Genomic DNA, 72,089 nt, shown 5'->3' with positions numbered 1-72,089 from the left:
TCCCCAGCCAGATCCGAGCCAGTGGGGAGCGTTGCTTCACCCCCTTTGGAGCAGAGGCAAGAAGCACAGCAGTTTCATAGGAGGGACTCTGACAAGGGTAAAGGGTCTCCCGCGAGATCCTTACCCTCTGTGCCGACCGTGCCACAGGCGGGCGCCTCAGCTCTTTCTAAAGCCTCAGTCGCAGCGACCGCAGAGGCAGGAACCCGACCTCCCGTACCGGGAAGGTCTCCGCGGCACCGAGCACCTCAGCGCTGAAAATAGCCACGGTGCCGGCTGCGCACTCTGCCCCAGTGCCGACAAGGACGTCCTCACCGACCCCCTCTGCGCTAAAAATAGCCACGGTGCCGGGAAGTACGTCGGCACTGAGCCTGCCTCCTGCCCCGGCACCAGCAGCGGACCCCCTGCAGGGCACCTCCAACAGACCCGTGGCACCGCTGACACTTTCACTTTCACTTCTTCTTCCTAACGCGCTAGAGCAGTGGTTCTCAAACTAGGGCCGCCGCTTGTTCAGGAAAAGCCCCTGGGGGGCCGGGCCGGTTTGTTTACCTGCCACGGCCACAGGTTCGGCCGATCGTGGCTCCCACTGGCTGCAGTTGGCCGCTCCAGGCCAATGGGGGCTGCGGGAAGGGCGGCCAGCACATCCCTCAGCCCGCGCCACTTCCCGTAGCCCCCATTGGCCTGGAGCAGCAAACCGCAGCCAGTGGGAGCCGCAATCGGCCGAACCTGTGGCCGTGGCAGGTAAACAAACCGGTCCGGCCCGCCAGGGGCTTTCCCTGAACAAGCGGCGGCAGCCCTAGTTTGAGAACCACTGCGCTAGAGCACAGTCCAGGCTCAGCGCAGCCCAGGGAGGAGGAGCAACAGTTCCTCACTCAGAGTGACCTCTCGGTGCCACCTGAGCCTAACTCTCCGCTCCTGGATACGCAGGGCTCACTCTTCGAACAGCCGCTCTCATCACCTGAACTGGCCACCTTCACTGACAGCAAACCCGATATACAGCAGCAGGCGGAGTTCTCCCCACCTGCCTCTCCTCCTCCACTGGAACCTCTTCCACCTCAAGTTACGGTCCACAGCCACCTGCCTCAGTTTCCCTACTTCGCCCCCCTGTGGACAGCACCTGGGTTCTCCTACCCTATGCCTGTGCCAAGGGTACCACTCATCCTCAGACCTCTTCCACGAAACCACTACTTGCTTCTGTGCCTCAATCTCCAGCTCCATCCACTTCTAGAGTCCATGAACCCCCTCCGGAGAACATGAGCTACGAACCATATCCTGACTCACCGAACCCTAATTCTTCATCTGCTCCAGACGGAGCCCTCTCATCCCTCCATCCCCCTCCTCCACAGAACATGGACAACTGTAAACATTTTCAAGAGGAAAGGAGTAAGTTTGGCACCTTAGAGACTAACCAATTTATTTGAGCATAAGCTTTCATGAGCTACAGCTCACTTCATCGGATGCATTCAGTGGAAAATACAGTGGTGAGATTTGTATAGATAGAGAACTGGATACAATTAACTTAGGCTTGAATAAAGACTGGGAGTGGATGGGTCATTACACAAAGTAAAACTATTTTCCCATGTTTATTCCCCCCGCAACTCCCACTGTTCCTCAGACGTTCTTGTCAGCTGCTGGAAATGGCCCACCTTGGTTATCGCTACAAAAGGTTTTCCCCCTTCCTCCCTTCCCCGCTCTCCTACTGGTAATAGCTCACCTTAAGTGATCACTCTTGTTACAGTGTGTATGGTAACACCCATTGTTTCATGTTCTCTATGTATATAAATCTCCCCAGTGTATTTTCCACTGAATGCATCCGATGAAGTGAGCTGTAGCTCATGAAAGCTTATGCTCAAATAAATTTGTTAGTCTCTAAGGTGCCACAAGTACTCCTTTTCTTTTTGTGAATACAGACTAACACGGCTGCTATTCTGAAACCTGTCATTTTCAAGAGGGCGGCACTCAGTCAAGACATCCCCCTAGAAGAGGTTCAGGAGACACCACCCACTCTCCTCAGAATCCTTCAACCCTCTGCACCCTCAAAGATCACACTCCCTATAAATGAAGCACTCCTGCAACCAGCTGACACACTCTGGCAAACTCCAGCTTCTTTATTACCTACCTGCAGAAAGGCCGAACGTAAATACTATGTTCCTGCTAAGGATGCTGACTTCCTATTTTCTCACCCACAACCAATCTCTATAGTCATGGTTGCAGTCGCACAAAGGACAAAACAGCCACAATATTGTCCCACCCCGCAAGACAAGGACCTTAAATGCCTTGATGTCTTGGGTCGCAAGGTTTACACGTCCTCCACTCTACAATTCAGGATTGCAAACTACTCTGCACTCCTCGCCAGCTATGACTTTGATAACTACAATAAATTTTTTGAATTTGCTTCCTACATTCCACAGGATAGGAGAGCGAACTTTAAATCAATTCTGAGCAAAGGGCCAATTGATTTCCAGAATGGCCCTACAAGCCTCTTTAGACATGGCAGACACAGCAGCCCGTACTACTGCAACTCCTGTGGTTATGTGCAGATCTTCATGGCTTTCTGCATCTGGCCTCCCTAAAGATCTGCAGACCAAAAAGGAGGACCTCCCTTTTGATAAAGACAAACTGTTTTCCAAAAAAAAAAATGAACTACTTCACACCATGAAAGATTCTAGAGTGACACTGTGCACCCTGGGTATTCACCCATCTTTTCCCAGGAGACCATACCAACCCTACCAAAGACCGCGCACACAACAATATTATCGGCCTCAACCCAAACCATATGACATAAATAGGAATCGCGCTAGACCCCCTAAGCGCAGACAAAATCAAGCTCAAGCAACCACCTCCCACACATCCGGGAATAAACAACAATTTTGAAATGTTGGTCAAGGGTCTGCGTGACCACACCTTGATTCTCCAGCCTACTTGCCCATTTGGCCATCACCTCCAGAGTTTCCAACATGCCTGGCAGCGTATTACATAGGATCGCTGGGTCCTCGAAGTAGTTCAGTCTGGTTATTCTATCCCGTTCATATCCTATTCTCCTACCCTTCCCCATCCCTCTTCAGGGACCCCTCTCACAAGCACCTACTTCACGTAGAAGTGGCTCACCTTCTCCAGCTAGGCGCAGTGGAACCTGTGCCGACTCAACATCGAGGGAAAGGGTTCTACTCCCATTACTTCCTGACCCAGAAAAAGACCGGGGGATGGAGGCCTATACTAGATCTACTCCAACTGAACAAACTCATGATGATACAAAAATTCAAGATGGTCACACTGGGTACAATAATTCCTGCACTGGATCAAGGGGACTGGTTCACAGCCCTCAACCTACAGGATGCTTATTTTCATAATAATTCATCCAGCTCACAGACGCTTCCTATGATTCACAATCGGTAATGACATTTTTAATACAGAGTTCTTCCTTTCAGCCTCTCCACAGCACCGAGAGTCTTTTCCAAAACTCTAGCCGTGGTCGTGGCTCACCTCTATGAACATGGGATCACGCTTTTCCCCTACCTGGACGATTGCCTCATCAAGGGCAACTCCTATGGCGAGACACTTCAAGCTACCCGTTTCACCATCTCCCTCTTTCACAGCCTAGGCCTCCAAATAAATGTCCAAAAATCCACCCTGACACATACACAACAGATCGAGTTCATCAGAGCTCATCTCGACTCAGTCCGGAGCAGAGCCTTGCTCCCATATCACAGATTCCTCGCTATCACGCAGCTCATACGCAAGCTCTCTATTCGTCCCAGAACACAGGCAAGAATCTGTCTACAGCTCCTTGGTCACGTGGCAGCCACCACCTTCGTGGTCCAGTATGCCAGGCTACATGATGTCTTCAGGGCTGGCTCAATTCCAATTTCAAACCCAACAGACACACCTTAGGGACGCTGCAGACTCCGCCTCCCCCCAATGTTCTAGCTTCCCTACACTGGTGGACAAGACCAGAAAACCTCTGCACGGAGGTTTCCTTTCAGCAATGATCCCCAACACTCATGCTCACCACGGGCGCTTCCCTACTCGGTTGGGGAGTGCATCTAGGGGGGCACAAGGCAGGTGGTCCTCATCAGAGACGCACCTACTCATAACTCATAGCTCAGAGCAGTGAGGTGAGCATGTCTTCACTTTCTTCCCCTCATAAAGAACAAATCTTTTCGGGTCTTAACAGACAACATAGCATGTATGTACTACATCAACAGACAAGGTGGAGGCCGATCACATTCCCTTTGCATGGAAACCATCTGACTATGGAATTGGTGCATACAACATCAAATTCAAATCATCGCTTCCGACCTACCAGGCTGCCGACGCACTCAGCAGACACTTCTCAACAGAACACAAATGGGAACTGCATCCTGTAGTACTTCAACAGCTCTTCTCCCTCTGGGGTACCCCATCAATAGACCTCTTTGCCACAACCCAGAATCAAAAATGTCAGCTATTTTGCTCCAGAGCAGGACTCAGGACCGCATCCCTAGGAGACGCGTTCATCATCCTGTGGAACAACTCTCTTCTACGCCTTCCCACCAATCCCTCTGCTACACAGGGTTCTTCGGAAGATCATAGACGACAAGGCCTGGGTCATCCTTATGGCCCTGGCTTGGCCGAGACAGACGTGGTATCCTTACCTACTTCTCATGACTCCCGTCATCCATGGGCTCTCCCCAACAGGCCAGATCTCCTTTTCCAGGACAACGGATGGGTTCTTCACCCCCAGCTCCAAAAGCTCCACCTGACAGCCTGGTTCCTTCATGGTTCCAAACCCATGAACTAGCCTGTTCCGAGCAAGTCCGATACTTCCTCCTGCACAGTACAAAAGACTCCACTCTTAAAACTTACCTGCAGAAGTGGAAGCAATTCGCCCTCTGATGCTCACGTAATCACTTAATGCCCAATATGGTGACCCTCCCTAACATTCTAGACTACCTCCTGAAACTAAAACAGGACGGACTTTTGCTCAGCTCCATCAAAGTACACCTGGCAGTGCTTACCACCTTCCACAACCTGTTAAAAGGTTATTCACTCTTTACCCACCCCACCATAAAATGATTTCTGACGGGCCTGAAAATCTCTACCCTGAAATTTACCCAACGGCAGCTACATGGAATCTTCACCTCGTTCTTCATGCTCTCATGAAACCTCCATTCGAGCCCTTGGCTACCTCCTCTCTTCTCCATATGTAGCTTTTTTAGTTGCAATAACATCAGCAAGGAGAGTAGGTGAAATAAGCACCCTGATGACCCATTCTCCCTACACAATCTTCTCCAAAGACAAAGTCACTCTGAGACCACATCCTAAATTTCTCCCTAAGGTGGTATCCACCTTCCATCTTAACCAACTGATATACTTTGCCTACTTTTTATCCCAAACCTCACAAGACTCCACACGAGGCATCCCTGCATACTCTCAATGTCAGGCGAGCAATTGCCTTTTACTTAGACAGGACTAAGCCATTTCATAAATCTCCCATGATTCAGTCTCCATTACCGAAAGATGGAAAGGTACGGCTATCTCTAAACAATGTCTGTCCAAGTGAATCTCTGACTGCATCAGATCCTCTTGCCGTATTCAAAGTATTCAACTGCCCGAAGGCATTAGAAGTCATTCCACTCGAGCTATGTCGACATCCGTTGCCTTCCTACATAACGTACCCATTTCTGACATTGTAAAGCGGCTACATGGTCATCTGAACACACGTTTGCCAAATACTATGCTATCACGCAAGATATCACGGCAGACACCATAGTAGGCCATACAGTACTCTCTACAGTACTCACTGACGCATCTCCAAAGTCCCACCAACCATAGTGGGAACTGCTACACATTCACCTAGAGTGGAGCACCCTAAGGGACAGCACTCGAAGAAGAAGGGGAAGTTACTCACCTTGCAGTAACTGAAGTTCTTCGAGATGTGTGTCCCTGTGGTTGCTCCGCTCCCCACCCTCCTCCCCTCTACTTTGGAGTACTAGTATAATCGCTCCATGGTAGAGACGGAACTGAGGGGGGTGCGGGATGCAGGCACTCAGGAAGTTTCCAATGAGACGGGAGATACCCACTGAGCGCCTGCGTCCCGACCAGGCACGGCTACCGAAAATCTCTGATCAACAGCGCCGGGACACACCGACACCTAGAGTGGAGCACCCACAGGGACACACATCTCGAACTTCAGTTACTGTAAGGTGAGTAACTTCCCCTTCTCAGCACCCCTTAGCAATGAGTGACTACTCAGGATGAAGTGCTCTCTCTTGTCTGAGATTAAAAATATATGCGTAAATGTATAAAGAGAAACCCAAAGGGCATGTGACAGCTGTCAGACACTATCAAGAATCTTCAACTTGATAGGATGCTAAGAGATGAAGCTTCTAGGAGACGTTTGTATTGTTGAATATGCAAATATTAAGGCTGTCAATCACAGTTAACTCATGCGATTAACTCAAAAAAATTAATCATGATTAAAAAAAATGAATCTCAATTAATCACACTTATAACAATAGAATACCAATTGAAATGTATCAAATATTTGTGGATGTTTTACTACATTTTCAATATTGATTTCAATTACAACACAGAATACAAAGTGCACAGTGCTCACTTTATATTATTTTTTATTACAAATATATGCACTGTCAAAATGATAAACAAAAGAAATAGTATTTTTCAGTTCACCTCATACAAGTACTGAAGTACAATCTCTTTATTGTGAAAGTGTAACTTATAAATGCAGATTTTTTTTTGATTACATAGCTGCACTCAAAAACAAAACAATGTAAAACTTTAGCACCTACAAGTCCACTCAGTCCCACTTCTTATTCTGCAAATTGCTAAGACAAACAAGTTTGTTTACATTGACGGGAGATAATGCTGCCTGCTTCTTATTTACAATGTCATCAAAAAGTGAGAGCAGGTATTTGCATGGCACTGTTGTAGCCAGCGTTGGAAGGTATTTACATGCCAGATCTGCTAAACATTCATATGCCCCTTCACGCTTCGGCCACCGTTCCAAAGGACATGCTTCCATGCTGATGATGCTCATTAAACAAATAATGCGTCAATTAAATTTGTGATTGTACTCCTTGGGGGAGAACTGTATGTTTCCTGCTCTGTTTTATCCACTTTCTGCCATATATTTCATGCTATAGCAGTCTCGGATGATGACTCAGCACATGTTGTTCATTTTAAGAACACTTTCACAGCAGATTGACAAAAACGCAAAGAAGGTACTGATGTGAGATTTCTAAAAATAGCTGCAACGTTCAATCCAAGGTTTAAGAATCTGAAGTGCAGTCCGAAATCTGAGGGGGACAAGGTGTGGAGCATGCTTTTAGAAGTCTTAAAAGAACAACACTCTGATGTGGAAACAACAGAACCCAAACCACCAAAAAAGAAAATCAACCTTCTGCTGGTGGCATTTGACTCAGATGATGAAAATGAACATGTCGGTTGGCACTCCTTTGGATTGTTATCGAGCAGAACACATCATCAGTATGGATGCATGTCCTCTGGAATGGTGGTTGAAGCATGGAGGGACACATGAATCTTTAGTGCATCTGGCATGTAAATATCTTCTGACGCCAGCTAAAACAGTGCCATGCAAAGGCCTGTTCTCACTTTCAGGTGACAGTGTAAACAAGAAGTGGGTAGCATTATCTCCTGCAAATTATAACCAACCTTGTTTGTCTGAGGGATTGACTGACCAGCAAGTAGGACTGAGTGGACTTGTAGGCTCTAAAGTTTTACATTGTTTTACTTTCGAATAGAGGTTTTTTCGTACATAATTCTACATTTGTAAATTCAACTTTCATGATAGAGATATTGGACTACAGTACTTGTATGAGGTGAATTGCAAATACAACTTTTTTGGTTTTTACAGTGCAAATATTTGTAATCAAAAATAAATATAAAGTGGGCACTGTACACTTTGTATTCTGTGTTGTAATTGAAATTAATATATTTGAAAATGTAGTAAACATCCACAAATATTTCAAATAAATGGTATTCTATTGTTTTACAGCGCGATTAATCGCGCAATTTTTTTAATCATGCGATTAATCATGATTCATTTTTTTAATCGATTGACAGTCCTTGCAAATATAAAAAAATATCTGGTAATGAGAACCCAGCTGGAAAGTGAGGCATTTGCTGAGCTGGGTAGCAGAAGAGGTTCTGAAAGGGATTCTCTATCATTACTGTGATCAAGTCATATGATATTTACCATGTCACATTTTTCAAAGCACTCTGCCAACTTTATCTCTGTGAGGCAGGAAACTATTTTGACAAATGGTAGAAACTGAAGCACAGAGAGAAAGTGATTTGTTCATAGCCATGCAGTGTATGTATGTCAGAGGTAACCTAGGATTACAATTAATGAGTAGCCCAGCCCTAATGTAAGTCCACAAGGTCGTATTAACTTCTCAGTTTAGCTAATTATGACAAAAACCATTACATAATTGCACTAAATGGCCTAGTGGTAGGTAGAGGGGTAAGAGAAGTCACTTACTGATGTTAACGTGGTAAATAGAAAAGTGCAGACACACCCACATGCTTCTGCAAGTGCAAGTAGTCTCAACACTTAACATATGAAAAGGAGTACTTGTGGCACCTTAGAGACTAACCAATTTATCTGAGCATAAGCTTTCGTGAGCTACAGCTCACTTCATCGGATGCATACTGTGGAAACTGCAGAAGACATTATATACACAGAGACCATGAAACAATACCTCCTCCCACCCCACTCTCCTGCTGGTAATAGCTTATCCAAAGTGACCACTCTCCCTACAATGTGCATGATAATCAAGGTGGGCCATTTCCAGCACAAATCCAGGTTTTCTCACCCCCCCCCCCCCGCACACACACACAAACTCACTCTCCTGCTGGCAATAGCTCATCCAAATTGACCACTCTCCTTACAATGTGTATGATAATCCAGCATAAATCCAAGTTTAACCAGAACGTTCTGGTTAAACTTGGATTTATGCTGGAAATGGCCCACCTTGATTATCATACACATTGTAGGGAGAGTGATCACTTTAGATAAGCTATTACCAGCAGGAGAGTGGGGTGGGAGGAGGTATTGTTTCATGGTCTCTGTGTATATAATGCCTTCTGCAGTTTCCAAGGTATGCATCCGATGAAGTGAGCTGTAGCTCACGAAAGCTCATGCTCAAATAAATTGGTTAGTCTCTAAGGTGCCACAAGTACTCCTTTTCTTTTTGCGAAGACAGACTAACATGGCTGTTACTCTGAAACTTAACATATGAGTCCATGGAGTTGGAGGCTGTGGAGTGCAGAAGAGCATACGCACCTACTTTAAAAGCCAAGCCGAAGCCCAAACCACCTGCTTGGTAGACAGTCGTATAACAACTTAGAATCCCAAACAGGAAATCCTCAAAAAATCCAGAAAAAGCGAAAAAGGAGCTTAACCCCCTCCCCCCGCTTATTTACAAACATCATGGTCCCTTTGTCCAGATGCTGTGAGAACCACATGCATTGCTCTACAGCTATGCTTCTTCCCCAGCAAGGAAGCCATGTTTTTTGCTTCTCTTTACTGGATGTTACTAGCTACCTGCACCGCTAGCTATTTTTACCCCTAAAGCCCTTTCTCCCCCTCCCCGACCTTTTCTGCAAGCTTCCCACATGCACGGCTTCAAAATCAAAATCCCACAGTGACCCAAACAATAAGGAGTCCCCAGATTTAAAATCTGAAGGCTGCAACCTCTAATGTAGCTGTTTACTGCAGCTGAAATTGAAAGAGCCCTCAGCACAGCCAGGGGCACAAATGCAGCAACAGAAATGAATGCAAAGGCTGGGATAACTACCACACCTCACCTTCCTAAATTGCAAAAGCCACTTTTACGGTTTAAATATTTCCCAGTCAGTTACCACATAAAACTCAATTGCCACATACATTAATGCACATGAGAAAGTACAGCCCAGGCAGGAGAAGAGTTTTTACACTGTTTTGCAACACTGCAGCTTCAAACTTCCTCAGCTGTGCTAAGAGGAAGTGGTTTTACAGTTTTGTTGCCATTTCAGGGAGGATGAAGCTCCAGTAAACTTTCCCTGAGAGAGTCATCTGGGTACCATGAAGAAAAAATGACCATTTTGTTCATTATTTGTAAAGGAGATCCAGTTGCCCTAGAAAACTGAGGCCTAGAACAAGGGTTAGGATAAATGGTGGAGTTAATAGTGAAAGTGATAGTGAGGGAAGGCCAGTGAAATGCCACTTTACATGAGGAGTTGTGTATTGCAGACACTGTTACAGGTTACTGGTTAGTCTCAGAGTTGTAACATTTGACATTCTGTGGGAGTTGCCTCTATTGCCATTTAATAGATGTGTAGGTACCAAACAGAATGAAGTCTAAAAGTCAATCACAGAATAAGTCACGGTCCTTTCTTGGTGTGATGATGTATATGTGCAAATCAACTTTTTCCACTGAAAGTTGTAGCTCACCCAAAAGCTGTCACTGTATGGCTGGTTAGGGGATTCCATGTTCAATTTTAGATGGGTGTATCTCGTGGGAGGGGGAAGCCTGCCTTCCCTCACTAGCCTTTTTTAGTCTAAGTTACAGACTTTAGCTTAATAAATGACTTGATGCAAATAATACTAGTTTTTAAATCCTTCCCTTGACCTTCAGTCAGTCCTGACTCCACCTCTCTTCCTTCAAATGCCTTTCAAAGAAATTCCACTTATTCTCCATTGAGACCTAGTCTGCGCTCGAGAATTGTACCATTGCAGCTTGCACAAGTGTAATGTGCAGATACACAGCACTATTGCATAGGTACCCTATTTCAGGTACACACAGTATAATGGATCGACATACAACATTTCCTGTCAGCATTGTGGGTCCTGTCGTGTTGCATCTCTCCCAGAATGCCCCACCCATCTCTGTGGATAATGTGTAACATCTATGGTACATGAGGAACATTTGTGCCTGTTCAGCTGCCTGCTTTGAATATCCCTGTCTTGCACGAGGGTCCGTAGCCCATCAAAAGGGCAGACTTTTCCTTGTGACACCTTCACGCTTGCAGAATCATAGTGGAGGGCTGCTAAGCCATCGCTAGCGTTTTGGAGTGTATTTTGATGCTGCCACCTGAAGGATGGGGGAAGTAAGAGGGTAAAGAACTTAAAATTAAACAATTGTTGAATAAATGAATGAAAATAATAAAACTAGTTTTTAACTGGGTTTCTCTGTTCTTATTTTGTTGGGGTTTTCTTTTGTCTTTTCTTTTCTCTTTAGCTAAACTAACAACTTCTTTTTTCTCTAGTGGTTCTTTTTAGGATCCAAGGCTGGAAGTGGTCAGCGGAGGATATTTGCCCAGGGGTGTCTATGCAGCCCAATGAGTGTCACCTACCCTCCCCCCCCCCCACTTGTTGTACTAGGGCCCCTCTGGGATGGACTATCTCTCCAGTGGCCCACAGGGTAATAGGTGAATTTACTTGGGCACATGTCCTTAAAGTAATGGTCCAGGCCAGTTTTCTCTTTGCAGCTCTCAGGAGGGTAGAAAATACTGCTGAGTCTGTACCTCCATTTCTGGGGCAAGCCCTGATAAAGTAATTGTGTGTGTCAGTGCGTCCTTCTGCTAATTAAGCACTGGTTTTTGTCTTGTGTTTTGCAGTGAATCCCCAAGGAGCAACTAAAAACTCTTCCTATGTTTTTAAACCAGGCTAGTGCTCTGAGCTGTCAAAGTTGTTCCTGAAGGGTAGACCGGAACACTTTGGGACGGCCGTGCCCCCCCCCACCCAAATAAATGTACTGGTGCAGCTGCCATGCCTGCATTTTCTGCCCACACAGGCACTGTGTGGGGTACAATAGCCGCTGGGTTTTCTCCGAACAAGTGCACACACAATGTGTTGTGAACACCTGTGCACTGTTAAGACATTATGTGTGGTTTTAAAGCTGTCATGCGGGGAGTTGCCAACATTTTGAATTGTAGACAAGCCTTTGGAGATAAAAGTGCCTCAGAACTGGTGCTGCAAGGGAATAGTGAGGTAACAGTCTGTATAACTCTATTACACCACCCTTCGTGCACTGCACCGCACCTTAACTTTTTGCTGAAATATAGGCTAGAGTTCTGTCTTTTCGGAAAGCATTAGCCAGTTAAACCTCAGGGCTTTTGTATGTAATACCCTGACCAAATACAGGTTAATAGTTCCCAGTCAACTTCCAAGGGAGAGTAAAACACACAATACTTACATAAAACTTTATAACTAGTATAAAATGTGATAAATATTTGTAATACTATGAATAACTTTAAACAAAAGCTATTAGTGCTCCTTATACAGACTTCATCCCTTTGCTGCTGTTACATATATTCAACTATAAGTTCCAACATAACATCTACCCTCCTATACTTTTGCACACACAAAAACCCATTGCTCTCTGATGTTCTTTCAGAGATGATTTCTTGGTTTTTATAGAATGGCCATGCTATGTAATGTGTGTCGCCTGGATTCTTCAGAGTTTGAGAAATGACAGCATCTCACTCCTTTCAAAATACTGCCAAACTTAGTCCTGCATCTAGCTGCTGAGTTAATTCCTGTGTTTACAATCTTCTTCCCCCTTCACCTCCCACAGGCTAAATGGTAACTGGGTGTGACCCACCAGGAAGATTGCCCACAGTGAAAACTTACTACACGGTTTCAGAAGCAGCTACTAGAAACTGTTACACTCACACCCTATTTCTGGATGTTTCTGGGCCCTTTTAGCTGAATTGTCTTGCCCTGCCCTCCACACGTGTGCAGAGATGATATTCCAGCTACCATCCATGTCCCCTTCCCACTGCTGCTTTGCCTTTCTTTTGGGCCAAATGCTGCAGTATAAAGCATGTGGGTTACATTGGCATCTGAGAATTGTCTGTGCCACTAACTCTTTGTTCAAGGCTGAAATTGGTGCGCGTGTGTGTGATAAAAGCATACACTCTCACGCACACAGACAACCACTACCTCCAGAAAGCAGATACTGATTTTTGATCATGACTGATAAAAACCCAGTCATTTAATATATAGTCAATAATGAAGCAAGGGAAAATTAAATGTCTGCCTACCGGACATGGTTGGTTATGTAATTATATAGTGATACACTGCTATGTGCATATGGAGTGCGTATAATGCACAAATACACATACACTCAGCCTTCACATGTCAAGCTGAGTGACTATTTTGTGTCCAGGCTCTGCCTATTGTTGTTGTTTATTCCATGAACTGGGAATAGCAGCGTATAAATGTATTGTGCTAGGTCATCCAGACTGACTTAAATGATGGCTCCTGAATTCACTTAAAATAAAGGAGTCGTTTGTTTAGCTGGAGGAATATCTAAACTGTAGGGGAAAGGCTGTACCCATATGGACTGGAACACATTAGCCAAAACACTGTGTGTAGAGTCCTGCTCACAAAACATTCTTCTTTCCTCAAAGAGCTGTGATGGATTTTTTTATTATTATTATTATTATTGAATACAGAATTCAACACAATAGTGGGACTGTGTAATCAGGCTTGATGAGGGCTCTTCTCAAAGCTGACTCCTGCAAAGAAGTTTAATACCCTATGGTCATTTATATAGCTAAATTTTAAACAACCCCCTGCAAACTTATGTTGCCCTCAACACACATCCTCTGCTCTCCAAACCAACCACATGATCCTGTTCTCTTCACCCTCATTGCCCATCTCTTCTCCATGTGCAGTCATCTCTTCCTGCTTGTTCTCTTCTCAACTTAGACTTGATCCTGTAACTAACTGTGCAATAGGCTCAGTTTCAAAATTAAGAACTGTTTACAGGACATTAGTCCATAATGGGAGCTATTCTTCTAGATTAGTATTTTTTGCTAATTGAATTCTCAAGTTAACGTTAAAGTGGCTATGCTGGTCATTCAAAGTAAACTTTTTCACAGCCTATTTTAATGTACTTTCAGCATCAGCAAGCTATTAACATGATTTCATAGATTCCTTGTGTACGGGCCTTGTACTTGGTTCCATTATGTAGAGTAACAGCCCTCACCCCCCGATCCCCTCCTATGACTAAGAATATCCCTAACCAGCTTAATACTGGAAATTGGGTACGTTTCTTTTTAAATATAAGAATGGTTCATTAGAGTAGTTTACCACAGTGGGGAATCAGTCATGATTTCATATACTTACAGTAAAAGATATATTTTTAAAACTTACCTTCCCCACCACCACAGATCAATACTACTTTCAACTACATGTTAAAAAAGTATGGCAAATATAAAACAAGACCGTATGCTTTAGCCACAAAAATGCAAGGCATCAGACAAACTACAGACATCTGCTTCAGTGCTTCTATAGTATCTCTCACACACAGTGTTCATCACACTAAGATTGGTACGATGCACATTCAGTACATGTACTTCTCCCTCCTAATTACAGACTTGTTAGCATAATACCCAGGGGATTTATACTCCTGGAGAGCTGCTGTACACCCAGCATTAAGCAAAACTTCCCCAAACATACCTAATCTAGGTACATCCCTACTGATGTACCTGAGCAAGGGAAAAGATGTCCTATTTAAAGAGACAAGCATATCCATCCCACCACCCTCTTTCTTTTGTACGGATTCCATCCATGATTTAAAAATGTAGTAAATCATGTTGTTGTGTCTTAACCTGCCTTTTCCTAGTAAGAACAGGAAGTACAAATCAGATGATCTCTACTCAAAATCTCACGTGCACTTCAGTCATGTCTGTGATATTTATAATAATTTGTGTCATGATAAAGCCCAAAGTCCCCAGGGAAACTCACTGTGCTAGGCAATGTGCATATATAATGAAAAGATGGTTTCTGCCCCAAGAGTTTACTGTCTAAGTATATGACAGGCAACGGGTAGATACACCAAGTAGAAGGGGAAAAGCACAAAGTAGTGGTGAGACAGTTACAAACACCAGCTTGCCTAAAGTGATTTGAAAGCATCATGAAAGAGAGGATGGGATTTGAAAGATAACAATGTAGTGGTGGCTACTTAATCTAATTAATACTCTGTATTTAGCTAGCCCATTTCATCCAAAGATCTAAAAGCACAGGAAGGCCATGCAAATTGTCATAGTAACATGGTGCTAGAATTTAGTAGTACTTTGAATTCTCACATTAAATCATTGATCTTACAGTGAAGGATTTGTTACTTCCCCTTTCTGAAATGAGAACCCTTGCGGGTATGAGTGTAACAGTGTGGCAGGTTACTTGGAATTTCCCTTGCCTTTTTTTTTTAAAACAGATCTATAGAAACCACAGGAAGTGGAAGTTGTTTAACAAAAAAGTACCATAAAACATAGGTAACTGATGCCTCTTGAATCACAAGTCTTATTCTTGTAGCAAGTTTTATTCTTCTTAGACACATCTGTAAATTTTGTGTACCAAGAGAGTTTGTTTCCCAAATCCCAGTGGGGGGAGTTAAATATGCATGTGAAAGGAGAACTAAAAAACTTTTTAAACTTAGTTCCAGGGTGAATGTTGCTAATAACTAAACAGTACAGGATTGTGCTTTTTAGGACCTCTCTCCTGCAAGGCAATCCACATACTTAAGGGTAGTGAGGACTAGCCGGGCACCACCATGATGCTTTGTGGTCTGACACCCTCCATGGTCAGTGAGGTTAGTGCAGGGGTCGGCAACATTTCAGAAGTGGTGTGCCGAGTCTTTATTTAGTCACTTTAATTTAAGGTTTTGCATACCAGTAATACATTTTAACGTTTTTTAGAAGGTCTCTCGCTATAAATCTATATATTATATAACTAAACTATTGTCGTATGTAAAGTAAACAAGGTTTTCAAAATGTTTAGGAAGCTTCATTTAAAATTAAATTAAAATGCTGCTCTTACGCCGCCGGCCCGCTCAGCCCGCTGCCAGCCTGGGGTTCCGTTCACCTAGGCCGGCAGCAGGCTAAGCAGGGCCTGCGGCTGGGACCCCGGCTGACAAGGGGCCAGAAGCCCAGACCGGTCGCGGGCTGAGCGGGGCTGGCAGCTGGAACCCCAGATCGGCAGTGGGCTGAGCAGCTCAGCCCGCTGCCGCTCAGCCCGCTGTTGGTCTGGGGTTCCATCCGCCGGCTCCTGCCAGCCAGGGTCCCGGCTGCCAGCCCCGCTAAGCCAGCCGCCGGTCTGGGATCCCAGCCCTGCCTACATAGTGGGTACCTACCTTCTCCCTGGTACTAGCCCCTTCTCTTCCTCTCTCTCTGCACTGAGCTGAGGGTGGGAGTGCACTGAGCACAGGGCTGGGGGTGAAGGAGCAGGCTGGGGGTTGGAGTGTAGGGTCTGGCCAGGAACTAAACTGAGGGAGGGAGCCCAGGGTTGGGGTTTGGGTGGGGAGTGCTTACCTGGGCAGCTCCCATTTGGTGCAAAGGGTGCAGGAACACCCATTTGGTGCTTGGGGGGGGGGTGGAAGTGTGGGGGGTGCAAGAGTCAGGACATGGGATGTGAGGGGGCTGGGTATGTGTGGGGGGTGCAGGAGTCAGGGCAGACAGCTGGGGGCATGTGAGGGGGTGCAGGAATCAGGGCATGAGGTGGGGAGAGGCTGGGTATGTCTGGGGGTCAGGGGATCAGGGCAGAGGGCTGCACGTGAGTGAGGGGGGCGCGGGAGGTCAGGGATCAGGGCAGAGGGCTGGACGTGAGTGGGGGCGGCATGGGGGGGTCAGGGCAGAGGGTTGGGCGTGTGAGGAGGCGCGGGAGGGTCAGGGCAGAGGGCTGGGCATGTGAGGGGGGGTCAGGGCAGAGGGCTGGGCGTGTGTGCCAGGGCAGAGGGCTGGGCGTGTGCGCGGGGGGGTCAGGGGTCAGGGGTCAGGGCAGAGGGCTGGGCGTGTGCGAGGGGGCCGCGGGGGGGTCAGGGCAGAGGGCTGGGCGTGTGAGGGGGCGCGGGGGGGTCAGGGCAGAGAGCTGGGCGTGTGAGGGGACGCGGGGGGGTCAGGGCAGAGGGCTGGGCGTGTGCGAGGGGGGCGCGGGGGGATCAGGGCAGAGGGCAGGGCGTGTGCGAGGGGGGCGCGGGGGGGTCAGGGCAGAGGGCAGGGCGTGTGCGAGGGGGGCGCGGGGGGGTCAGGGCAGAAGGCTGGGCGTGTGCGAGGGGGGTGCAGGGGGGTCAGGGCAGAGGGCTGGGCGTGCGTGAGGAGGGCGCGGAGGGTCAGGGATCAGGGCAGAGGGCTGGGCGTGTGCGAGGGGGGCACGGGGGGATCAGGGCAGAGGGCTGGGCGTGTGCGAGGGGGGCGCGGGGGGATCAGGGCAGAGGGCTGGGCGTGTGCGAGGGGGGCGCGGGGGGATCAGGGCAGAGGGCAGGGCGTGTGCGAGGGGGGCGCGGGGGGGTCAGGGCAGAGGGCTGGGCGTGTGTGAGGGGGGCGCGGGGGGGTCAGGGCAGAGGGCTGGGCGTGTGCGAGGGGGGCGCGGAGGGTCAGGGATCAGGGCAGAGGGCTGGGTGTGTGCGAGGGGGGCGCGGGGGGGTCAGGGATCAGGGCAGAGGGCTGGGTGTGAGCGAGGGGGGCGCGGAGGGTCAGGGATCAGGGCAGAGGGCTGGGCGTGTGCGAGGGGGGCGCAGGGGGGTCAGGGATCAGGGCAGAGGGCTGGGTGTGAGCGAGGGGGGCGCGGAGGGTCAGGGATCAGGGCAGAGGGCTGGACGTGTGCGAGGGGGCGCGGAGGGTCAGGGATCAGGGCAGAGGGCTGGGCGTGTGCGAGGGGGGCGTGGGGGGGTCAGGGCAGAAGGCTGGGCGTGTGCGAGGGGGGCGCGGGGGGGTCAGGGCAGAGGGCTGGGCGTGTGTGAGGGGGGCGCGGGGGGGTCAGGGCAGAGGGCTGGGCGTGTGCGAGGGGGGCGCGGAGGGTCAGGGATCAGGGCAGAGGGCTGGGCGTGTGCGAGGAGGGCGCGGGGGGGTCAGGGATCAGGGCAGAGGGCTGGGTGTGAGCGAGGGGGGCGCGGAGGGTCAGGGATCAGGGCAGAGGGCTGGGCGTGTGCGAGGGGGGCGCGGGGGGGTCAGGGATCAGGGCAGAGGGCTGGGTGTGAGCGAGGGGGGCGCGGAGGGTCAGGGATCAGGGCAGAGGGCTGGGCGTGTGCGAGGGGGGCGCGGGGGGGTCAGGGCAGAGGGCTGGGCGTGCATGAGGGGGGCGCGGGGGGGTCAGGGCAGAGGGCTGGGCGTGCGCGAGGGGGGCGCGGGGGGTCAGGGCAGAGGGCTGGGCGTGTGCGAGGGGGGCGCGGGGGGGTCAGGGCAGAGGGCTGGGAGTGCATGAGGGGGGCGCGGGGAGATCAGGGCAGAGGGCTGGGCGTGTGCGAGGGGGGCGCGGGGGGATCAGGGCAGAGGGCTGGGCGTGTGCGAGGGGGGCGCGGGGGGATCAGGGCAGAGGGCTGGGCGTGTGCGAGGGGGGCGCGGGGGGTCAGGGCAGAGGGCTGGGCATGTGTGAGTGGGGCGCGGGGGGATCAGGGCAGAGGGCTGGGCGTGTGCGAGGGGGGCTGGCGCCTGGGACCCAGCAGGCAGCAGCGTGCCATTAAAAATCAGCTCGCGTGCCGTCTTTGGCACGTGTGCCGTCAGTTGCCGACCCCTGGGTTAGTGCAATGGCTAGTTCTTCACAATGCCCATCCCTTTGCTGAAATCTGTCATTCCTAGGTTGAACATGAGCCAACTGCTCATCATCCAACTGTTGTGAAAGGAGAGTGGTGGGCTCTGTGACGTTGCACTCCATAATATTTTATGGAAATATGCTTATGAGTGTAAATATGATGTAACTGGAATATGCTTTATACAAAAGGTCTCTTGTAAGGTATCATTACAAAGCTTATGATCTACTGAGTGTGTTCATCCTAGTTGTATGTATCTATCATTCTCGTATCTGAAGCTAGAAATATAAAGTATAACTCTGAGGTACTACTGTTATTATGCAAAGTGTGGGCCATTGATGATGGTTTAGAATCTTGATGCTCCCATTGACTGGGACAATTGCTTGTAAATGGCTCTGTTTACTTGCAAGCCTTCCTGTGTTCATGTAAGGCAGCCCAGGAAGAATGGTGGAATCCATCTTAAATCTGGTGCTTTTCTATTTAGAAGGAGGGGTGGGGATCCAGAGAGAGACAAGATTCGCACCTTGTGCCAAAGCTATAAAAGGGGGTGGAAGAGAACAAAGGAGGGGCCCAGTCATGAGAGAGCCCCTGCTTTTCACCTAAGATGCCTGCTGGAACTAACAAGGACTGTACTGGGGAAAGGATTGGGCCCAGACTAGGAACGTGTGTAGTTTGTGAAAGAAGCTTATTGGAACATCTCTGAGGGCGAGATTTACCTGTATTCAGTTTCTTAATGTATTAGGCTTTGACTTGCTTTATTTTGCTTGGTGACTGACTTTGTTCTCTCTGTTATTACTTGAAACCACTTAAATCCTACTTTTTATACATAATAAAATCACTTGTGTTTATTAATTAGCCCAGAGTAAGTGATTAATACCTGGGGGAGCAAACAGCTCTGCATATCTCTCTATCAATGTTATAGAGGGAGGACAATTTATGAGTTTACCCTGTTTGTGCTTTATACAGAGTAAAACGGATTTATTTGGGGTTTGGATCCCATTGGGAGCGGGGTGTCTGGGTGCTGGAGATAGGTGACCCACTAAGCAGTTTTTGGTTAAAGTCTGCAGCTTTGGAGGTGTGGACCAGACCTGGGTCTGTGTTGCAGCAGGCTAGCGTGTCTGGCTCAACAAGGCAGGGTGCTGGAGTCCCAAGCTGACAGGGAAAACGGGCTCAGAGGTAACTTCAGCACATCAGGTGACAGTCCCAAGGGGGTCTCTGTGACCAAACACATCACAGGCTCATCCAGTTATTCAGATGTCATGGTGAGGACAAAGGCTGCATCAGTGAAGGAGTTGTGAAACCAAGAATTATTGGCATAGTGGAGGCATGGAAGTTTGTGGTGTGTCATGATTTCTCACCGTCAGGATGACAAGGAAAAGGTGCTTATCATAACTCTGGGATCTGTTTCAGAGTAACAGCCGTGTTAGTCTGTATTCGCAAAAAGAAAAGGAGTACTTGTGGCACCTTAGAGACTAACCAATTTATTAGAGCATGAGCTTTCGTGAGCTACAGCTCACTTCATCAGATGCATATCGTGGAAACTGCAGCAGACTTTATATATACACAGAGAATATGAACCAATACCTCCTCCCACCCCACTGTCCTGCTGGTAGTATGGGGGTGGGGGGGGGATGTGAGAAAACCTGGATTTGTGCAGGAAATAGCCCAACTTGATTGTCATGCACATTGTGTAAAGAGTTGTCACTTTGGATGGGCTATCACCAGCAGGAGAGTGAATTTGTGGGGGGGGGGGTGGAGGGTGAGAAAACCTGGATTTGTGCTGGAAATGGCCCACCTGATGATCACTTTAGATAAGCTATTACCAGCAGGACAGTGGGGTGGGAGGAGGTATTGGTTCATATTCTCTGTGTATATATAAAGTCTGCTGCAGTTTCCACGATATGCATCTGATGAAGTGAGCTGTAGCTCACGAAAGCTTATGCTCTAATAAATTGGTTAGTCTCTAAGGTGCCACAAGTACTCCTTTTCTTTCTGGGATCTGTGTAATAGGAGTGAGAGGATCCAGTGTAGTCCTGCCGATTTCAGCCCATAAAATCTCACAAGTGTCATCAGCATCATACATTCTGTTATCAAAGCCTGCTGAGAGATCTAGTGATATCAGCACATAAGTCGGGAGAAAGTCACCCCTCAGCACTGGCAGGATCATTCCTCTGCCATGCCTTGGTGTGAAGGATCTATGCTGTTACACTGTGCCCAATAGCTGTGCAAGGGGACAAGATGCACTGTGAAAGGCTGCCTGGAGGGTTTCCACCACTACTCCATGGTGATTAAAGTTAAAAGTGTGAATGTTCTAAAACAGCTTGTGTTCTAGCTTTAAAACAATCGGACATGGGCATTCTAGAATAATGCTTGTGCATGTTCTTGTGATAATTACCTGGATTGTATTAAGCTCTTCCTGAGCTGATGATTGCTGCACATTTCTTCTTTTGATGCATTCTTCCTCCTCCAAAGGTTTGTAGGAGCATAAATGTAAGACACCCCCCTCCCCCCCCACACACACACTTACTTGTCCTACAACACTCTTCTGTTCAGTTACATGACGGGGAATAATCATGCAGCACCCAGCAATGGAAAACAAGACATTAAACAAGAAACAGGAACATCAACTGGAACATTCATTTCCTCTCCCTGTCTCCCCCCACCCTTTTTTTGTTTGTTTGTTTTTGTTTTTGAGTGGAACTATAGAAAGGCTCTTGACTGAGGACTTTATATGTTGCTTGCTTCTGTAATGACGCATCCACCTGTGGAGGTTTTGACGTTGCTCATATCCCCAAGCCCTGTGTTGGAGGGCCCAAGTTGAGATGGAATGGATGGCTGTCCAGGTAGACTGTAGAAGTCTGGGAGGAGGGGCAGAGTGGGCACCTTTGCTGCAGGAGTGACTGTGTGTGTGCTGTTGGGAGAAGAGATAGATTTGTCATGGGTGGAAGGGAGGGAGAAGACAGGCAATCAGAGCTCCCTTTCAAAGATTTATAATTAGGTTGACCAGATAGTAAGTGTGAAAAATCAGGGTGGGGGGTAATAGGTGCCTATATAAGAAAAAGCCCCCAAAATCGGGACTGTCCCTATAAAATCGGGATATCTGATCACCCTACTTTTAATTGGATTTATTGCGGCATAAGCCACCCCACTCCAGTATACCCTGTGGGCATAAAACAAATAACTGCCTGGAGTTGAGAAGGCTTTGCTATGGGAAGATTTTAATTCCATACTTATCCAGGATGGAGTTTTGCACACCTTTAACTGAAATATCCATTACTGGTCACTATCATGGACAGGACCCTCGTACAAAATGGACCAGTGTTCTGATTCCAGCAGGGCTTGAGAGTAAGAAGCTTTCACAGGTGAATATCATCAACTTCAGCAGAATCTAAGCTCTAAGAAAAAGACACTACCTCTTTCAGATGTTTATAACCTTCCACACGTAAACCAAGAGGATACTGATACAGTCCCGTCTTCAGGAGTCTACAGTGAGGCAGCTCCAGTGCTTCTATACCGGCTCATAGCTTTACCTACCTGCAGCAGAGTGAAAACTGAATGCCTTGTCAATTTTTCCCTTCTGCTATTCAGAATCCCTGGGAAAGCAGTGAAACAAAAATTGTCCAGGATACGCATTGTTAGTGCTTAGGAAAGCTATGAGAAGTAGGCACTGGAGGACCCACAGATGGAGGCAGGTTGAGAGAGAGATTCCTTCTCAAAGGCTACGTCGATATTGGTACATATACATCTGCCTGTGCTGAGGGACACCATCACACCCTCCACAGTTGCTGGAAAAACACAAGGAACTATTGGCACATACTTGTGGGGCTACAGCTTTGTGAGGGTTTTCTTCCCCTTAGCCATTTGTTCCACTGCACACCATAAACACATTTGTAGCCGGGCTCCTCCACTGGGTTGGGTTTTTGTGGAGGGTAGCATCCAAGGTGTAATGCAGGCATTGGGCAATGCTTCTGTCTCACTGTTCACACTTGTTTACAAACCTATTATGGGGAGTACTCCATCTCTGTGGTCTTATCTCTATTTGCTTGGAGGGGGCAGGGGTATGCAGCCATTTCTTTTAAACCACTCTGTCAGCCCCCCTAATTGCACTTAGTGGCTGATATGGAGCACTAATCCCTACTAAGATTGAAGGGATGGTAAAAATTTTATCTTCCAAGGGAGAAGAAGTTTTCCTCAGACAACCAAAGTGTTCAGTTCCCTTCACCTTCCTGAACCTAACCCCCACCCCCAATGTTTGTAAGGGGATGGTCATATGAAGTTGGGTGGGAGGAGAAGCACTGAAACTGTAATCTTGCAAGGGACCAAAGACAGCTGCTACTAACTGTAGACAAACTGTACGTTTTCTACAACTGTCCCATCTCCAACGAGAACCTTTCTAACCCGCCCCATCCCCTCACCTCCCCCCACTTCTTGGCCCCGGGATCATCACTGCCTGGCTAATAGTGGTTCATCAGAAATCAAAACCATTGATTTATAGTATCAGAGGGGTAGCTGCGTTAGTCTGTAACAGCAGAAACAACGAGGAGTCCGGTGGCACCTTAAAAACTAACAGACTAATCTGTTAGTCTTTACGGTGCCACCGGACTCGTTTTTTTTATTGATTTATAGCTGTCTTGCTTCTGGACCATTTTGGGGTAGGATGGAGTGAGAAAAGTTGGAGGAGTGTGGTAAGGGGATAGGGTGTGACAGTGCTTCAGCAAGGCAGTTCAAACTCAGTGAACAGAGCAGTACATGGCATTTTATTCAGGGAGGAAAAGTCAGTGCACAGGGCTTCAAATGCCCTGGATCATTGTCATAAATATAAAGGGAAGGGTAAACACCTTTAAAATCCCTCCTGGCCAGAGGAAAAACCCTTTCACCTGTAAAGGGTTAAGAAGCTAGGATAACCTCGCTGGCACTTGACCAAAATGAGGAGACAAGATACTTTCAAAGTTGGAGGGGGAGAGAAACAAAGGCTCTCTCTGTCTGTGTGAGGTTTTTGCCAGGAACAGAACAGGAATGGAGTCTTAGAACTTAGTAAGTAATCTAGCTAGATATGCGTTAGATTCTGTTTTGTTTCAATGGCGGATAAAATAAGCTGTGTTGAATGGGATGGATATTCCTGTTTTTGTGTCTTTTTGTAACTTAAGGTTTTGCCTAGAGGGATTCTCTATATTTTGAATCTGATTACCCTGTAAGGTATTTACCATCCTGATTTTACAGAGGTGATTCTTTTACTTTTTCTTTAATTAAAATTCTTCTTTTAAGAACCTGATTGCTTTTTCATTGTTCTTAAAATCCAAGGGTTTGGGTCTGTGTTCACCTATGCAAATTGGTGAGGATTTTTTATCAAGCCTTCCCCAGGAAAGGGGGTGTAGGGTTTGGGGAGGATTCTGGGAGGGAAAGACGTTTCCAAGTGGGCTCTTTCCCTGTTATATATTTGTTAGACACTTGGTGGAGGCAGCAATAAAGTCCAAGGGCAAAAGGTAAAATAGTTTGTACCTTGGGGAAGTTTTAACCTAAGCTGGTAAAAATAAGCTTAGGGGGGTTTTCATGCAGGTCCCGACATCCGTACCCTAGAGTTCGGAGTGGGGAAGGAACCTTGACATGGTGGCAGAGGTGGGATTAACTTGAAATCATTTTGAGATCAATTTGAGATTTTTTGAACCAGAAGCACAGATTTTAAAAGGAATTTTTTTTTCCTTTGGGCTGCTGGAAAGCAGGTTTTAAGCTGAAAGCAGTTAGTTTTATTTTGTTTTTGGTTTGTTTTGTCTCTGCTTTGGGGCCAGAGCAGAGACAAAAGGGAATTGTCTTTTTTGAGCTGGAGTTTTCTCTACCTAAAGGCAGGGTAGTTAACCTCCTGCAGGGAAATTCACAAGTCTTCACAGACCTGAAGTATTTTTTTTTTTTTTTACCTAAGAGCAATGAGAGGGATTTTCTGTCTATTTGCCTGGAGACAAAGGTGTTAGGTTTTTTTTTTTTGTTGTTTTTTTTTAAAGGATTTTTCTATAGGCTGACAATCACGATCAGAGGACATAGGTATCCAGTTACAGCACAGCAAAATTTTTACAAGCCAAGTTTTTTGTTTGTTTTATTTCTAACTCTCGGGTGTAAAGTTAGTTAAAAACAGAGAGGCAAACATGACAGAAACCAAGACACAACGCAAATTGGAGTTAACCAGACTGGAGGCAGCAAAAGAGGCAGAAAAAGCCCTAGAAGCTGCCCACAGGAGAGCTATGGAGGTAGAAAAGAACCAAGAGGCTGCCCCCAGGAGAGCTATGGAGGTAGAAAAGAACCAAGAGGCTGCCCACAGGAGAGCTATGGAGGCAAGGGACAAAGAACTGGAGGAGAAGGCAAAGGCTCAGCAGAATATACCAACAAACCCTAGCAATCCTTCTCCAGGTACCACTCCCCATCCCAGAAAGTTCCCCACCTACAAGGCAGGCGATGATACTGAGGCCTTCTTAGAAAACTTTGAAAGGGCCTGCCTTGGGTACAGCATCTCTATAGACCAATACATGGTAGAGCTGAGGCTGCAGCTCAGTGGACCTTTAGCTGAGGTGGCAGATGAAATGCCTAAGGAACACATGAACAAGTATGAACTGTTTAAAACCAAGGTGAGAGTCAGAATGGGGCTAACACCCGAGCATTCCTGTCGGAGGTTCAGAGCCCTAAGGTGGAAACCAGACATGTCATTTACCTGACATGCCTACCACATTGTGAAAAATTGGGATGCCTGGATATCAGGAGCAAGTGTTAAATCTCCAGAAGATTTGCCCTTCCTAATGCAAATGGAGCAGTTCTTAGAGGGTGTTCCTGAGGAAATAGAAAGATACATCCTAGATGGGAAGCCCAAAACTGTAATCGAGGTGGGGGAGATTGGAGCCAAATGGGTGGAGGTGGCAGAGAAGAAGAAAACTGGTCGTAGTTGGACCGGATACCAGAAGGGACAACCTTAGACCACACCCTGCTACCGGGGGCAGCCCAAGGCCCCAACTACCCCCCAAGGAACCCTCCAGCCACCTTATTGTCCCACCACACCGTCCTCCAGCAACCCACCTCGCCCCAGTGACCTGTCAGCTGGACGATGTTTTAAATGTAACAAGCCGGGGCATGTAAAGGCCAACTGCCCCAAGAACCCCAACAGATTACAGTTCATTGCACCGGAATCACCCCAGAGGTCCTTAGGCCCAGATACCTCTCAGATACTCTTGGAGCGGAGGGAAACTGTGAGTGTGGGCTTGAAGAAGGTCACCGCGTGGAGGGACATGGGAGCACAAGTGTCGGCTATCCATGCTTCCTTAGTGGACCCTAATTTAATCAACCCAGAGATCCAAGTGACAATTCAACCTTTCAAGTCAAACTCTTTCAATTTGCCTACAGCCAAGTTGCCTGTCCAGTACAAGGGCTGGTCAGGAATGTGGACTTTTGCAGTCTATGATGATTATTCCATCCCCATGCTGTTGGGGGAAGACTTGGCCAATCATGTGAAGCTAGCCATGAGGGTGGGAATGGTCACCTGCAGCCAAGCTAAACAAGCCGTCATGCCTAGTTCTGTTCTGGAAACTTCTACCAGAAGCCGGTCAGAGGTGATGGACCCGGACCCCATGCCAACGTCTGCAATGGCAGTAGTGGATCCCGTCCCAGAGACCCAGACAGAGTCAGTCCCAGAACCGGAACTGGCAGCAGCTGATAACCCTACAGAAGAGGCTCAGCCAGAGTCTGAACCCCAACATAGTGCACCAGTGGAAAGCGGTTCCCAGTCAATGGAAACAGCCCCATCACCTACATCGCTTTCAGAGGGACCAAGCCTAGGTCCACAATCCAATGAGGAACTGATGTCTCCAGCATCAAGGGAACAGTTCCAGACCAAACAGGAAGCAGATGAAAGCCTCCAAAGAGATTGGACGGCAGCCTGGATCAACCCAACGCCTCTCAGCTCTTCTAATCAATCCAGGTTTGTTGTAGAAAGAGGACTTTTATACAAGGAAACTCTTTCTGGTGGACACCAGGAAGACTGGCATCCTTAGAGGCAGTTGGTAGTTCCAACTAAGTACCGGGTCAAGCTCTTGAGCTTGGCCCACGATCATCCTAGTGGCCATGCTGGGGTGAACAGGACCAAAGACCAATTGCGGAGGTCATTCCACTGGGAGGGAATGGGCAAGGATGTTTCTACCTATGTCCAGTCTTGTGAGGTATGCCAAAGAGTGGGAAAACCCCAAGACCAGGTCAAAGCCCCTCTCCAGCCACTCCCCATCATTGAAGTTCCATTTCAGCGAGTAGCTGTGGATATTCTGGGTCCTTTTCTGAAAAAGACACCCAGAGGAAAGCAGTACATACTGACTTTCATGGATTTTGCCACCCGATAAGTGGAAGCAGTAGCTCTAAGCAACACCAGGGCTAAAAGTGTGTGCCAGGCACTAGCAGACATTTTTGCCAGGGTAGGTTGGCCCTCCGACATCCTCACAGATGCAGGAACTAATTTCCTACCAGGAACTATGGAAAGCCTTTGGGAAGCTCATGGGGTAAATCACTTGGTCGCAACTTCTTACCACCATCAAACAAATGGCGTGGTGGAGAAGTTTAATGGAACTTTGGGGGCCATGATACATAAATTCGTAAATGAGCACTCCAATGATTGGGACCTAGTGTTGCAGCAGGTTCCTTTTTGCCTACAGAGCTGTACCACATCCCAGTTTAGGGTTTTCACCATTTGAACTTGTATATGGCCATGAGGTTAAGGGGCCATTCCAGTTGGTGAAGCAGCAATGGGAGGGATTTACACCTTCTCCAGGAACTAACATTCTGGACTTTGTAACCAACCTACAAAACACCCTCCGAACCTCTCTAGCCCTTGCTAAAGAAAACCTACAGGATGCTCAAAAAGAGCAAAAAGCCTGGTATGATAAACACGCCAGAGAGCGTTCCTTCAAAGTAGGGAACCAGGTCATGGTCTTAAAGGCGCTCCAGGCCCATAAAATGGAAGCATCGTGGGAAGGGCCATTCATGGTCCAGGAGCGCCTGGGAGCTGTTAATTATCTCGTAGCATTCCCCACCTCCAACCAAAAGCCTAAGGTGTACCATATTAATTCTCTAAAGCCCTTTTATTCCAGAGAATTAAAGGTTTGTCAGTTTACAACCCAGGGAGGAGATGACACCTTCAGGCCACTCAGCGTCTACTACAAAGGGAAAAGTGCTGGTGGCGTGGAAGAGGTGAACCTCTACATGGCCCTTGGGCATATGCAGCGACAGCAGATCAAGGAGCTGTGCACTCGCTACGTGCTGACGTTCTCAGCCACCCCAGGACTGACTGAACGGGCATACCACTCCATTGACACAGGTAATGCTCACCCAATTAAAGTCCAACCTTACCGGGTGTCTCCTCAAGCTAAAACTGCTATAGAACAGGAGATCCAGGATATGTTACAGCTGGGGGTAATCCAACCCTCTGGCAGTGCATGGGCATCTCCAGTGGTTCTAGTTCCCAAACCAGATGGGCAGATACATTTTTGCGTGGACTACCATAAGCTAAATGCTGTAACTCGCCCAGACAACTATCCAATGCCACACATAGATGATCTATTAGAGAAACTGGGACGGGCCCAGTTCATCTCTACCTTGGACTTAACCAAGGGGTACTGGCAGGTACCGCTTGATGAATCCACCAAGGAAAGGTCAGCCTTCACCACACGTCGGGCTGTATGAATTTAATGTACTCCCTTTCGGGCTGCGGAATGCACCCGCCACCTTCCAAAGACTTGTAGATGGTCTCCTAGCGGGATTAGGAGAATATGCAGTCGCCTACCTTGACGATGTGGCCATATTTTCGGATTCCTAGGCAGAACACCTGGAACATCTACTAAAAGTCTTTGAGCGCATAAGGGAGGCAGGGCTAACTGTTAAGGCTAAGGAGTATCAAATAGGCCTAAACAGAATGACTTACGTTGGACACCAGGTGGATCAAGGAACTATCAACCCCCTACAGGCCAAAGTGGATGCTATCCAAAAGTGGCCTGTCCCAAAATCAAAGAAACAGGTTCAATCCTTCTTAGGCTTGGCAGTTTATTACAGGCAATACAGCCAAATCGCTGCCCCACTGACAGACCTAACCAAAAAGAAACAGCCAAATGCCGTTCAGTGGACCAAAGAGTGTCAGAAGGCCTTTAACCAGCTTAAAGCGACACTCATGTCTGACCCTGTACTAAGGGCCCCAGACTTTGACAAACCGTTCCTAGTAACCACAGACGCGTCCAAGTGTGGTGTGGGAGCAGTTTTAATGAAGGAAGGACCGGATCAAGAATTCCACCCTGTAGTGTTTCTCAGCAAGAAGCTGTCTGAGAGGGAAAGCAACTGGTCAGTCAGTGAAAAAGAATACCATTGTCTACGCTCTGGAAAAGCTACGCCCATATGTTTGGGGACGGCATTCCACCTGCAAACCGACCATGCTGCGCTACAGTGGCTTCATACCGCCTCGGGAAATAACAAAAGACTTATTCGGTGGAGTTTAGCTCTCCAAGATTTTGATTTTGACATCCAACACATCTCAGGAGCTTCTAACAAAGTGGCTGATGCACTCTCCCGTGAAAGTTTCCCAGAATCAACTGGTTAAAATCATCCTTGAGATGTGGAAAATATTGTTAGTCTTTATGTACTTCGTAGTATATTTAGAGGTACATGTGTCTTATTAACTCTGTTTTCTCCTAGAGCTCCAGGAAGAAATCACAGCCAGCATTTCACCCTATCTGTGATTTGGGGGGCGTGTCATCAATATAAAGGGAAGGGTAAACACCTTGAAAAACCCTTTCACCTGTAAAGGGTTAAGAAGCTAGGATAACCTCGCTGGCACCTGACCAAAATGACCAATGAGGAGACAAAATACTTTCAAAGCTGGAGAAACAAAGGCTCTCTCTGTCTGTGTGAGGCTTTTGCTGGGAACAGAACAGGAATGGAGTCTTAGAACTTAGTAAGTAATCTAGCTAGATATGCGTTAGATTCTGTTTTGTTTAAATGGCGGATAAAATAAGCTGTGCTGAATGGAATGTATATTCCTGTTTTTGTGTCTTTTTGTTAAGGTTTTGCCTAGAGGGATTCTCTATGTTTTGAATCTGACTGCCTGTAAGATTATCTTCCATTCTGATCTTAGAGTTGTTCTTATCTTTTTTTGTTCTTCTAATAAAGTTCTGTTTTTTAAGACTCTGGGGTTTTTGGGTCTTAAAAATCCAAGGCTGGTTTGTGTTTATCTTGTTTATTCTCAAGCCTCCCTAGGAAAGAGGGTGTGAGGGGATTGGGGGAATATTAGGGGGGAGTAGGAACTCCAAGTAGTCCTTTCCCTGATACTTTGTTAAATCACTTGGTGGTGGCAGCGTTTACCTAATCCAAGGGCCAAGACTTTGTGCCTTGGGGAAGTTTTAACCTAAACTGGTAGAAATAAGTTTAGGGGGTCTTTCATGCGGGTCCCCACATCTGTATCCTAAAGTTCAAAGTGGGGAAGGAACCCTAACAGAGGCACTAGCCAAAATTGTTAGAGGCAGCAGTGAAATTAACAGAGGAGTAGGTGGAGGTGGACTTGCCACAGCAAGAGCTCCATACCCCGATGACCAAGGGTGAAGGAAAGAAGCTTGAAGACCCTTATGCAGCAAAGCCTAATATTATGGGGGCCAAACAAGGGTGCCCCAGCTCTAGTCTGGTACCTGTTCCTGGGCAAAGGACACATGAAGAAACTGCCCTTACATGAACTGTGGGTACACAGAGTTCTCTAGGTGGACAGATGTAAAAGGGGGACCAGGGATCAGGACGATTCGGATTAGAGGCTGCAGAATGACAAGGAGCATTGAAGATTCAGTGGCAGCTGTTCCCTTGTACAGAGCGCCTTGGTTAGGCTGCAGTGGTGACAGAAGGGAGCAGTGATGATGATCTATTGTATACATGGGGAAAAGATCACTTAAACTGTGACCATTATCCCCTTGGAAGTAGAAGGGACGTTTAGGTGGCAGCAAGTAGTGGTAGTAACCTAGTAGTGCCCTACTCAGTAATGTTAGGAACTGACTGGACCCCATTCCCCTTATGTAAAAAGGGTAGACAGTAGGGGAAGGTCTGTGTGAAAAGCTCATGCTGTCCATAGGCTTTCCAGGGAGTCCTCCAGGTCCAGTGTGTGACAACCCTAGACATAAGGAAACAAGCTCAGAAAGAGGTTTCACACTGGAAGACTTATGGGAGAGGGAGAGAAAAATGCAAGCAGCAGTGAAGCAGGGAATGATGGAGCAGGGATACCTAGAGGATAAGGAAGATGGAAGCTCAACTGATGCCCAGGAGAAATAATCCCTGTACAAGACACAGGGTAAAGAACCAGTTGGAAGAAGAGGGAGAGAAAAAGAGGAGGGTCCTGACATGGAAGCCTTCGTGGGCAAACCCACCCTGCCAGTCCCAAACCAGGGGCAAGGTAAGTCAGAGGAGAGAGATCTTGAAATTGTGGCCCAAGAGAGACAATTCAGGTAGACTTGTCGGAAGTGACTGGTGCAATGACCTATGCCTAGGGCCCTTTGTTTTCTGTTTTTATTTTAGTTAATTTTTCCTGGGAATTTATTGGTGGTGGGGTAGTAATAAGAGGTGAAAATTGGTGGAAAAAATATTAATTTTTCTCGATAAATAATCAGGGTTTATTTTGGTGGACGGAAGGACAGGAAAAAAGTATTTGGTAGATTTATGCTTTGATCAATTTAATTCAGTGTGGTTTGCTGCAGAACTAAAACAGAACTCAAAACACGTATTGTTTTCTTAAACTCAGATATCTCTGATCTCCAAATAAAACTTTTCATTTGAATAAGTTTACAGTTGTAGACTGATCTATTAGTCTATAAATATTTTCATTTAACAATCACTGCCATTGCAGCAGCCTGAAGAAGGCTGCAGGCCTAGCTGACGCCAATTATACACTTTCTTTTGGAAGGATTGTGAGCACCTGGGTGGCAATCCCTGGTCTAACAAGGTAATTGGGAGAATATAAGGGGAGGAAACAAGGGCAGATTAAGAGGAAGCTCACAGGGTAAGCCCAGGCTGAGGAGTGAGGGCTGCAGGGAAACCTGTGCTTTCTGTAAGCCCACAGTGCATGGTATTACTATGTAAGAGAATAAATACATACCTTGGTGAAAGAAACAGCCCAGTGTGTGTTTGACTGTGAAACCACCTCACTGACTGGGTAGTGACAGGGGGGGCCCTGCACCAGCATCTCATGTGAACAGAGTCTCCTTCCCTTCAGTCTCTTATCACTAGTTGTCTACTTAGGAGATACCTAGTATTTCCAAGTGCTGCAATGGGCACATGACAGCAGTTAATAGGATTGGGGAGGGAAGGAGAGAGACAGGACAAGGGGGATAAGTATACTACAGAAAGGAGAAAATGTCAGAAAAGCTGGACCCTGACTTGTTAAAGGAAATGGGGATGAAAAGGGAGGAATGAAGTGAAGCTAGGATAAGTGATATGCAAAGTATACACTATACAGTACAGAGTGTTGTTCCTTTAATTTAGAGACAGCATGGTGGTGCAGGGTTTTTCACCTACTCACTTCACTTAGACTCCAGATTTGTCATGGTGAGGTACATTTTTTCCAAGCCTGAGCTGTATGTATCTGTTAGGTACTTATATGGCCCCCACTGCCACAGTAGTTGAGCACCTCACATTCTTTACTATTTATTCTCAAGAGCCCTGTGAGGTAGGGAAGTGCTATTTTCCCTCTTTTACAGATAGGAAGCTGAAGCACAGAGGAGGTAAGTAACTTGTGCAAGTTCCTCAGTCTGTGGCATGGCAGGAATTGAACTTGGGAGACAACCTAGTTCCTAAACTAGCACCTTATCCCCAGGCTCATCCTTCCTCTCAGTGCAATAACTTAGCACTTACTATTTGAAAATAGTATGTGATAAGGAATCTATTTCATGTAACAGCAGCTTATGTCTAAAGTAATGTGGCAACTCTTATTTGAAGCTGTAACCGTCAGCCAGAAATTGAGTCCAGCTGCATTTAGACTCTTTTTCACTGAAATATTACTAACCCCATAAAGCAACTACACCACCATTTTATTATAAAAATAACTGACAAATTTTAAATTTGTATACAATCTGTATTCACATATTTACAGTCACTTTCTAGCACAGAAGAAAAAAATAAATATAATCCCCATGCAATGTGTTTCAGTGCAAAAAGAGGGTTTTGATCAGAGTAACTGGTATCTTAACGTTTTCCTCACATTCAATGCAAGTGATTTATAAAAGCTCTGTCAGACAGACATGACTGATTTCATTCTAAGACTCAAGGTAGTGGCAAATGAGATGCCTCTATTCAACTGTACCCCAGAGACGGCACAGTGAAGCTTTTTTCCCTCCTACCTTACCACTTTTGCCACTCTTCTCTATATGGCTATATCTATGAAAAGGAAGGTATACAGATTTCAAATCCAGTTACAATCTCTGTACTTGTGGCAATCTGAATATTTATAGAGAATCATAGACTTTTGCTTGTAAATCTGTCTGTGCTCTGAGCCCATCCACAACTTTTGTGCTCTTCAGAACTTTTGGCTTGCAGCAGATTTGCATTTGTTAACACTCCAACAAATGTGAGTGTAATTTGTGTATTTCCATTCTTTGCAAAATGGCTGGATTTATGTTGAAGTCTCTTGTGCAGTCCAACAGGTGGTGGAATGAAGTAAGAGGTAGACGTTTCTTATCCTGTTGGTTCCTAACATCCCACATTATGGCCATTTAAAATGAATTATTTCATTTTTGCCCTTACTTATTGTAGATTAGTAACCAATTAACTTTTCAGTAAGATGTCCTCAAATTAGAGAGATTCAATGCTGATACTAAACACTGAATTTATGCTTAGATAAGTCAGTCCAAACATCCACACTGGATGATAAATATTAAAAATATAACCAACATTAATTGGTACTGTAGTATACATCTCAAAGTGCTGTTTTCTCAGTATCAAGTAGTGGTTGATTTGATATTTGATTGCACTTCTCAGGTCAGATTATTGACAACATTCAGCAACATGTCTGAGAAATTCATCACTGAGTTCATCATTGAAGAACCTCATGCAATGAGGACACTGAAGTTCACCCTGTCCTCTTCTCTCTGATCCTGAACTCCCACTGTCTGTGCGTGTAGCAGCTTGTTCAGATTGTGAACCTGTTCTCCTCACGCCTGACTGGACTTGGCTGTTGCCCAGTAGATGTTCAACATTTGTCTGTACATACACACGATGATTTTGGTTCCCAGTGTGAACTCTAACATGACCAGCTGTCTCTCTTGATTCCTAGGAAATTAAAATCATTAAAAAAAAAATCAGTATCAAAAATCCAATTTTGAGCCCAAAAGGGTTAATCTAAAATGCTAGTAATGACATTTTGATAAGGCGGACCAAAGCCAATGCATACTTCACAAAGATTTTTAGCTGAAACTCAAAGCAATCAGAGCCAGCAACTGAAAGTTGATTAAGTTCCAAACAATCATAAAACCTACATAAAATAAGTGATTGGGAGTCAAGTATAGCATGTGCAACAAATAACTGAAATTAAAAAAACAAGCGAGTTCTACCTATTCCCTGTTTGTACTGAACTGGTACAGTGTCTAAATCCATGAGAAGAAATACTATTTCCAGTTCTGCTGATTCAACGCAGAAAAGACACTGGGACTAATAGGAAGCGTTATATAAATAGAAGACAACTCCTAATTCCTCTAGAACTGAAGTTCTGAAATACAGGTATGGGATTTTTAGCAGTTACAACTTTGACACCTCTGAATTTAAGATATTGAACAAATCTGTCCATGATTTATTGGTATGTTTTGGAGTTATTCTTGTTTCCTTGGGGTGCGTCTGATTTTCAGCTTGAGTTTCCCTTATTAATGAAAACAACTTGGTTTAATATCTTGCCTTTCTAGATTTCTTTACCTGTCTCCTGATTAGCTGGTGCTGTAGACATGAAACTTCTGCCTGAAGCTCCTGTATTTTACTTTGTGCACGCTCTCGATCCGCTCTTTCAGATGTGAAATCATCCTTGTAAACAAGGACCTGAAAATGAATCATTGAAATATTTTAGCCATTTACTGAGAGTGGTGAGGTAGCAGAGGTCATAGTTGGTAAAAGAATTATACATTCTCCCATCTCTAATATTTAAATTAATACTCCGTAACATTGGTTCAGAATGCAGGTATTCTTTTCTACAGTATGTCTGCACTTAACTAGATATATGGAATTTACAAAAATCCTGATATTTTGTGTTGGAGGAAAATAAAGCTATCACAGAATTCCTCCAGTACTGCATTTTACTTGAACTTGTGTGTGCGCCCCTTTGTACTGTTGCCACCTTTGCAATCGGTACAGCCACCCTATGTCCAAGTGCCAAAATCAGAAAAATCAACTGTTTAAAAAAAGTGAAAAATTCAGTGAACTTGTTTTCCCATCTTTTTCTGAGAAAATCTTAATTCCTAAATCAAGCAATTCTGATCGAAGAGTAGATTTAATGACCTGTTGCTCCAGCATTTGTACAAGTTCACTATCTCCATCTCTAGCCTTCTTCGCATCCTCTAACTCTCGCTTTACTTTAATGCATTCATTCATTTTTTCTTCCAGTAATTTGTTCAACCGAGAAATCTCCTTCTGCATCAGCTCTGAATTTCTTTTCAGTGGTATAATGCCTTGCTGTTGTTCGGGTTGAGACTTCAGTTCTTTCAGCTGCAGGTGGAGTCGTTTCACATATTCCTCTCTACTAGCATCATATGCCTGCCATTTTGTATTTAAGTCTTCCACCTGAGAAAGCAACAGAAAAGTCAAAAATAAAGTTATACACCTTAAAACAAAGTGTTGCAAGCAAAAACTTTCAGAGAAGGATTAAGGTGAGTGGTTTTAATGTGGTGTTAGGGCAGAAACAGAATTCTTAAACACGTTGCATTCTGACACTATTTCTTTGAGTCAATGGGGCAGCTAGGCTATGTATTGAGGATTTGTATTTGCCAAGGGAACAAAGATTACATGCTAGCTAATATTTTTTATGGAGACTATTCAGGGTCTGCATAAAGGTACCATTAGGGTTAAATTAAATTAGGGTTTGTTAGTGGGAATTTACTGTAGTTCAAAATGTATAATCAAATCCTATTCTACAAACTAAAAATGTACTTACATGAAACACTTTTTGTTGTAACTTCCGATTTTCCTCCTGTAGCTGGCAAATAATTGTTTGGAGTGAAGTTTTATTCTCTGAAAATTGTAGCTGTCAGACAAAGTAAGTGTTACTTTGATTAAAAAAACCGCACAAACCTGGAAGACATTCACAGCTTTATTTTAAAAATAGCACAAACATCCTCCATTTTTCTTCCCTAAGCTATTCAAACATGTTTTTAGATTAGCTCATTGTAAGATCAGTTGTTGGTAAACGTTTTTTAAGCAAAGAAATTAAATTTGCTTTAATGTAAGGGAGAATAGCCCACCTGAAAAACCATAAAACAACCAGCAGCCACAAACACTCATTCATTTTGGCTTGCTATGACTTTAAGCAAATGAGAACAAAAAATAATAAAGCTGCTTGATGAATTTTTGACCAGAAGTTTTAAACTTTTGATTTAATTACATGCCTTTGGACTTTAAGAAATGTCATCTGTTAAAAAAAAACCCAAAAAACCCAAAGTACATGAGTAAAAAAACATTTTTGAAAAAAAATTCCCTAGAATGAACTAGGAATCATATCTGAATTTCTCTTTGACAGGGAAGTCCCCACTGTACAAGGTAAGCTAGTTATTAGACTGAAAACTTATTACTTAGAGATGGATATTTCAGTTACACATAAAACATCACATTGCTGAAAATTTCAAGTCCCATTAAACAATCTGCTTTTCTTTCCATCTAAGTCAGCCTCTGTCTATTCACGCAGTAATATTTTACATAACAAGATCATCTTTCATCCCAAAGGCTCCCAATGCACTTTACAAATTTAAACTCTGCACAGGGATCACTGAAACTCGCAGCTCTTTTAAAAGATCCAGTAACAGCAGCTCAGGACAAGAAATGAGCAGTACTTTCATCTGCTTTAAACTTCAAGAAGAATCTTCATGAACAAAATTAACGGAATGTCACCACAGTATCTGGTTTTAATACCCTATTTCTTATGGGGGTTATAATATCTTAAATTATCAAGAGTTGCCAACTCATGATACTGTCATGAAACAACAGTTGTTGTTTAAGTAGTTCCTCATTTTGGGAACAGTAGGGTTTCTCTTGCAAATTTTTACCATTATTTAATACTGCCATCTCCCAAGGCTTTCAATGAAACTGAAGTCAGACAGCCACCAGTGAGGTGCGGATTCTTGGTAGGTATTTCTTGGCTATCACCGTAGTATCTACGCACCTGCCAAACACTAAGGCATTTACCTGAACAAGGCTTTGTGGCAGGGAAATTATATTATCTCCACTTTAGGTAGAAAATAAGTCATAAATGAAATAATTTGTCCACAGCCACATAGAAGTCTGACAGAGCAAGGAATTGGATGCATTTCCTGGTTCCCTGGCCAGTGTTTTAATCCTTCCCCGAGAGAGGAATCTTCTTCCATAACCTAACAGCAAGAGTAAGGCTTACATTGTGTGTGCAGGGATGAATTTTGAATTGAAAATGATCACACACACTAAGGCTCAACAAATCAGGAAAAAAAAAAAGCAAATTCTTTTAAAATCTTATGATATTTAAGCCAACTTGACTTTTGTGGTCCAAGGACACATCTACCCTGCAATTAGACACCTGCAGCTGGCCAATGGCAGCTGACCTGGGCTCACAGAGCAGAGTAAGCAATAGCGGCCTCTAGAGCTCTGAGATCCTTCCATCTTGCAACCTCCAGCTCAAGCCCAAACAAACAGCCCTTTAGCGTGCACCCCATGAGTGTCAGCTGGCATGGGCCTGCCACAGGTGCTTAATTGCACAGACCAGTGGTTCTCAAACTCTGGGTCAGGACCCCAAAGTGGGTTGCGATCCAATTGTAATGGGGTCACCACGGCTGGCGTTAGACTTGCTGGGGACTGGGGCTGAAGTCAAAGCCCAAGTCCCACTGCCCAGGACTGAAGCCAAAGCCCTACAGCTTCAGCCCTGGGTGGCAGGGCTCAGGTTACAGGCCCCCGACCTGGGGCTGAAGCCCTTGGGCTTCGGCTTCCCCGCCCAGGACAATGCGGCTCAAGCTTTGGCTTCCCTCCACAGGGCAGTGGGGCTCGAGCTTAGCGTGCACGCGCACACACACACCCCCCTTGTAGTAATTTTTGTTATCAGAAGTGGGTTGTGGTGCAAGGAAGTTTGAGAACCCCTGGCATAGACATACCCCAAGGGCCTCATTTTTGTCTCTCGTCAAAGGGATGTCACCCCCAACAGCACAGCACCCTCTAGTGCTCTGCTCTAGCCGCCACTGGTTTACTGAATAATGTGTGTAAATATATAATAATCATACTTTGGGAAAGAATGCTTATGGCACCTCCTACCAAAAGAGGCTCTGACTACTAGAGATAGATGAGGGATGGCCAAGATGTACATGACATGATCAAAACCAGCTCCATCTCTCAATGAATACCAACAGTTAAGGTTTTGTGAGAAGATTCTCCTTTTCTCTTCACTGTAGCTGAAGTGATTGGGGAAAGTAAGAAATAACTTAGAGCTATTGTATTAACAGTTGCTTACAATGTAACATCCCTCCCTCCAAATTATTCACACTGTATACACAAAATGTATTAAGTGTACCTGATTGGATCTTTCCATAGGAATATGCTCCTCCAAATGCCCTCTGTCTTTTCTCTTTTCTTCTAGACATTTTGCCAGCTGCTGACACATTTCTGCTGTGGATGCCAATTTACGTTGAAGTTGGTGAGTTTCATCGGTGAGTGAACGACATAGTACTTCACTTGTAGCCTGGACTCTCTCTCTCTCTGCCAAGCTTCTCTGGAGTCGTAAGATTTCTCTCTCTCTTTCATACTGTGGCTGGTTTATTATCTGCTGTATATCTCTGTCTTTGTCTTCTAACTGCCGATTCAGCTTCTGCACTTCCTAGATGTTGGGGGTAAAGTTGATATATTTGAGAACATAAAATGAACTCAAAAGCCAAGAGATTTATAAAAGTGAATTTTCTCATCATTGTTTAAGAATAACTTAAGTCCACTCTTCAGGAATGTCATTAGTACCATATGTTACCACCATTAAATAAGACCACTCATATAAAGTCACTTTTCATCAAATTTCTTGAATGTGGTGTTGGTCTACAATGTCTTTTCCAGTTTTCATTTTACATTTTCATGAACATATGCTTATGCACATATCCTAGGTCAGAAAATAGTTGGTATGCAGAAAAGGACTTGCCAATACATTATCAACTGCAGATTGTTTCCAACCTCTTACTTGATATTTCAGGACAATCACTCCAGACTTTTTTAAAAAAAAAATATGTAATTGGGGCAGTTATCCCACTTTCTCAAAAACATACTTATACAAGGATGCAATTTTATGCACTATAACTTAAGCTTCTGATGCAGGCAGCATAGCCAGCTTGTAGTGTCCTGACCACTTTTAGGGTGCAATGAAAGACCTCTGTTTGGCTTTTCTACTCCAGTGTCCCAAATTATAAGGTGGTAGAAAATAATTTCCTTAAACTATTAGGGACCATAAATTTCATCAAAGCAAATAGTATGCCTGATTCTGAGAGACAGCAAAGATAGTATCACTCTACATAGTAACTTGATCAGGAACAAACAGTAATGACAGAGAAACAAACCCCACACAGGTTTCAGAGTAACAGCCGTGTTAGTCTGTCTTTGCAAAAAGAAAAGGAGTACTTGTGGCACCTTGGAGACTAACCAATTTATTTGAGCATGAGCTTTCATGAGCTACAGCTCACTTCATCGGATGCATACCGTGGAAACTGCAGCAGACTTTATATACACACAGAGAATATGAAACAATACCTCCTCCCACCCCACTGTCCTGCTGGTAATACCTTATCTAAAGTGATCATCAGGTTGGGCCATTTCCAGCACAAATCCAGGTTTTCTCACCCTCCACCCCCCACACAAATTCACTCTCCTGCTGGTTGAAACCCCACACAGAATGCGTAACTCTATCCTGGGGTGGTTATATCTGCCTCACAAATATCTGAGGGATCTGCATTTTCTTAACTTTGGCAATGCTTGTATATCTTGTTGTACCAATAAAGTTTCATGGAATTGGAAGCTCTGTAACATTACCTCGCTTAACAAATGGAAGCCCCTCTGTGAATGGTTTGATGGGACTGGGATTTGTTGGGGTCTAGACGGCAGCCAATCTCTGGCATCATCATGTACTCAAATTGTAAATGAAATTTGGAGTATATTAACACTGACCCAGTGAGCACTAACTTCTATTGTTCCCATTTAAACTGTTAGGGGGTGAAAGATTGGAGGACAACAGCTGTAAAGAAAGCATATGAAACATAGCTCCCCCAGAGTCTTTTAGTTTGTCTATATGGTATTTTGGAGCAAGCAGGAGTGAGCCTCCCAGCCCAGATGTGGGCCATGGGGGTGGAAATCAGGCTAGTGCTCTAAAAAAAAAAAAACCAGCTGCCTAGACAGTGCTTTCAAGTTGCAAGGCAGGCTCTGAAGCCTAGGGAGTGGTGTGGGCTTGGCTTCATTTCAGAGCCCAAGCCACAACTTCAAAGTGCCCTCTATGCAGCTATTTTTAAAGTGCTGGTACAAGCCCTGCTACCGGTGGACCTGGGCTGGGAGGTTCACTCCCACACACAGTACAGACATGCCCACAAGTTGCCCTGGATCCCAGGGTAGACAGGAGGTTATGGAGGCAAAAGCCACAGTCCATCTTGCAAAATCTGTCCCGTTTTTTGGAGGTGAAGGGGTGGGGAAGGTTGTAATGCAATATCCCTGCCAGTTCCTCAGGAGATCAAATCTTGGTCCTCCAATGGAAGAATACAATAGAAAAGCAGAGCATAAACTAAGTTTCCAAGCCCCCTGCGTAAAAACCTGTATAAGGGCATTATCTTGACCTTTAGCTTGTCAACAGTGACACTGGGTTACCTCAGGAGAGTCTCATAATAAATTGTGTTTAAAATGTTCATTTCTAAAAATCAAAGCTTATATTGACTAGTGCAGTTTTAAAGCTGCAACAGAAAGTGCTTATTTTAAATGTTAACTACAGTAATTAGAAAATGAAATGCTGCCATGTACATACTGTAGACTGGTGCCTTTGAGCACTTAAGAGAAAGGATACACTGTTTGGGATTCAGAACAAACCCACAACTATATCAAACCCAATATGGATACTGAATGTTTTAAAAGGATTTGACAGGCTTAAAAATCCATTTGAAGAACAAAAGGCTACTTCTAGCTATGCTTTGTTGGCTGGTGTTGCACTTCCTGGGTAGTTTATGGCATAAGACATTAATCAACCTGCCTCACAAGGTAGTCAAACAGCGGAGTGCTGACAGAGGTGTAAATACCTCGACACATCCCAAGCTGCGCACTGTATAAAACAGTGAGATCATGTTTTATTACAAGTCTCAAAGCCTGAACCGGTCTAAAGAGAAGTGTTCCATTTGAGAAACATTCTTGTACCCGCATTATGTCAAGAGATTACTTTGTCACAAGACTACTTGTTTCAGTTTCCAATATTTTCTCATTTGGAACTCCCCTCACAGACACCAGACTGCTTCATTACAAAGAGAAAGATTTTAAACAATTTAATTTCAATAAACAAACAGTAAAAACACTTCTTCCAGAGTTAGAAAGATGTTTTTAACTAGAAAGGAGGAAAATTGAGATTCCCCCCCCCCCCCGAATTGCCAACTAGTTGCAATGGTTACAACTGAAATGCTAGGTCTGGTGTACAGATGTGCTGATGAACAGTTCAAGAAGCAGATACACGAAGGGGAAAAAGGGAAGAACTAAAAAATCCCATTTAAATGCCTTTTAATCAAGAAATATTGGCACTGTGGATTTTTGTTATGGAGTGAAAAAATAATTGCTTGCAATAAATTTATTTTAGCTCATCTTTTCCAATAATCTCTTCCACTCTACTTGTGCAAACTAGTGAGATTATATAAAGATGTATACTAGCTAGTGTGCTAGCTGTAAATCTCATCCTGATAGCATGAAAAATACCATTTAGATTACATTTAAAAATGCCAGTAGATTTCATAGTCTCTGCAACTACTTTTTAATTAACATGTTCCCACAATTCAATCACTGCCCTGAAGTGCATGGTGATTATACTTTGGTTATAATAAATAGTGCTATCTTGAAAGTATTTGAAGACGACAGGTTACCTAGTGGTTGCAGAGGGTTTGGCAAACTTGACTTCTGGGCTCTAACCAAGCCTCTTCACCAGCTTGCTGCGACACCTTGGACAAGTCACCTAAACCAAATTTTCCATACTAGAGCATCTAAAGTTAGGGTCCTAAATCAATATTTAGGCATCTAAATTAGTGACCTAAACTAAGGGTTTTATTTATTTATTTTTTTAATACCACACATCATCATGGCACCCCAGCCCCTTTCAAATAGGGTGTTTAGCTTTAGGTACTAATGGTTGAAAATCCTACCCTTCTCTTAAAAAAAAAAAAGGCTTAAAATAACACTTTTTCGTATTAAGTGGGGTTAAATGCTGTCCTGGCTCACAAGTGTGCAACTTTTTGAAGACAGACTCGAGCTCAGCCCTTTGCATAGGACTGCTAGGGGAAGGCACTCTTCTCTGTAAATACAAGTGCTATTTTGGTACATCTGTGTTTTTACCTGGGTCAAAGTTTCAACCTTCTGCGCTGAAATTCTCTCGCTGTCTTTAAGCTGCTGCTTCATTTGGCCAACCTGATCTATTAAACTTTCCACTAGAGATTTTGCAGGTCCAACAAACTTTCCCCCAGCTGGCGGCGGCTGTTGCTCCTCTTCCTGTGCGGCTCCCAACTGGGCAGCCTGGTACTTGGCCACGCTCGCCCTCAGCTCCCCGATCATCGCCTCCTTGGCGGAGAGCTGCAGTTGAAGGTGCTTCAGCTGCTGCCCGGCCTCATGATACAGGCTGCAGAGGGCTTTGTAGCGGGGCGCTTTGCTCTTTAAGCTCTTGTTCTCCAGGTGCAGCGCCTCCACGGTCTCCTCCAGCTGCCTGCACCGGGCTACCAGCGGGTCCGTGCTGCTGTCCTCGTTCACCGAGCACATGGCGGGGGAAAGAGAGCGCCGACCACCCCGCGGCCCCGTCTCTTCCTCCAGCGCGGTGAGCCAGAACCCCGCCAGCTGCATAGAAATCCACGCGGGGCCAGGCGAGGGGCCGCGCGGCTGTCCGTGCCGCTCCCTTCAGCCTTCTCCTCGCCGCCGCCCGGGAGCAGAGACGAGCCTTTCGGCGCTGGCTGGGCCCGGCCCCCACGCCTCTTATCGGCCAGGCGGGCGGCCAGCGGCTGCTCGGCGCCGCCAGCGGGGAGGGGCCGCCCGCGGGGGGCGGGGCCCACAGCCCCGCGCGGGAGGAGGGGAACCCCCGAGCGGGGGAAGGGAGCGGAGCGAGCCCCGGGGGGGGGAGGGGCGGGCTGAGCTGTGTCGCGGGGATCCCGCGCGGGGCTCTGGGAGCCGGGGGGAGGGGGCAGCCCGGGCTTGCGTAAGGCCCGCGGTGTCCCAGCCGGAGCTGCCCCCGGGAATTTCCTGGCGGGGCTTCCCGGCAGCAGGCGCTAGGCGGCAGCTCCCGGCCGCTCCCCGGGGACCGCTCAGCAGCCAGGCGGCGCCTCTTTCCGGCTCCGGCCTGGGGCGCAGGCGCGAGGGCGGGGCGAGTCTGCGCCGGCGCAGTGAGCGTGGCTGGGGGAGGGGGCAGCGCTCTCGGGGCTGCGCTCGTGCCCTGCCCGCGCGGGGCGGCCGGGGCTGGCTGTGCCCCGCCAGGGGGTGCTGGCTCTCGGGGACGGCGACCCTGGCCCCGCGGGAGACCGCGGCGTTGCCAGTATTCCGGGAGGTTGTACCACGTGACATAATCCATGCCCATTAGTCTTTCCTGCCCGGAGGCTCCAGGACAATCCTGGAGGGTTGGCAATCCCAGGGGAGCGTAGCCCTGTGGGGACCCGCAGTGTGCCCTGGACAGTGGCTGACACGGTGCCCCTTGGCTAGGACAGAGTACAGTGGGAGAGGGGGCGAGGCGATAGCTCAGTGGTTTCAGCATTGGCCTGATAAACCCAGGGTTGTGAGCTCGATCCTTGAGGGGGCCATTTGGGATCTGCGGCAAAAATTGGGGATTGGTCCTGCTTCGAGCAGGGGGTTGGACTAGATGACCTCCTGAGGTCCCTTCCAACCCTGATATGCTATGAGTCTATGATTCTATGTGTGAGTGTTTACTGACCCGCCCAGGCACGGTGACATGACAACTGTCTTCGGAAAGAATTGAGGACGCCAGGAGCTTGATGAAATGGCTCATCCACATGCACAAATTGCACCACTGTAACTGTACCGGTGCATCAGTGGGCCTGCTACCGGAATCAGCCTCGATCGCCCTGAAAGCAATCCGGGAGATTTTAATAGGCTGCTAAAAGTCCGGTGGGCGGGCCTAAGCAGGCTCCCTACCTGCCCTGGTATGTGATTGGCATGTCCCTCTGGCTCCTAGGCGCAGGGGTGGCCAGGGGGGTCTCTGCGTTCTGCCCCTGCCCTAAGTGCCGACTCCGCAGCCAATGGGTGTTCCCAGCCAATGGGAGCTGCAGGGGCAGTGCCTGCAGGCAGCGGCAGCACGCATTGCTGCCTGGCTGCCCTGAGCCTAGGAGCCAGACATGCTGGCTCCTTTCAGGAGCCTCTCAAGGTAAGTGCCTGGCCAGAGCCTGCACGCCTCATCCCCTCCCGCATCCCAGCTCCCTGCCCCAGCCATGAGCCCCCTTCCACACTCAAACTCCCAGAGCTCGCACCCTGCACCACCTCCTGCACCCTGCCACAACCCAGAGCCCCCTCCCACAATCTGAATCCCTTCCCCAGCCTGTTGAAAGTGAGTGAGGGTAGGGGAGAGCGAGCTGCAGAGGGAGGGAGGGAGGGAGGGAGAGAGAGAGAGGGCCTCAGAGAAGGGGCAGGGCAAGGGTGTTGGTGTTTGTGCAATTAGAAAGTTGGCAACCTTAGCCCAAACCTTTAAACTGTGCCCCCATCCCCTTAGCAGGCACTAGTCGTCCATGACAGGAGCCCCTAGCTCCACTGTAGGGCAGAAGCCCCGAACTGCCCCACTTCTGGTAGGCAAAGAATGGGGGGACGTGGGAGATTCTGCGATCCACACTTTAACTGTAAAAGAGCCACATGTGGCTGGTGAGCCACAGTTTGGCTACCCCATAGCTTATTCCCCTTCCTGTCTGGGAATAGCCATACAAGATGTAGGTAGGGCACCTTTAGATCAGTATAAATATGCCCCTGCTCAGGGGCTGCTTGATAGAACATCAGTTCAAATTAAAAAATCCACACTTTTAACTGAAATAGTTATGCCAATAAACAAACTGTATGGACCAGGTCTGATAAATCTAATGCAAGCCAAAAAAGCAGCCTATCTAGTCCTTTGTCAAACACCGAGAAACTCCAACCTTAACCGTAAAGCCATGACTGCATGGCTCCATAATCCTGACAATGTGCCAGATTATCACTGACCTCTTTGTGAGTCTAAAGCTATGGCTACACTAGAGAGCTTACAGTGGCACCACTGCACTAGTGCAACTGTGCCGCTGTAACCTCTCTAGTGTAGCCGCTCTAGGCCAACGGGAGAGAGCTCTTCCATCAATCCACCCCCAACGAGCAGCAGGAGAAGCTGTCCACACCAGCGCTTAGGTCAGTGTAATTTATGTCACTCTGTGGGTGGCTTATTCACACCCCTGAGCAACATAAGTTATATTGACATAAGCGGTAGTGTAGACATATCCTCAGTAAAATCAACAGCCTTGGCATTTGGCCCTGTGAAAAGGGACATACGGGATTTAAGTTAGTCATTATATGAAAACAGAATCGCATCATTCAATTGCCTCAAAGAATGACAGGAAGGAGCTTGGGCTTCATTAGAAAAGTGGTGTTTAAAAATACTTTATTGGCACAACTAGCTATACAAGTATTGCCAACATGTAAGGTCACAGAAGACATTCTGTAACTAGTAGATACTGTATACCAAGCATTTGCCCAAAACACAGCATTACAGTGTGTCTGATATTTAATTCACTTTGTCCAAGGGAAACTATTCAATACCATTGAGAATATCACTACTGCATTATGATCAGGGACAATGAAAAATTATGGGAATGAAAAGTCGAGGTAATTGAAAATTCTTCTTCAAGTCGTGTCCCTGTGAGTGCTCCATTCTGGGTGCACTCTCGCCTCCTCCACCTTTCCCTGGAAATTTCTTATTGCAGTATCTGTTTGGCCCAGGCATGCATTACTCAGTCTTGTGCTCTGTGCTGTTGCTATATAGCACTGTTTGGCTTCATTTCCTGCTCAGCCTGAGACAGAGTCTTAGCAGTTGTCCACATTGAGTTTTACCTCAATTCTGTCCCCTAAGCTCTTTTAGTAGTTATGACAGATTTCAGAGTAACAGCTGTGTTAGTCTGTCTTTGCAAAAAGAAAAGGAGTACTTGTGGCATCTTAGAGACTAACCAATTTATTTGAGCATGAGCTTTCGTGAGCTACAGCTCACTTCATCGGATGCATACCCTGGAAACTGCAGTAGACATTATATACACACAGAGACCATGAAACAATACCCCCTCCCACCCCACTGTCCTGCTGGTAATAGCTTATCTAAAGTGATCATCAAGTTGGGCCATTTCCAGCACAAATCCAGGTTTCCTCACCCTCCGCCCCCCCCCCCACACACAAACTCACTCTCCTGCTGGTAATAGCCCATCCAAAGTGACCACTCTCTTCACAATGTGTATGATAATCAAGGTGGGCCATTTTCTGCACAAATCCAGGTTTTCTCACCCCCTCACCCCCCTCCAAAAACCACACACACAAACTCACTCTCCTGCTGGTCATAGCTCATCCAAAGTGACCACTCTCCATACAATGTGCATGGTAATCAAGGTGGGTCATTTCCAGCACAGATCCAGGCTTTCTCACCCACTCCCCCCCCCGGGAACACACACACACATAAACTCACTCTCCTGCTGGCAATAGCTCATCCAAACTGACCACTCTCCAAGTTTAAATCCAAGTTTAACCAGAACCCCGCAACCTGAAGCAAATACTCACCAACAACCACATACCACACAACAGAACCACTAGCCCAGGAACCTATCCTTGCAACAAAGCCCGTTGCCAACTGTGCCCACATATCTATTCAGGGGACACCATCACAGGGCCTAATAACATCAGCCACACTATCAGAGGCTCGTTCACCTGCACATCCACCAATGTGATATATGCCATCATGTGCCAGCAATGCCCCTCTGCCATGTACATTGGTCAAACTGGACAGTCTCTACGTAAAAGAATAAATGGACACAAATCAGATGTCAAGAATTATAACATTCATAAACCAGTCGGAGAACACTTCAATCTCTCTGGTCACGCAATCACCTACATGAAGGTCACTATCTTACAACAAAAAAACTTCAAATCCAGACTCCAGCGAGAAACTGCTGAATTGGAATTCATTTGCAAATTGGATACTATTAATTTAGGCTTAAATAGAGACTTGGAGTGGCTAAGTCATTATGCAAGGTAGCCTATTTCCCCTTGCTTTTTCCTACCCCCCCGCACCCCAGACTTTCTGGTTAAACTTGGATTTAAACTTGGAGAGTGGTCAGTTTGGATGAGCTATTGCCAGCAGGAGAGTGAGTTTATGTGTGTGTGTGTGTTCCTGGGGGGGGTGGGGGGTGAGAAAGCCTGGATCTGTGCTGGAAATGACCCACCTTGATTACCATGCACATTGTAGGGAGAGTGGTCACTTTGGATGAGCTATGACCAGCAGGAGAGTGAGTTTGTGTGTGTATGGGGGTGGGGGGGGGTGTGAGAAAACCTGGATTTATGCTGGAAATGGCCCACCTTGATTATCATGCACCTTGTAGGGAGAGTGGTCACTTTGGATAAGCTATTACCAGCAGGAGATTGAGTTTGTGTGTGTGGTTTTTGGAGGGGGGTGAGGGGGTGAGAGAACCTGGATTTGTGCAGAAAATGGCCCACCTTGATTATCATACACATTGTGAAGAGAGTGGTCACTTTGGATGGGCTATTACCAGCAGGAGAGTGAGTTTGTGTGGGGGGTGGGGGGGCGGAGGGTGAGGAAACCTGGATTTGTGCTGGAAATGGCCCAACTTGATGATCACTTTAGATAAACTATTACCAGCAGGACAGTGGGGTGGGAGGGGGTATTGTTTCATGGTCTCTGTGTGTATATAATGTCTACTGCAGTTTCCAGGGTATGCATCCAATGAAGTGAGCTGTAGCTCACGAAAGCTCATGCTCAAATAAATTGGTTAGTCTCTAAGGTGCCACAAGTACTCCTTTTCTTTTAGTAGTTAGTTTATTATACTTGTTCTTAATAGTAGTTGGTACTTAGTAGTAGTTTAGTTTAAAACAAAAATTAACCTCCCCCCAACTTTTTATTTATAGTCTTTTTAGATAGTTTCTCCCCTGGGAGTTTTACTTTATTGGGAGGGTGTGCCTGGTTCTCCCAGTTTCTAACGTCTGTCATGCTGCAATCCCAATGAGTGACGGACACTGTTGCCTTGGAGAATCTCATATTTTCCAAAAGTGCAACTTCTGTCTGGCATTAAAATCTAGAGCCAGAAAAAAGAGGGAGATCAAATTTCAACTCCTCATGATGGAGAGCTCACTGCACCTGGCCTATGATCCAGGCCAGGAGATCCTCCCCAGCCCCACCGTATGCCAGTCTCCAAGTAAGTCAGCTACCTGTATCATCTCCAAGGCTCACTCCCCAAAGACCCAAGATTCCTCTCATAAGACTTCCAAACACCGTACCACAAGTTCTCCTAGTAGAAGGTTGCTGGTGGAAGTTGAGGTTGCCGGTGACTCCAGCCACTTCAGCTCCCATTGGTCTCTGACCTGGTACCCATGAGGCTGCTGATTCCTTAGGTACTGAGGGCTCTGTTAAGCCTGGAGACCCCCAACATTTTGGGCTCTGATAGACCATTGGTACCAACAGGGAAGCGAGGCAGCAGAAGAGATCTACTTCTTCAGACTCAGTACCAAAAAAAGACCACTTGGTCGCCATCTGGACTCCCCTCAGGGCATCTGAGATTCATAGTACCGTCAGCTCTCTCTGCTACCATTACTTTGGCTCAAGCTATGGACATGGCTATGGACACAGGTGCCCGAACTGTGGCCCCACCTCCCTACACCGTGCAGCCCCTTTGCCCTGAGCCCCCGCCCCTTCCCCCCAAGGCCCCACCCTCATGCTGCCCCTTCCCCACAAGATCCTGCCCCTGCACTGCCTCTTCCCCTAAGGCCCCACTCCGCCCCCACCTCTTCCCCCTAAGACCTCTCCCACTCACTCCTCTCCGCCCCCACTCCCCATCACTCACCCTTATGGCCGGTAAAATGTGTGGGGTACCATGGCCCCCTGGACCCTCTGTTCCAGCACCCCTGAACACGGAAAATATTTTTGGTAAAAACTTGGGGTATTGTCATAATGTGATCTTGTCTTTGAAAAATATTATGAAAGGGGGGTATGCCATAAGGGCCCCTATTTCCCCAACTCGTTGAGCTGACATGATGGCTACCAGAAACACTGTTTTCATTGACAAATGTAGGAGTGAGCAGGTAGCCATCGGTTCAAACAGAGATCTTGTAAGATGTTTAAGAACCAGCTTGAGGTCCCAAACTGGAGTAGGATGTTTGACTAGTGGAAAGAGCCCCCGAGGAACCTCATCATTGTTGGATGAACGAATACAGAATAACCTTCTACTGGAGAATGGAAATCCATGATGGCTTCCAGGTGGATGCTAAAAACTCAGCGACAGCCCCAAGTTTTTTAGTGCTAGAATGTAGTCCAATATGTCTGACAGCAAAATAAAGTTGTCAGTGGAATGTGTTTGTGGTCACACAAGCAAGCAAATCTTGCCCATTTTTGTAAGTAAGTGTAATGCGTACATGCTTTTCTGCTGTATAATAGCACTCTTTTTACTTCCTCTGAACAGGTAATTTCTAATCCCGTGAACGATCGACTGTTAGGGGGCTTATTCCTTCACCCACTTACTTCCCTGGTCCTTCTCGCATGAACAGAGAGCAACAATACCCGAAGTCCAAAGGTGCAAACAATTCGATGTTTATTGGGGTGAACTTCCAGCAAGCATGATTCCAGTTTCCTTCCTTAGTATCCTCCTTCCCAGCTCTGACACCACAGAGCCTTACACCTGTGTCCCTGTTCCCATTCCTACCCTTAGCCAAACATGATTCCAACTTCCTTACTCCCATTCCCTGTTCCCATTTCCCCCTTTAGCAAAACATGATTCCAATTTTCTTACCCCCATTCCCTGTTCCCATCTCACACACCCACATGCCCATGCCCACCCCCACCCACACCCAGTCACTTCCTCATTGACTACAGATTATATAGTAAAACTTGAGTTCTGCTTAGCTATACCTTAACCAATCATTTTCCTGAAATTTAACTAACCAATCCTAACATATTGTAACATGATTATGTAACCAATTATATCCCACCACCTCAATTAGTTTACACCCAGCAAAATTAATTATACAGCAGACAGGAACAATCACAGAACCAGACAGAGATTATACAGACAAACAACAGCAAAGTGGGAACTATAATGACAAAACAATACAGAAGTGAGGATTTCACATCCCAGCTATTGATAAGTGAGTTCTTGCCAGACAGGATGCTATCAAACTAAGTTTCCTTTTACATTTTCTAGGCACTTCCCTTTCTCTGGAGGTGATAGGAATACAATCCTGTCCTGATAGTGCCTAACAGCCCAATAGCACCTTATTTCAATGTGACTAGTTTGGAATGTGAGGATGTGACCGTTCGCTTCCCAGCTTATGGCTGCCTCTGCTGCTTAGCCTAAGGCCTGAGCCTAAGCACAGGGCCACAAACTGTCACAATAAGAGAAGGCCCTTACACTGGCAGACAGTGGTTTTGATTCTTTCTTTTATACCTCTATCACTAGCCAAGTGATAAGAATACACCTAAATTCTTAGAGTATAGGCCTTTACAGACAGGCCTGAATATCTATATCCTAACACTCCACCCCCTTTTTTTTTTCTTTTTCTTTTGGGATCCTCCTGCCCAGGTATCCCTGGAAAAGCATAGGACATATGGCGACACATTTCCTGATAGGGCCAGGCATCAAGGTGGAAGGTGTCGATATTCCATTTGTCCCACTGCCCCTTGTGTAGTACTGTGCCCTGCACCTTCTCTCATACGGGCATACCACACCTATTCCAATTAGTGTTCCAGACTTCCCATTAGAGTGGGCCTGAGAAGGTTGGGTCCGGGTTGTCTAGTACAGTGCAGGGTTTGGTGGGCTTATTACATTCCTAATAGGTTATCTCCCTATGCAACGTAACACAAGTACAGTTAACAATACAAAATCCACAGCAACACCGAGTCCTGACCACTGCAGTATGGTCCAACATCCGAGACACCCCCAAAATACTGCCTCTCCTCCTTCGATGGGGTCACGATCTTGTGTCCAGTTGCTGGCAGTTGCAACAAGCTGCTCCTTCAAGTTTTGTATGCTTTTGTCTATATCACAAGTCCATTGAATGTTCACAGAGAAATGGGATATTGTCCAAACCAGCTTGACCACTTGGTATGGAATCAAGCAGTAAGCCCTGGCTTATTCACAGCAATAAGATTCACAGATCCATTTGTGCACCAAAGTCCATATAGCAGCATGTAGATGGGTGTAGTCTGGTTATGGGCTGGTGTAATTGTGCCCCCAGTAATATGTACATTCCCAGCAAAACACCTTATACACAGTACATCCAATTGTCCACCCCTTGCATAGGCCATTGATCCTGCTCCTCTATAGTCATAGGAGAGGGGCACATCCAAACATCTTCTGTTGATTTACACTATTTTACACACCCCTCCATTAATTCCCAGTGAGCTCCTCCCCTTTTCATTATTTCCATAGGGCTTGTGGGGGCCACCTTCGTTGCCATTCCATTTCCAGGTACCACGGTAGCTATTACACAGGTGCTGGCCTCCTAGTTGAGAATTTGCATTCCCATACACATCTTCCCCCCAAGGCCAGCCTTTGGAAGCCATCCCCCACCCACATCATGAGGTTTTCTGTTCATTAAAACACAACAATGCTAGCAACAAGACAAACACCACAGACAAACAACACAAAACATAGATCCATGGTATTCTGGGTTATTTTTCCCGCTGGCGCCAGCTTGCTTGTAGAGTGTCTGAAAAACAAAAGAAACAATTTCCTTCCCCATGGTGGGGACAGATTATTGCTTAATAATAATACCACTTTCTTTTACAAATGTCCTTGCTACTTGCAGGAAAAACAGAAGAATTACCTCCAGACTGTCCTTATTTTGTTCTATAGTCAGGCTAGTGAATTACCTCACTCACTGGTCATTTATGAAATTCATGAGATGGTGTACCTCAGTTTCCCCTCTTGTACAACAGACCAAGTTTGCAATAGTTTCTCTGCTGTACCAAGCTTTAAGTTTATTCTCAGGTAATAGCTGAGACACAGCTTCAGATTTTAGCACTGTACACACACACACACACACACATCCCTTAAGGTTAACCTGTCCCCCTTATTTTCAGGCTTGACTTGTTTTTTTCACCTCCCTTTCCTGAAGGGGCATAATCTGAGTCTTCTAGTAGCTTGTTTGCTGACCAGATGTATTCAGTTATTTGCAGCTCCTTTGTGCCCATCAGCTAGGTAATTTGCATTTACACACAGAGGCTTACTAGCTTGCTTTTGGATCCAAAGCTGTTAGCAGCTCAGACACTGTCTTAAAAGGGAAGCATTTTACTTCCACCAGAGTTCTGATTACTTTCCACTTTCATCTCCTGCTCCAAAACACAGCGATCTGAAAAAGAAAGCACAACCTATTGTGGCTCCTTTTGGAGCCCTATTAGGATTTTAATGAAGTACCATGTTTTATTTGCATTTCTTTTACTCCTTTTCCAATATACACTGCACATGTCCTGGGAAAATGCAAATTCCTTCCATATAGTTTAACCTCCATAACATCATATTAGCCAAATTAATTTTACACAAGGTATAACTGCCTCCCCCATGCCTAAAGAGTTTTCATGCAGAACCCACCAAAGCAACAATCTAATCCCCCAGAGCCATCCCAAGGCTCAGTGTTCCCATCATTCCTCCCCTTTTCCTTTTCTTTTACCTGTGCACACACACACACAAAATTCTGTTTTGCCTAACATCCCTTGCACTGTAATTACTCTTTTTACACAACTGTACCCCGATTACACTTCCATCTTGTACAACTAGACACAACTAGGGGCAGCCAAGTTAAGTTCCAAAAGAAACCTCTTCCATCCCTTAGTGATTTTGATTACATTACCCAATAGTCAAATAATTTTGCTCAGATTCTCTCTCTGCCTGCAGCAGTCCCCTATAGACCATTTCTGTGGGAAAAGGGCCCATTTTCCCTCAGAATAGCTATAAAGGCTTCTGTGGACAGAAGCATAGTGGTGATAGTAGCCACTCTACCTGACCCCCTTGGATAATTTAATTACCAAGCTTCCATCCAATGCGACTGCACAGAGTTGCACATACAGTTACATTTATATAACTGGGTTTTATCATTAAACAAAAACTTCCTTCTTGACATCTCACATAAGTATCCAAAGTACCCTCCATTAAAACTTCAGAAAAACAAAAGAGTGTGGAAAGGCAGGTTGCACTTTGAAACTTTTATTTTTTTTTTCCTCCACTCCCCCAGGACCAAGTCTCAGATCCAGTCTCTAAAGGTGGTCTGTTAACTCTGCTTTTGACCTTAAACCCTTTTGTGCCAAATCATCTTTCACTACCCCTAACTAATTTACAACCCTTCAGCAGCCCTTGCTGAAGCAGCACCAAACTTGAAAGATTTCTGGCAGCTTCCCATAATGCTGCCCTTACTTCAAACCTCTCAAGCAGACTGAAGTGCCTCTTTTCCCTGGGAGGCATTCAGTCCCCATGGGCAGGGACCTTCTTCCCCTACCCATATACCAAGGAGGGTGGGCTCCTCAGCCACCCCCAATACCTCTGGGTCCCCTAACACTTCCTCCATTTCCTTTTTAATCTTATCCCAGGTTGACCCCTGTACCTGGTATGGGCCCTGGTCCTCCCTTATCCATTTATCCAAAAAATCCTTTACCCTGGCTTGCCAGAACCAGCAAATACCATCACGAGAGTTCGCGATACCCCCTCCAAGCAGCTGCGCGGACTGTTGGGGAGGGGGACTTACAGGCTGCCACTCACCTATCCAATGCGATGCATCCGAGTCACGGCACCAAGATGTTAGGGGGCTTATTCCTTCACCCACTTACTTCCCTGGTCCTTCTCGCATGAACAGAGAGCAACAATACCCGAAGTCCAAAGGTGCAAACAATTCGATGTTTATTGGGGTGAACTTCCAGCAAGCATGATTCCAGTTTCCTTCCTTAGTATCCTCCTTCCCAGCTCTGACACCACAGAGCCTTACACCTGTGTCCCTGTTCCCATTCCTACCCTTAGCCAAACATGATTCCAACTTCCTTACTCCCATTCCCTGTTCCCATTTCCCCCTTTAGCAAAACATGATTCCAATTTTCTTACCCCCATTCCCTGTTCCCATCTCACACACCCACATGCCCATGCCCACCCCCACCCACACCCAGTCACTTCCTCATTGACTACAGATTATATAGTAAAACTTGAGTTCTGCTTAGCTATACCTTAACCAATCATTTTCCTGAAATTTAACTAACCAATCCTAACATATTGTAACATGATTATGTAACCAATTATATCCCACCACCTCAATTAGTTTACACCCAGCAAAATTAATTATACAGCAGACAGGAACAATCACAGAACCAGACAGAGATTATACAGACAAACAACAGCAAAGTGGGAACTATAATGACAAAACAATACAGAAGTGAGGATTTCACATCCCAGCTATTGATAAGTGAGTTCTTGCCAGACAGGATGCTATCAAACTAAGTTTCCTTTTACATTTTCTAGGCACTTCCCTTTCTCTGGAGGTGATAGGAATACAATCCTGTCCTGATAGTGCCTAACAGCCCAATAGCACCTTATTTCAATGTGACTAGTTTGGAATGTGAGGATGTGACCGTTCGCTTCCCAGCTTATGGCTGCCTCTGCTGCTTAGCCTAAGGCCTGAGCCTAAGCACAGGGCCACAAACTGTCACAATAAGAGAAGGCCCTTACACTGGCAGACAGTGGTTTTGATTCTTTCTTTTATACCTCTATCACTAGCCAAGTGATAAGAATACACCTAAATTCTTAGAGTATAGGCCTTTACAGACAGGCCTGAATATCTATATCCTAACATCGACCAGCCATGCTTTGAGGCAAAGAACTCCAATCTTGGGATGAAGGATCTTCCCACATTCCTGGGAGAGAAGATGAGGAGCTACCTGGAGAGTGATTGGTACATGAATGGCCAGCTGTATCAAGTAAGGAAACAATGTTTGTCTAGGCTGGGTTGGGACTATTAGAATAACTCTGGCTTTGTCCTTTTTTATTTTGAGTAGGACTTTGGATATTAGAGGAGTCGAGGGGAACACATACAGTAGACCTGATTACCACTGAAGGTGGAAGGCATCCCCCAAGGATCAGTGGCTCAGCCTGCCTCTGGAGCAGAACTGGGCTCATTTCTTGTTTACCGTTGTGGAGAACAGGTGTATTTGAGGGTGCCCCATTGCCAGAATATGTGATGAAGTATGATGGGATTTATCTCCCACTCATGGTCTTGAGAGAAGTGCGTGCTGAATGTGTCTGCCATCACATTCTGAACTACTGGGAGGTAAGCTGCTGTGATGATGATCTGATTGTGTATGCATCAGTTCCAAAGTTTGACAGCCTTGGCTCAAAGGGCAGGGAGTCTTGCCCCTCCTTGCTGGTTGATATCGGACATGCATGACATGTTGTCCATCATGACCTTTATGTGTTTGCCCCTGATTACTGGTACAAACTGGAGACATGCATATTTGACTTCCCTGAGTCACAGGAGGGGATATGCAGAGTGGTTTCCTGAGGCGTCCACCTGCCCTGGGCCCTGTGGGTGTCCAGATGTGCTCCCCATCTTAACAGAGATTGTTATGATAACTGCTGGGGGAGGGCAAGTGAAAGGGATTCCTGCACAAATGTTGTGAAGGTATTTCCATCAGTTTAGAGATTTCTTTATGAAAGTGAGTATGGAAAGTAGTGAAGTTAGACTGTGTCTGTTTGCTGAATAAACAGTCCTGAACCACTGTTGAAGTCATTGCATTCACAATCTTGCATGGTCTATAACGAAAGAATTAGCTGCTATATGTCCCAACATCTGAAGACAGTTCTTCACTGGGGCTTGAGGGCTGATCTGGATTAGGTTGACTGTGTTGGACAGGGCCATGAATCTGTGCATTGGGAGGCAGGCTTTTGCTGCTACTGAATCAAGATGAGCTCCTACGAATTCTGACTTTTTCAGAGGGTCCTCGTGGATTTTTGAATGTTCAGTTGCAGGCCCAATTTGAGATAGAGGTCTGTGGCTTTGCAAGTTGCCCGTGAAGTTAAGCCCAGGGAGCAACCTTTCAGAAGCCAATTGGCTAGATAAGGGAACACTAGTATTCTTTTCCTGCAGAGCTGTACCACTACTCTGACATGACCTTTGAAACTGATGATAGGCCAAATTATGATTGGCAGATAATAGGTCAAAAGGGCCCTCCCTGTACTGAAAATGGGCCTGAGAGTAAAACCTAGGAATCTTTTTTGTGGGACGGGTGGATCACTATATGGAAATAGGCATCCTGAAGATTGAGGGCTGTGAATCAGTCCCCTTGGTCCAGTGACGGAATGATTGCTCTAAGTGCCACCTTTTTGAATTTTTGTGCCTTTACAAAGGTGTTGCATAACCTTAAATCTAGGAGGGGTCTCCAACTGCCACTCTTTTTTTGGAACTAGGAAATATCTGGAATAAAACTCCTTCCCTCTGTGCTGCATGGGACCTGGTTCTATAGCACCCAGGAGTAGAAAAGAGTCTATTTCCTGTTGTAGCAGAGTCTCGTGTGAGGCATCCCTGAAGAGGGACAGGGAAGGGGGCTTGTCAGGTAGAAGAGAAGTGAAGTGGATGGAGTACCCTGTGGAGATAATCTCCAAAACTCACTTGTCCGTAGCGATGAACTCCCAAACCTGCCAGAAGTGGTAAAGGTGGTTGTCGAAGGGAGGAAGGCAGGTAAAACGTTGCAGATGGTATGAAAGTGTTTGGCAGCTCAGAACCTGGACCACCCCATCAAAATTAGTGCTTCAAGGTGGAGGTTGGGAGGTTGAGGGTTGGGAGGTAAGTGGTTTTCTCATCTGGAACCTCTGTCCCATATGTTGACGGTTCATATGACCTGGGCAAACTTGAGAATTGGGTGGGCTGGGATCTCTGCACTGTCTGGGGCCTGCTAATCTTTCTCTTTTGGGTAGATGTATAGATCCCCAGAGAACATAAAGTGGCCCTGGAGCCCTTTAACTTGTGCAGAGTTTCACCCGTGCTGTCAGCAGTCAATTTAGTGACATCAAACGGAAGGTCTTCAGCCATATTCTGGACCTCCTTTGGAAATTCTGAGAGCTGAAGCCAGGAGGCCTTGCTCAGACCTTCTGCTGTAGAAATCTAATGAGTGGCAGTATCAGCAGTATCGAGAGAAGCCTGCAGAGAAGTTCAGTTGAGCAGTTGGCTTTCTGCAGTAATTGCCTGGAATTGCGTTGTGTTCTGCTGGTAGATGTTCAGTAAAGGAGTTCAGCTCGGTATAATTTGTGTGGTTGTGCTTTGCTATTAATGTCTGATAGCTGGTTATTCTGAATTGTAAAGTAACTGACAAATATGATTTTTTACCAAACAGATTAAGGCACTTATGATCATTATCATAGGGTGTAGATTTAGTGGGGTGCTGCCTTCCACGTTCGTTAACCACTTCAGCCACCAAAGAGGAGAGGGATAAGAACATAAGAATTCTGAATCCTCAGAGAGGACACAATATTTTTTGTCCACTCTCTTGCAAGTAGGCAGAATTGAGGCCAGGATGTGCCAGATAATCTTTGCAGGGTCCAGGCATGCCTCAATAACAGGTAGAGACATGCAGGCAGATGAAGCTATATTGAGGATGTCAATCAATTTATGATGTGGTTCTTGAACCTCCTCAAAAGGGATCTGCAAAGAATCCATGAGCCTCTTGATAAGGTCCTGGAACTGTTTAAAATCTGTGGAGGTGCCCATTAACCAGACCCTACAAGTTGGGAGTTGCCTCCTGCTGGGAGTTGTTGGACTGTTTCCATCTGATAAGATCTGTTCACCAGGGCCCAACGGCCTCTCCCAGTAGCCGCAGCCCCCCACGCCACCCCACCCCTGCGCCATGCCACCCCCCGAGGGCCAGAGCTTGCGCTGCCCATTCCCCCCCCCATATCAAGCCTGGAGCAGCGAACCACGGCCAGTGGGAGCTGCGATCGGCCGAACCTGTGGACGTGGCAGGTAAACAAACTGGCCCGACCCTCCAGGGGCTTTCCCTGAACAAGCGGCGGACTGGCTTTGAGAGCCACTGCGCTAGAGTCTTGTCTATAGTCTTTCACTCAACCTGGTAATAATTCATGTGAAAATTACGAACTGCTGTGCCTTCACTAGGATTTTACCCAAGTTAGCTAATTCTAGTTAAGAGCGCTCCTTTTATTTCTAATGAAGCCACAGTATACGTTGTCATGTTTTTTAACTGTCCCTCTCTAATTTGCAAGCTCTTCTACTGTGAAGGCAGTCTTCACAATGTAAGCCTGTTGTAGGTAAACAAAAGTGGTGCCAAGGTGACATTTTTTTCAGTTGCTACCAATGTGAGAAGACTGGGAATTAAAATGGAAAAATTCAAAGAATTAAAAGAACAAGGAAATCCCCAATCTCTCTGTAGCCCAGTTAAGGTGATGGAGAAGTTGGTGGCAAAGACTATTGTGCTTAATATTAGCATGTAAATGACCGAATTTAAGGAGCATGCTAATAAAATTTGCAGATCAGACCGAACTGGAAGGTGTTGTCAATGCTAGTGAAGACAAAGAGGTTTAGAAGAGGAAAATAGGTTTAGAAAAATAGGTCAGAAATAAAAAATGGGGTTCAGCAGTAGCAAATATGAGATATATCTGGAAAAATCCAAACCACTGGAAGGGCTGAGTGTGGATAACAAATTAGATAAGAGTTTGCTTAGATAAGTATGATATACCATATGTAATCTGGGACTGCACATTGGAGAGGCAGCACAAAATGGAGTTGAGGATGATGGTCCCTCTTTACAAACTGTAATAAGGCCACTCCTAAAATGCTTCATTTAGTCCTAGAGACATCAGTACTAGAAACATAAATCAACTGGAAGGAATTCAAAGGAAAGCAACACAGGCTTATAAATATAAAAGATGGTTTCACTTGTATAAATACATGATGGAAAAACCTGGAAAATTCCAGAGTACTAGAAACATATTCTGTGTCTCATTACAATGGAGAGTAAATCATTTGAAAATATAACTATATTAAAACTACAATTAGCAATCAAACGGGAAGCTACTATCTTGACAATTTCAGAATTCATAGTAGGACTCAGGCTTGATCTACACTGCAGGGTTAGTTGTGTCAAACTTGCTGCGGAAGTGTCTTCACGTAAATTTAAATCCCACCAGTGTAAGTGCTTCTTTATGCTGATTTAGTAACACCAATTCCCCGAGTGCCACAGAGTCACGGTCAATGTAATTAGGTCGATGTAATGTCAGTGTAGACACTATGTTGCTTATGTTGACTGTTAACTGACTTTCAGGAGCCATCTCACAACACCCCACACTGACAATACAATCAATACAAGCACTGTTGGTGAGGATGTGCACCGCTAACACAAGGAGCCAAACGTGCACCCACATAAGCAATTTAATAATCACAGTGGCTGGATGCAGACGTAACTTAGGTTGACATAATTTTGTAGTGTAGACATGGCCTCAGAATCAGCTTTCCCACTAGAAAGCAGTGGAGAACTGGAGAGAGTCAGTGTTTTTGTAAGGTGAGTTCAGCAATTTAAAAAAAATGTAAACAGTTGTTAAACTAATTGTTAAGTCATTAAATTTTACAAGAAAATCTTGACCCATATTCTGGAGTTCTTAGCGTGAGTTTTGCCTGTGTAAAGACTGTGGAATTTGGCCCTTAAAAACTACATTACAGCAACACTGAAACTTTCCAGTTCCTAGTAGGAGAGAGCTAGTGTTTTCAGTCCTAGAGCTGATCCTGCAAATCTTTATGTGCATGAGTAGTCTGGTCTTCCTAGTAATGTGACTCTGATGTAAGCACCTCCATTTAGAATGTATTCCGTTTTCATTTCAGTAGACCAGATCACTTTTAAAAAAAAAATGCAGAAAGACCCAGATAGATCACTGCTTATCCTTCAAAACTAAGCAATTTTGAAAAGCCCCTACTCAAACGGTAACATACTGTTCATTACGAAGATTCAAGTTAGGGCCTTGACATTTACAGCAGCATTGCACAAGATTAGAGTTTTTACCCTGAGATGGGCCTCAGAGTCTCTGGAATGGATTACTTATTTAAACATTTGTTTCTGTGTCAGTGAATTGACAGTGTGATTGGGTCATCTTCAGCCTCATAAAAATATGCTGTTTCATTTGCTGCAGTGTCCTAGGATAAAACATGTGACTGTGGTGGGCAGTTTCATTTTTTCCTCAAGGGAAGGTGCCTGTCAGTTCCGATATGCTTCTTTACTTCCCCACTTTCATAGATCCGACATTGTACCAAAAGGGCCAAATCTGAACTCCTGCTCTCCCTGACCTAATCTGTAAAGGCAGAGCCCTCTCCCTGTAAATCTCTGCTTATGACCATCTGCGTCTATACCTACAACAAATCAGCCAATTAATAATAGGATGGAGTAAGCCAGCATTTACTTTATCTATTTAGATTATAAAAAAGGAAGTTTTGCAAATCCTTGCTGAATAGGGGCCTAAATGAGCATGGATAATGAACTAACCACTCAAGGCCAGAGGACTTTCCCTCCGGGTCAAGTTTAAGACTAACTAGTGAGAATGATTCTACTGCTGCTGTTCCTGCTATCTCCAGGGCCAGTTCTAGGCACCAGCGTTCCAAGCAGGTGCTTGGGGTGGCAGTTCGAAAGGGGTGGCAGTTTCTCTGGCCACGGCGGCAAATTGGCGGCAGCTTCTTCTTTTTGCCGGCCGCGGCAGCAGTCTTTTTCACTGCTTGGGGCAGCAAAAACTGTAGAGCCGGCCCTGGCTATCTCTGTGCACTTTAAAAAAAATGATACGCAACCTAAGAACCATAATATTTTCGATATTCCACTGCTTGTGTAGGATTCCTTTATTTGGAATAAAATGTCATGAAGATGTTCAAAATCAAATACTGGATCTCATCATAAAAAAAAAAACCCTAATGATTACCTACAGAATGACTTCTTCATTTGTTCCCTTTCTAATTACAGCACTGTGAGTGAAAACCCACAGTTCTTACTCAAGGAAATACTTCAAAAGAAATTTGGCCTGAGTAAGGATTTGGGCTGAGTAAGGACCCTGTATGTTTCTGAGAATGCCCTTGGATGACTATTTCCTTTGTGTTAAGTCTAGCATGCAGAGCTATGAGGACACTGCTCCTGGAGAATTAGTCAGCATGTATCTGTTACTCTGCCTGTGTTTCCTGGATTTCTCTAAGCTTATCAGATGCTTTTCATGATGTATCATTCATGAGCTGCTGTATTGCACATTTCTGCTTTTTTCAGTTTTATGTAATGAAATGCTGACATTGGTAGTGTAATTCTGAATAGCAAGTAATTGCATGACCATCAGTCACTCTCCACTATGCTCTCCATTATAGGGTGAAACACCCTTTTTTTTCTTCAACTGCTGGTCCCTAGGTATGGTCCCCTGTGGGTATGCAGGCACTATATATATAGTAAATAGTTTAGAATTTTTACTCTATCGTTTTTAGCTAAGTTTTATAGTGCCATAGCTTTCCAATCCCAGGGAATTTTCCCCCTTACTCCTCCCCCCACAGTACCCTGTTAGGGGGATTGGACTATTCCCAGAATGCCAGGCTTCAAAACCTGTGTTTCTTGCCCACGCTTCCTCTTGGCCAGCAATGACCATTGACATTGCCTGTGCTACCGTGAGGAAGCCCACATTACGGCAATGTGCAGTATCTGCTGCTCTTTACCCAGTTCCACCCATGTGGTGTGGGAGTTTTGACTCAAAAAGCACGGCATGAAGAAGGCAATGAGGCCACACCCAAACACAGACCAGGGAACAATCCCCCGTACATGAGACTGTCTCAAGGAGTGTGCCTCCTGCCATGAGGTCTGAATTAGGAACAAGAGAATCTACTCACTGGCCCCTCACCTTGTTGGGATCTTGTCAGAAAGGCAGAGAACCATAGGTGCTAGAACAATTTGTATAGTGAGAGTGCTGAAAGCCATTGAACAAAACTATAAACCCTGCATATGATGGAAACCACTTAAAACCAAGGGGTGCTGCCGCACGCACAGCACCCCTAGCTCCAACACCTATACAGGGAACAGTCTCAGAAATACAAGAGCAGATTCTCCTCTAAGTCCACTTCAAAGAAGTCAGATCTGACCCTGCCTAATCAAGCAAATCTTCCTGCTCAGTCCTTGAGGGTTTATAACATCCTAAGTCTCAGGGCCGTGACAAGAAACCCCACAAATCTAGGATTCCATTGGTATTGGACTGTGCACCAATACACAATGATACCTCCAGTACCAGTTAAACCCAAATACCAGGAACCGATGGCACTGACAGAAGGCAACCATGAAGAGCTTCAACCACCAACAGTTCCAGCACTGCCTTGCCCGACAGTGGCGCAAAATTTAACTGCTCTGGCTCTGTTGATTCAGGAGGACAGGACCCCTTTTGCTCCAGCCAGAACAGACTTGGGCTACATCAGAGGATGTTTTTGCTCTCCCTGATCCCCAATCTCCATTGCTATCAGGTTCTTCCTTCATCAGAGAGATTCTGACTTCACCAAGATATGCAAGTTATGAGGAGTCAGTCCCCCATTTCATCTGCCAGCCAAGGTTTCCCTCTGGTGGAGCTGTCAATACTGCTGATAGCCAATTCTGGATCTTTCTCGGTGAACTCTGAACCACCTGAGGAACAGATGTCTCCTACTCCAAAGGATATCTACCTAGACAGGGACCTGCACCCATCTGTAACCAACCTCCACCTCAACACTTGGAACCGAAGGTTCCATAGGGACCTCCACAATCCCCTTTGATCCTTCTTACAGGCCATACTGGGGACCATGGAGCCCATACAGCCATCCTACAGGGTCAGTGCAATCCTCCAGGGATTCATTCCACCCCTCCCCTGCAAGAGGGCAACAAGAGCTTCCTCTGACCCCATACAAGAGGAAGGTTATGAGCCAGATCCAGAGGTTCTGCTGGTACTGACAAAATTATCCTCATGATCTTTGGATGACGAGGCCATTCCAATATCTCCTTTCTCCCTAGATGACCATAAGCAGTTCCAGAAACTCTTGTGCAGGGTTGCAGAGAAGTTCCAGATCTCCCTAGAGCAGTGTTTCCCAAATTTGGGACACTGCTTGTCCAAGGAAAGCCCCTGGCGGGCCGGGCTGGTTTGTTTACTTGCTGCGACCGCAGGTTTGGCCAATCGCGGTTCACACTGGCCGCGGTTCGCTGCTCCAGGCCAATGGGGTACGTCCCTCAGCCCGCGCCGCTTCCCGCCGTACGTCCCTCGGCCCGCGCCGCTTCCCCATTGGCCTGCAGCAGCGAACCGCAGCCAGTGGGAGCCGCGATTGGCCGAACCTGAGGACGCGGCAGGTAAACAAACCAGCCCGGCCCGCCAGGGGCTTTCCCTGAACAAGCGGCATCCCAAGTTTGGGAAACATTGCCCTAGAGGGATCCACAGTATAAACTTTTGGGCATCGTACAACCTTCCAGGACCACCCAAATAGTGCTTCCTGTTAGCAAAGCCATTCTGGAACCAGTTAGAGCAGTCTGGCATACTCCAACCACATGCACCTCTATCCCTAAGACAGCAAAGAAATGCTACTTTGTCTCAGCCAAAAGGGTGGCATTTCTTTTCTGTTATCCTGCACCAAATGCTCCAGTTGTCCAAGTTGCCACAGAGAGATTTAGACAGCAACATCTTAAATCTACTCTGGTTGACAAGGAAACTAAGCACTTAGAATTGTTGAGAAGGAAAGGTCTTCACATCTACTAGCCTTCAGTTCAGGATAGCCAATTACCAAGCGCTGTTGGCTAAGTATGATTCCAAGTTCACAGACTTCATCAACAAGCTTCCGCAACAAGATATAGCTCAATTACAGGCTCTTGTTGAAGAATACACATTGGTCACCAGACCGCTCTTCAATTGGTAGATGCAGCAGATACATCATCAAGGTCAATGGTAACAGCCATTCTGATATGCTGCGAATCATAGCTTCAAGCTTTAGGGTTTCCCAAGGAGGTGCAGTACACCATGGAGGACCTGCCCTTCCATGAAGTCCATCTTTTCAACCAAAAGTCAGATGAGTCCTTACATACTCTAAAGGACCCCAAGGCCATCCTCCACGCCCTGGGAATATATACACCTTCCCCAAAGAGAAAATTTGTACAAGCCTAGGAAGATAGATCAACAATTGTGCCATCACCAACCTTATGAGCCACCCCGTAAGAGATAGAGTTCAAAAGTCCCATTTCCCTGCACCTTCTAGTTATCATGTCAATTCCAGCCCCCCAACTAAATGATATTTTTGATGGGAGTTCGAGAGCTGCAAACCACCAATGATGACATCATCAACCCATTCCCACATATCATTTGGGTGTCGTCTAGCACTCTTTTCCCACAACTGGAGTGCAATAACAACAGACCAATGGATATTAGACATCATCCATTCTGGCTATGGAATCAATTTCACTTCCCTGCTCCCTCCAAACCCCATCCCTGCCCTTTCTCAAAGGACATTCTCATGAGGAAACTCTCAAACAAGAAGTAGAATCCCTCCTCCTGAAGGAAGCAATAGAGCGAGTACCTCTTCAGTACCAGGAGAAGGGTTTTTACTCAGCATACTTCCGAGTACCAAAAAGGAAAGCAGGTGGAGACCCCTCCTTGATCTCTGCCAGCTCAACCACTTTATTTGCAAGCTGAAATTTTGCAGGGACACATTGGCATCTATAATCCTATCCCTGGAAAAAGACATTTGGATTAAAGGTCTTAATATGAAGGATGCGTACTGTGACAAAGTTCCTCCTCTGTCTTGGTGGGTTCTGTGCTTTCTGGCAAATTTGCTCACCTCAGAGGTTTACATCAGTCCTCAGTTTGGCTCCTTTTGCCAGTGGCACAAACCATTCACTCGGCTAACCTCATCGCTGGCCAGCATGGGGAAAAGGAGGAGAACAATCCCCGCAGTCTCTGCTGGACCACCTGATGGGTCGGGGGACAGGCCAGAGACCTTCCCCTCTGGCAGGGCCCACAGTCCAGATCAACTCCTCTTATATCAAATAGGGAGTTGGGAGGATGGGGGGAACCCGGGCCCACCCTCTACTCCGGGTCCCAGCCCAGGGCCCTGTGGATTGCAGCTGTCTATGATGTCTCCTGTAACAGCTGCGTGACAGCTACAACTCCCTGGGCTATTTCCCCATGACCTCCTCGCAACACCTTCTTTGTCCTCACCACCAGTCATTCCTCGTGATGTCTGATAACGCTTGTACTTCTCAGTCCTCCAGCAGGACACCTACTTACTCTCAGCTTCTTGCACGCCTCTTGCTCCCAGCTCCTCGCATGCACCTTACTAACTGAAGTGAGGTCCTTTTTAAACCAGGTGCCCTGATTAGCCTGCCTGTCTTAGTTGATTCTAGCAGCTTCTTAATTGTCTCCAGGTGTCCTAATTAGCTTGTCTGCCTTAATTGGTTCCAGCAAGTTCCTGATTGTTCTGGAACTGCTCCTGTTACCTTACCCAGGGAAAAGGGACCTGCTTAACCTGAGGCTAATATATCTGCCTTCTATCACTCTCCTGTAGCCATCTGGCCCAACCCTGTCACAGCACTTTCATGTGGACATTCACCCTGCTTATAGACATTTTCTCAGGTTCATAGTGGGCCTCTACCATTTTAAATACAGAGTGCACCCAATTGCCCTTGCAACTGCTCCCTGGGTTTCTACCAAAGTCTTTCTAGTCATAGTAGCCTATGTCAGGCTATATCATCGTCTTCCCCTATCTCAGCAACTGGTTTCTGAGACACATCAGGAAGCCTACAAGTTGACTTTGTTAATGCTTCAGCTCCCGTCTTCCCTAGGGGTCAGCATAAACTTACAAAAGTATGTCCTCACTCCAACATAGATATTAGACTTCATCAGCTCAGTGCTAGATTCACTCATGACAAGAGCTTAGTTACCAATGGGCAGACCAACTTGATGATCACTTTAGATAAGCTATTACCAGCAGGACAGTGGGGTGGGAGGTGGTATTGTTTCATATTCTCTGTGGGTATATAAAGTCTGCTGCAGTTTCCACCGTATGCATCCGATGAAGAGAGCTGTAGCTCACGAAAGCTCATGCTCAAATAAATTGGTTAGTCTCTAAGGTGCCACAAGTACTCCTTTTCTTTTTCCTCATGAATCAGGTTATGCGCAACCCTTGAACACCAATCAGAATATGTCTTTTTCTTCTTGAACATATGGCTTCATGTATTTATGTTATGCTGTTTGCATAACTCCACGTTCATTGCCTGCAGGCATGGCTTCAAACAGTGTACTCACCAAACAAACAGTCCGTGAACATCATAGTAACGATTCCCACCAAGGTAATGTTATCTCGACTGCAGTGGAAAAATCCCCTTTAAGTATGTGTCCTTTGTCCCTCATCAGACAGGACAATCATTATAGATGCCTCGCTCCTAAGCTGTGAAACCCACATGGACAACCATATAGCACAAGGCAGTTGGACACCCTGACAGGCCAGCATGTACATCAATGTTCTGGAATTACTGGCAGTCTGAGAACTTGAAAAGCCTTTCTTCAATTCATCCAATGTCACCAGGAACTCATAATGTTGGACAATATGACAACCATCTATTACACCAAATAAGGAGGAGCATGATCTGTTCCCCTGTTTGGAGAAGTGGTCACCCTGTGGAACTGGATAATCAACATTCAGTCTTTTCCCAACCTCCTAACCCAGGAGAAGTGCAGAATCAACGATCCCAACCACCAAGCACTCCATCTCAAGGCTTCTGTTTTGGAGGGAATCACATCTAGAATGGTCATGCTCTGAAGCCGTACAAAACATCCTCACTAATAGCAGAAAAGATTTAATCAGGAAATGCTATTTAGCCAAGGGGAAGCATTCCTCCATCTAGGCACAGCAAAACTTGCATTTCCAGAGTCAGTAGATATTCTTCTTATTTTAGACCATCTTCTCTCTCTCAAAATGGCTGGTTTCTCTAACAATTCTTTAGGGGTCCACCTGGCAGCAATCAGTGTGAATCACCCACCTTCACATGGATACTCCAATTTTCACTTATCCACTGAGTAGCAGTTTCTGGAAAGGTTCTAATCAGAACCTTTCTGCCAGTAAGGAATCCTGTTCCTCAATTGGACTTAAGCCTTGTTCTTTTGGAACTCACTAAGCTTCCGTTTGAACCACTGGTTACCCATTCCATGTCTCTCCTACTTATGAAAGTTGCATTTCTTTTGGCCTCACCTCAGCTAGAAGGCTAGATGAACTCAGAACACTGATTGAGGATCTGCCTTACACCATATTCCATATAGACAAAGTCTCATTACATTTATGTCCAAAGTTCACCTCCAGAATAGTTCTGGAGTTTTACCTGAACCAGTAATGCATTTACCTATATTTTTTCTGCAACTAAATGCATTTGAAGAGGAGAGGAGACTTCAGTCCCTCAGCATGCAAATAGTCTTAGCCTTTCACCTACAAAGGACAAAGCCAATCAGAAAATTACCAGATTGTTTATCGCTACAGCAGAAAGAGTCCAAGGTCAGGCTATATAATCCCAGAGGATCTCTACATGGATCTTGAGTTGTATCCTATTCTGCTATCAACTGTCACACCTTTTTCCCCTCCTGGGGTGAAGGCTCATTCTACAAGAGCACAAGTGACTTCAATGGCATTGCTTCAAGAAGTATCCCTACTTGACATTTACAAAGCAGCTACAAGGAGTCCCATCTGTACATTTGCGAGATATTATGCTTTACTGCTGGATTCCTCTGCTGATGAATCCTTTGGGACAGTGGTCCTTTGAGCAGCCCAGCCGCCTGCATCCTTGCACCCTCCCCCTGCTTGAGTACTGCTTGTCAGTCACCCACAGTGTAATAGACATAGACACTAGCACTTGAAGAGAAAGCTACTTACCTCATGGTATTTGGAAGTTCTTCAAGATATGTGGTCTTTATATACCTTACTTCCTTCCTCTCTGCTTCAGATCTTACCTGGATTTGCAGTAGAGAAGGAACTGGAGAGGTGGTCGATCTGCTCCACCCTTTATGTTGGAAGCCTGAGGAGAGTGAGGGTGCATGTGTGGACCAAGAGACACTGCTGTCAAGAATGCTCCAACTCCAGGCACTCCGGAGTGTCTGTGTATCCACAGTGGAGTACAGATAGGGACTACTGTGACATAGCAGAGCACAATCCAGAATAATGAGTAGCGGTTTCATCTCTGCCCTACAACCTGGAGTGCCCATTACAATGCCTTGCTGCTGTAGCCTCCGACCTGGACTGCTCACAAACAGCCACAGCATGTAAGTCACTTCCAGCTCTGTTGCGTGTGTGTTCTGCAACCAGTCAGCCAGCCACACCTTGGCTCTCACCAGCCTTGGTTATACTGCAGGGTGACTCCAACATAGCCCCAGTCCCCGATTTCCCCCTAGAAATGTATGTCCCATACTGCCCAGCCCTCTCCTGGAAAATACAAATATATTAAGTCTGTTATTCCTTTAAGGGAATAATATGCCATCCTATTTTTTTAAATAGTTATCCAGACACTTCAACTTAAACACAATGAATTAGATAAAACAATAAAACAAGTTTATTAACTACAAAGAGAGACATTTTAAGTGAATGCAAATAATGAGACATAAAAGTCAGAAATGGTTACAAGAAAAAAAAATGATAAAATGCTTACTGGTGCCTAACTTAACAAATTATATTAGATTCAAAGCAAAGTTTTCTCACCACATGCTTTCAACTGACCAGACTCTCAGGTCAAGATCCCCTACCCCCAAGTCCAATGGCTGTTTTCCTGTGTCTGCTTAGGTGCAATGCCAGAGACAGACAAGGAGAGAGAGGAGGGGTGTCTTGGGATGTCTGCCCCTTCTTTTTATAGTCCTGTCCCCCCTTTGAGAAGCATTTCCAGCTGGGAGAAAAGCGCCAGGCAGTCTGTATGGAAGGAAACTCTATACTGTTTCTGCAGTAGGGTTTTGTTTACACTGGCATGTTCATTGTTAAAACTTCTGTCACTCAGGGGTGTGAAAAAACACCCCCCTGAACAACAACAGTTTTAATGATGAAAAGCACTGGTGTGGACAGCACTTCGGCAGCAGGAGCCGCACTCCCAACGACAAAGCTACTGCCCCCTCATTGGAGGTGGTTTTATTTTGTCTCTGGGAGAGATCTCTCCCCACGATAAAGAGCGGCTACCTTACAACAGCACAGTTGCAGTGGCTCAGCCATGCTTTTGTAAGGTTCACAGTGTAGACATAGCCTAAGATGTAGATTTTTGCCCCTGCCCCCTTTCCTGCCAAAGAATGGCCACTTACCAAGTAATGGTCCATCAGCATTTTTTACACCTGGCTGAGACATCAGCTTGCCCTTTGTCTCTGAGGAACTGGTTCGGCCGCTCTCCAGACTTACCTAGAAAACATAATTTTAGTCATGATCTCATCTTATGTTTTTAACTTCACATATAACACTGCTATGTACATTTTTCCATGATAGTATTGATCAGCAAATTATACGTTTTGAAATGATACCTCACAAGGCATACCTTGTACAAACATTATTGCAATAGTGTGGAGAGTGTGAACCCAGGGGTATACTCTGTCACAACCATGCGTCTCAAAGAACCTCCAGTTACCATATGGTAAGTAACTTTCTAATTTGGCCATGTCTTTTTTGCCTCAACTCAAAATCTGAACTAGAGATCACTATAGCCCCTTTGTGATGACTATGGTGTGCAGCAGGGTGTCAAAGGGACACAGGTCAAATTTAGCACCAAAATAGGTTTTGTAAAAAACCCAACTGTTTTCCAAATCTGACCAATGGAAATGTTACCATGAAATTAAAAGATCAAATAAAAGTTATTTTTAAATAATAAACATTCCCCTGCAATGTTTGCCACCCAAATAGTGCAGCAGTGTCATAATACATGAGAAATAGAAAGTGATTGACTAGAAACAGAGTGATACTAGCTCGTTTATTTTAACTGGGGAAAATGGGGAAAACTAAATAGCATAGTATGTAAACTGATATTTTTAATCTTTTAATAATCTAAGGTATTATCTGTAGATTAGGCAAGGAATATTTTGGAAATATATTGTGAACAGATTCTAATTTCACACCTGTGTAAATCAGGAATAACTCCACTGAAGTCGGTCACATCTGTGTAACCCCAATGTACGTGATGTTAGAATAAGGCCCATGATTTTTAAAGTTCATTTTTTTCCTGAATTGTGACTGTAAAAATAGCAATGTGGAGTTCCATGTGTGATCAGGATTACATTCCAAATATGCTCTATTTGCAAGTACAAAATGTTTTTCTAACTACAAGACCTACAAATTCATCCTGAGTTCAGAAAGTCAAGCTGGATTCTTTCTGAGCTGCATATCATCACCAGTAATAAATGTTCTACAGGCCAAATTATGCCCTCATTGATACTTGTACAACTTCATTGCCTGGCTTTGATTTGCACAGGTGTAACTGGTTGGAATGTAGTAAGCAATCCTGTTGACACTATGCCATGAAGAATGAACTCCAGCTCAAAACTCCCTTTAGCTGTTGGCTCTGCAGTACAAACAGAAGTAAAAAGCAGTAAAATCTTGTTTTTATCACTGAAGTCAGTACTTATGACTCTGAATACCGACAGGGATCAGATCTGTTGAATTCAGAAGGTGCCACTTTTCAAAACAGAATTGCACATTTAATGCAACAGTGTGCTTTTAATGCTGAACAATGGCATCATAAACTTGTCCCATTACCCACACATTAATTATAAGCTCTGAGTGGCCATAACCAGACAGTTTTGTTTAAAACCATTTTAATGACTGAGGAAAGGGATAGTCACCAGGATTCCAATTATTTTATAAATGGCTAGATCAGATATTCAAATAGTTTTCTTACAATTGAAACATGGAACGCTTTCAGAGATAAGTTTGTGGTCATGTAGGGTTACTGGAACCTGATGAGCTCATCTTTCTTGTGTGTTTCTACGTTCCATTTTCCCACACACACACCTTGTGTACGTTCTGCTTTTGACCTGAACACACTTCCTTCACCCTGGTATTCACTTTACACAATTGATAATAAATCTGAATTAAAATTTGTGCCCCAAACAAGACACAAAAATAGTAAGTCTAGTAAGGAAAAAATATAAAGTAGAGTTTGTATTCATCTCCTTGACTTGAAGAAAACTAATTTACAAATGACTACTCTGACTTCGAGCCATCAGATAGAGACCTGTAAGAGTACTCAGAAAAATGCAATTGACCCTATGATTTAGAAGATTGACTACAAAATGAATTTCCTGGGCATACCAGGCGTTTCAGGAGAAACAATGTTTGGAATAGACTTTCTGCATGTAAATCACAAATTGGGGTGTAGCAACCATCTGGTACTAGATGATGAAATAGTTGTTGGAAATGTGACTCTTGCAGGAATGCTGGGAGGAATTAGATAAATGGAACCAAAAACTGGAATAATTGACAACACTTTCTAGTCAGCACCCACAACCTTCCACTGCAAAAGCAGGAGCAAAAATCATGTAGCGCCTTGATTCAATGCCCAGTTTTAGTGCAGGAAAGAAACCTGACACCAGTCCCACTTTGGAGATAAGAAGCATTCCAGCTTTCCAGGCCTCTTTGTAGCAGAAATCCCACCAAAAAGGGTTCTATAAGTAATACATTAGTACCAGTAAGTTCCAAAGGAGAGTTCCGAGTTCAAGTCATTAATGTGTCAGACAAAAGTGTCACCCTTTTTAAGAATCTCTAGTTTGGGCATGTTGGAGCTGTGTGTGAGGTATTGGGGCATGTGTCTTTAAGAGCTGGGCTTCCTAGACAGAGAGGCTGGGTGGGATGCTTTGCAGCTGTTATAGTTATGTACAGCCATTTAAAACTGGACACTGAATAAAGCAG

The 72,089-nt window shown here is 45.6% G+C and overlaps 1 protein-coding gene across 1 annotated transcript; it reads right to left on the bottom strand.

The window, feature by feature from the left end:
• Nucleotides 1–32,625: 32,625 nt before the first annotated feature.
• Nucleotides 32,626–43,303, bottom strand: TNIP2 (TNFAIP3 interacting protein 2). The gene is made up of 6 exons (XM_084626777.1): nt 42,318–43,303; nt 38,290–38,592; nt 35,701–35,790; nt 35,049–35,330; nt 34,473–34,592; nt 32,626–33,836 (listed from the first exon to the last, which is right to left on the bottom strand). Exons 1-6 carry the CDS (start codon nt 42,813–42,815, stop codon nt 33,552–33,554), a joined length of 1,578 nt encoding a protein of 525 aa, XP_084482903.1. The 5' UTR covers nt 42,816–43,303; the 3' UTR covers nt 32,626–33,551.
• Nucleotides 43,304–72,089: the final 28,786 nt, after the last annotated feature.

Source organism: Lepidochelys olivacea (genome assembly GCF_965140295.1).
Source record: "Lepidochelys olivacea isolate rLepOli2 genome assembly, chromosome: 4".
Lineage (NCBI taxonomy): Eukaryota > Metazoa > Chordata > Testudines > Cheloniidae > Lepidochelys > Lepidochelys olivacea.
The sequence above is the reverse complement of the archived record's forward strand: the minus strand, read 5'-3'. Positions and strand labels throughout refer to the sequence as shown.

Coding starts and splice junctions, on each gene's coding strand:
- TNIP2 (XM_084626777.1), bottom strand. CDS start 42,815: ATGCAGCTGGCGGGGTTCTGGCTCACCGCGCTGGAGGAAGAGACGGGG. Junction 38,593..42,317: donor AGGTTGAAACTTTGACCCAG/GTAAAAACACAG, acceptor CCCAACATCTAG/GAAGTGCAGAAGCTGAATCG. Junction 34,593..35,048: donor TACAAATGCTGGAGCAACAG/GTCATTAAATCT, acceptor ATTCATTTTCAG/GTCCTTGTTTACAAGGATGA.